Source organism: Apodemus sylvaticus, chromosome 17 (assembly GCF_947179515.1).
Source record: "Apodemus sylvaticus chromosome 17, mApoSyl1.1, whole genome shotgun sequence".
NCBI lineage: Eukaryota > Metazoa > Chordata > Mammalia > Rodentia > Muridae > Apodemus > Apodemus sylvaticus.
Window position 1 is genome coordinate 68,794,416 of NC_067488.1, and position 70,093 is coordinate 68,864,508.

The window sequence follows — 70,093 nt, forward strand, 5'->3', positions numbered from 1 at the left end:
GTAAAGTGGGGGAGGGACACCAGCAGGGTCAGAAAGGCCCATGTGGAAGTGCCCCAGGCCCAGGCTGAGGACCAAGAACAGCCACCTAAAGCACAAGGCAGCATCTTCATGAGACATGGTGACTGAGGAGAACAGGGTAGAGGGACAACAGAAACGGCAGAGAAGCCTACATGGCGAGAGAGAACACATTGGCTTACTGAGGTGATCCCTCAGGCTTTGTAAGCCCTGCTCGATTGTATAGAGCCATATTGGGGTGTCAAGCCACATGGTAGGAACTTGACTCTAGCCAAGGACAAGAGCTTCGGGCTGGAATCTGACATTAGGGCATAATAGGGAGGTAGGTTATAGGAAGCAGGAATTTTTAGCCTAGGGTGGAGTCTTCAGAGTGTACTAGACTTTGGTCAAGATGAACTTCTCCCAGTTCTGGTTGAGCACCGGATTCCCGGATTCCTGTGCTAGAAAGGATACTGCTCCACCTAGGGTGGAGAAGCTCAGAGTGAAGGTTAAGTTCATTGTTCCTCCAGGTCTACAAATTCCTGAATTAAGCAGGTGACCCGCCCAGCTGCCTGAGCAGTGGAGTCAAGGACTGCCAGACGACTTCCCTGGAACTCAGCCCGGAGTCGGGGGAGTGGGGGGGGGGGGGGGAACGGCCTGCCCAAACTGTTAAATGGTCTGACCCCCATTAAAGTTGGGGCCTTGATCGGTAAACTATCATCCTGGCCTCATTCTTTTTGCCCCTTCCCATCCATCCCTCAGCTTCTGTTCCAGGAAACCAGTTCATAGTAGCTGCAGACAGCTACAGGATACAACACTTGATCCCTCCCTAAAACACACTCTGGGCATTAGTGGTGTTCACAGCAGCCAGCATCAGGGAGGAGGCCAGTGTTCAAGGTGACACACACCTGTAATCTCAGCACTCAGGGAACCAGAATTCTTCTTCTTCTTCTTCTTCTTCTTCTTCTTCTTCTTCTTCTTCTTCTCCTTCTCCTTCTCCTTCTCCTTCTCCTCCTCCTCCTCCTCCTCCTCCTCCTTCTCCTCCTTCTCCTTCTTCTTCTTCTTCTCTTCCTCCTCCTTTTCCTCCTCCTCCTCATTCTTCAAGTTTATTTAAAGTGCTCTATCTGCCTGCCTGAAGAGGGCATCAGATCGAATTATAGATGATTCAGTCACCATGTGGTTGAACTCAGGACCTCTGGATGATCAGCCCATGCTCTTAACTGCTGAGCCATCTCTCCAGACCCACAAGATTCTTCTTTTGTTAAAAATTATATATATGGAGAGAAAGAGAGAGAGAGAGAGACAGAGAGAGAGAGAGAGATATTCTTGAAGTGCCTTCTTTTATAAAAGGAACATGACACTTCAGCACAGACCTCAAAAGGCCAGCCAGCCCATCAGTCCTCTCTCATGAAACAGAGAGAGATCAATTGCACCCTCATTTCAGCCTCACTCTGTTTTCAACCACAGTGCCAACTAAACCCTCACTATTCCCTGATTTGGCTTCACTTAGACCTGGCCCATTGAAGTTGTCTTTGGTGCTAGACCCAGGACCTGACTCTCTTGGGCAAAGATGCCTTCAGAGAAGCAGATAACTAAAATCCCAGGGCTAGAGCCCTGGACCTGAATCACTTACCCAGACTGAGGTGCAGGAGCTGAGTAGGAACCTGGACCCTGAGCTGCAATGGGGTCAGGACAGAGGCCAGGAAATCATCAGGCAACCTGGGCCCCACCCTGAAAGGCCAGGGGAGGTGAAGAAGGGTGAGTGAGTGAGCCGTAGCATGCGGGTGGGCCAACAAGCTCCTCCTCCATCTGCGTCTCTCAGGTTCTCTGCAGAGATCACTCACTCATCCACACGTTTACTGAGGACCCATGATGTACCAGGCATGACCATGAACACTAGGCACCAGACACCAGACCAAGCCCCAAGCATGCACAGTCATAGGCCCTGTTCTTCCAGGATTTGCATAACTGAAGAGAACACACTCGATGTGTAACTAAACATATGAATGGAGGCTCAAGGATCCCCCCAAGGAATGCCTGACAGCTACCAGTTGTCTGGGAGGTTATCAGAGAGGAAGGGGCATCCCAGACCTGAAGAGTGAGATGAGACGTGACCCAGTCAGTCGTGCAGGGGCAGTCGGAGTGGGAACAGCATTTTCAAAGGACAATAGGACATAGAGGGTTCAAGGGAGAGGGGTGAAAATTCAGAAGGAGCAGGTCCCCAGGAGGACCACAACTTAGGGACTGCAGGATGGTGGGGAGATTTTAACCTCTGGCCATGAGTAGCTTCACTGGGTCCAGGGGCAGATTACACAAGAAGTGGCCTGGCAGGGTGCCTCTTTCAATACCACCCTGATTGGGGACTAGAGAGGTGGATCTGTGGTTAAGCGCACTTGCTGCCTTACGGAAGACCTGGCTTCAGTACTCAGCACCCACATCAAGCAGCTCACAACCAACCACCTGTAACTCTAGTTCCAGGAGATCTGGCGCCTCTTCTGGCTTCCACTGGCACTGCATGCACATGGTATGCATAAATACATGCAAGGTATTCATATATATAATTGAAAAAATTAAAAGACACCATGTCAGCTGGCTTTCTGTGTCAACTTGACACAGGCTGGAGTTATCACAGGGAAAGGAGCTTCAGTTGGGGAAGTGCCTCCATAACATCCACCTGTAAGGCATTTTCTCAATTAGTGATCAGCAGGGAGGCCCCTTATGGGTGGTACCATCCCTGGGTTGGTGGTCCTGGATTCTATAAGAGAGCAGGCTGAGTAGGCCAGGGGAAGCAAGCCAGTAAGAAGCATCCCTCCATGGCCTCTGCACCAGCTCCTGCCTCCTGACCTGCTTGAGTTCCAGTCCTGACTTCCTTTAGTGATGAACAGCAATGTGGACTTGTAAGCTGAATAAACCCTTTCCTCCCCAACTTGCTTCTTGGTCATGATGTTTGTGCAGGAACAGAAACCCTGACTAAGACAACATCAGTAGAGAGTGGTGGACCCAGAAGCTCCTATGGTCTTGTGGGCCGAGTAAGAGGCAAGGCCAGTTATAGGAGACAGAACAAAACTCTACAAGGTGGAAAGGACCTCAGAGGAGACGCCTGGCTGAGGGAAGAAGGCCAAGGACAGAAACTGAGGCACAAGAAGGCACTACTCAGACTGGAGAGATGGCTCATCAGTTAAGAGCACTGACTGCTCTTCCAGAGGTCCTGAGTTCAATTCCCAGGAATCATATGATGGCTCACAACCATCTGTAATGGGATCCGATGCACTCTTCTGGTGTGTGTCTGAAGACAACTGCAGTGTACTTGTATACATAAAAATAAATAAATCTTAAAAACAAAAACAAAAACAGCCAACAACAAAAACCACCAGCAATGGTGGCACATTCCTTTAAAAAAAAGGGGGAGGGGCGCTGCTCATGGACACCCAAAGTTTGCAAGGGCAGTGTTTGGGGTGCAGTGCAGTCAGAAGCACCTGCCTGCCTGCCCCAACCCATGTCCTCTCTTGCCCCTCTTGTTCAGTAAATCTCTGTCACACTGGCCTCCTTCCTACTGCTCGGACATGACAGATTCATTCCTAGCAAGGACCTTTTCACCCGCTGTCTCTCTGAAGGGAACATCACGTCCTGGCTCTTCCCTGGCTGGGTCTCCCCATGGGTCAGGTCTCAGCTAAAATGTCACCTCCCACAGAGGCTTTCCCTGACCACCTTGATGGATGCCACCCCTGTCGCGGTACAGTCACCACCTATAAATACATTATGCCTCTTTTTATAGGTCCATGTGATGTCTCCTTACCAAAACTTGGGATTCTTAGGGCGGGGAGCTCTGCTCTCTAGTACTAGGGCTCCCTGGGCAGCCATTCCAAAAGCTTCCTTCCGCAAGGCAGGGTTTCAGGGTTCAGATGAAGCTGGACCGACACCATCAGAGTGGGAGCTAATCCAGCACCAGGAGAGGAGGCACACGAAGGGCTAGGCTAGGAGGAGGGCAGGACAGGATCCTGAGGCGCCGGGTGGGAAGCTCCTGAGCTGGGAACAGATGCTGGTCAATTACAGAGAGCGAAAGGCAAGTGAGAAGCAAACAGGGCATCGGAAGCCCAGACAGTGCATGCGGCCACAGGTGCCCAACCACAGCCGCGGACACGCCCTAAACCCTCAGCGTCACTGTTTGAATGAGAACAGCTCCCATAGGCTCTTATGTTTGACTGCTTGGTCCACAGTTGGTGGAACTGTCTGAGAAGGATTAGGAGGAATGGCCTTGTTGGAAGAGGTGTCATTTGGGGTTGTTCCTCGAGGCTTTGAAAGCCTCTGCCATTCCAGTTGGCTCTCTCTCTCTCTCCCTCTCTCTCTCTCTCTCCCTCCCTCTCTCCCTCCTTCCCTCTCCCTTTCTCCCCCTCTCTCTCTCCCTCTCCCTCCCTCCCCCCTCTCTCCCTCCCTCCATTCCCCCTCCCCCCTCTCTCCCTCTCCTTCCTTCCCTCCCCCCTCTCCCTCCCTCCCTTCCCCTTCCCTCCCTCTTTCCCTCTCCCTCTCCCTTTCTCCCCTCTTTTTCTCCCTCCCCCCTCTCCCTCCCTCCCTCCCCCCTCTCCCTCCCTCTCCCCCTTCCTCCCTCTCTCTCCCCCTCCCTCCATTCCCCCTCCCCCCTCTCTCTCCCTCTCCCTCCCTCCCCCTTTCCCTCCCTCCATTCCCCCTCCCCCCTCTCTCTCCCTCTCTCCCTCTCCTTCCTTCCCTCCCCCCTCTCCCTCCCTCCCTTCCCCCTCCCTCCCTCTTTCCCTCTCCCTCTCCCTTTCTCCCCTCTCTTTTTCTCCCTCCCCCCTCTCCCTCCCTCCCTCCCCCCTCTCCCTCCCTCTCCCTCCCTCCCTCTCTCTCTCCCCCTTCCTCCCTCTCTCTCCCCCTCCCTCCATTCACCCTCCCCCTTTCTCTCCCTCTCTCCCTCTCCTTCCTTCCCTCCCCCCTCTCCCTCCCTCCCTTCCCCCTCCTTCCTTCCCTCCCCCCTCTCCCTCCCTCCCTTCCCCCTCCTTCCTTCCCTCCCCCCTCTCCCTCCCTCCCTTCCCCCTCCCTCCCTCTTTCCCTTTCCCTCTCCCTTTCTCCCCTCTCTTTTTCTCCCTCCCCCCTCTCCCTCTCTCCCTTCCCCCTCCCTCCCTCCTTCCCTCTCCCTCTCCCTTTCTCCCCTCTCTTTTTCTCCCTCTCCCTCTCCCTCCCTCCCTCCCCTCTCTCTCCCTCTCCCTCCCTCTCTCTCTCTCCCCCTCCCTCCCTCTCTCTCTCCCCCTCCCTCCCTTCCCCCTCCCCCCTCTCTCCCTCTGTTCATGGTTGTGGATTACATGTAAGCTCTCAGTCACTGTTCCAGTGCCATGCCTGCTTGTCCGTCACCGTGTTCCCCACCATGGCAGTCATGGATTCGCCCTCTGAAACTGTAAGAATCGCCTAGTTAAATGCCTTCTTTTATAAGGTGCCTTGGTCAAAGTGTCTCTTCACGGTAACAGGAAAGTAGCTAAGATGGTCCCCAATTGTCTACTGATAGCACTCTGTCCTTTTTGACTAGGTGGTTAGCTGGTTGGTTGGCTGGTTGGTTGGTTGATACTGATTTTTCAAGACAGGGTTTCTCTGTGTACCCCCTGGCTGTCCTGGACTTGCATTGCAGACCAGGCTAGCCTTGAACTCACAGAGATCTGCCTACCTCTGCCTCCTGAGTCCTGAAAGGGAACATATCTGTCAGACAGAGAGGGACAGACACGGAGTATGACCCACAGCTCATATCCCACAGGGCCTGTTTTCTAAAAGGGAGAAAACTTAGGTGACATGGAAAGAAGCAGATGCGCTGGGCCCCGTGTTGTCCTCAAGCCCATGCTCTGGCCCCGCAGATGTTAGTGGAGGGCGAGTGGATGCCACAGGGGTGGGGTGAGGACAGGGGAAGTGGCCAGAGGAGCAGCCAACAATAACGGCTGAGAAGTGACCACTGGAGGAGAGGGTGAGGCCAGACTGGGAAAGTCCTAGAACCAGTTGGAAGCCAGAGAGTGGGGGTGGCGAGTGGGGTCCGACCTGAGAGGCTTGGCTGCAGGGGAGTAACTGAAGCAGGCAGTGGGGGTGCAGAAGGACTATTTTAAGGCAGAAGAAACCTGAGTGTTGGACACCAGAGCCAATGAGGAGCAACAGAAGAGATGGGATAGAGGAGAATTCAGGAGGCTCAAGGTCTGAGACAGGGAGGCTTGAAGGGCATCGTGAGGGGGAAGAACCTTCTGGAAGAGTAGGACAGAGGGAAGAGTTCAGGTACCTAGGAACCAGCCTTAGCAACGCCGGTCAGCAGAGGCGTGCTATTATTTGACATCACCCAGCATGGCTCCAAGTCAAAGGATAGACGACCGCAGTCACCTGGGGATGAAGTTTGTCTGGACTGCGTCTGTGCAAGGAATGACATTAAGATACAGACAAGGATGACTGAGGGCATGGATCACTAAATCTACACTGGAAGGGACTAAGGGCTAGGGCAGAAGAAGAGGTCATGGGTCAGGAGACCTTCAAAAAAATGGTTGTAGGACAGGCCAGTGAAATGACTTGTCAGGCAAACACACTTGCCACCAAGTCTGATGACCTGAGTTCAGTCCCTGGGACCTATGGGTGGTAGGAGAGAACCAATTCCTGTGAGCGGTCTTCTGACTTCCAAATGTGTGCCACCGTGTACACACACACACACACACACACACACAATCATGCATGTGCACACTCGCACACATACACTAAGTAAATAATAAAATGCTTACTTGAGTATCTGAGGGAGGGGTTCTGAATGGGCACATATCTGTCACACAGAGAGGGACAGACACAGAGTGAGAGGCACAGCTCATATCCCACGGGGCCTGTGACCCGCAGCTGCATTGGGCCCTCATAGCATGGGAAGAATGTTTCAGGGTTGGTTTGGCCTAGGGGAGACAGGTGCATGGCAGACATCCACACAACACAAAGAGATGCCCTATGTCCCACAGGGGCTGGGTAGACAGCTCAGTGGGTAAAGTGCTCGCTGTATAGGCATGAAGACCAGAATTCACATCTCCAGAATCCACATGCAAAGGTACCTGCCACCAAGACTGTGGCCTGAGTTCTTACTCAAGATTTACATGCTGGAAAGAATGAACTGACCCCTTAGAGTTGTCCTCTGACATCCAAATATAAGCCATGGCATGCATGCATGCGCGCGTGCGTGCGTGCGCGCACACACACACAATGCACACATGCACATGCAATGTGCACATACATGCACACATGTGCAAACACATGTACACAACACATGTGCATACACGTATACATGCACACATGTGTACACAATACATATAAGTGCACACAATGCACATGCACAAACAGGTACACACAATAAATAAAAAGTAAGATGTAATTTTAAAAAGTTGTTGAGCATGATGGTGTATGCCTTTAATCATAACAGCAGAGAGGCAGAGACAGATGGATCTCTGAGTTCAAGGTCAACCCGGTCTCCATAGCAAGTTCTAGACCAGCCAGGGATAGCTAGAAAAAATCCTGTTTAAAAAAAAAAATAATAATGATAAAGCTAGCAGTATAGCAAAGTTCTGGGGGAGGGGGCTCAGAAACAGTCAGTTCCCCAGGGCTCCATGGTAACCAGTCCAGAAAAAATGAAAAGAGATTTTAGTCTGGTGGGCGACTGCCACAAAAACTAAGTTAGAGAGTAATAGAGGAAGACACCCAAAGTTGACTTGTGGCCTACACACCTGCACACACCTATGTGCACTCATGTGACCTACACACTGTATACATATGTATTCATGGGGCCTACACACCTGCACATACACATGCACTCATGTGGCCTATACACCCGCATACACACATGTGCACTCATGTGGCCTGCACACCTGAACATAAACATGTGCACTCATGTGGCCTACATACCTGAACACACACGTGAACTCATGTGGCCTATATACCTGCACACACACATACACTCATGTGGCCTACACACCTGCACACACACACACACACACACACACACACACATGCATTCATGTGGCCTACACACCTGAACACACACGTGCATTCATGTGGCCTACACACCTACACACACACACACACACATGTGCACTCATGTAGCCTACACACCTGCACACACACACATGTGCACTCATATGGCCTACATACCTGCACACACACATGTGGCCTACACACCTGCATACACACATGGGCTCAGGTGGCCTACACCCCTACCCACATACATGTGCACTTACACATGAGAAGGAAGTCTTATACAAAGTAAGCTGACAGGTGGTGAAAGTGCCTTTAATTCCAGCCCTGGGGAGACTGGGAGGTCGAGGCAGCCTGGTCTATACAGCAAATCCCATCAAGGTACAAAGTGAGATCCTCTCTCCAACAACCGAACCTCCACTTTGTGCACAGGCTTCTTTGTTTGAGACTGTGAGATAACAGCTCAGAGGCGGGAGCCTTCCTGCTGCCTCCCACCAAAGCTGCAGGCTCTTTCCCAGACCTGCCTGGGGCATGGGTTCTCCTGGCCAAGCCCCCAGCACCCTCTCTTCAGCAACACAGAGCAGTTCATCTCTTTCCCCAGTTCTCTCACCCTCCCCTTCTGCCTTTATTTAGGTGCCGGTGTACCAGCCTGATCCATGCAACCTTGTGTGACTCTAACAACATCACGGCCCGGATTCTCTACTAAGCTCCAACGGCCCTTGAGGTGTCTCAGGGCTGTCGGTGACACCTCTGCTGTGCCGCATCTGCAGCAGCCAAGAGCTTCTGCTTACCCAGAATTAAACCGGCCCAGGTTTGATGAGGAGACATGACCCTGCTTTGGATCCAAGAGTCTGCCGTGTTTCTCAGCGTCAAGTCAAGCAGATCCCGTGACCAAGGTCTGGAACATTCTATACTCTCCGTAAAACAGTGATTCAGTTCATTCACAACAGAGCCGGGACTTGGCCTGCATCCCTTGGAGATGATTTCCTTCTGTCCTGATAGATTTGAAGCCAGAGCCGAGGCCACACGTGAAGGCAGCACACAGCGGGCATTCATACGTTATCAGTGTGGACTTCCTTTTGTCCTAACAAAAATAGCATGAGCCATGTCCGATGTTCCTTGGTCTGAAGATGGGAGCGGGAAGGGGGGCAGTGCGCTACAGAAGACGAGTGACTTCTCAGGCCACATGTACTACCAGAGCGCACACCCAGGCAGCATGCCCCCACCAAACCCCCCTCCCCCCCCACCCCCCCACACCCCCCCCCCCCCGCCATTGCTCTGACTGTTAGGCCACACTGCCCAAAGACTGACAAAAGCAAACTGAGGGACAGGAGAAGCTAGAAGGAGAAAGGCAAGCCTGTTCTCACGGCTTGGGCCCTCCTAAGTCCCGGGTCTAGCCTCCTCCTCATCCTTGTCTCTCAAGTGGGTTAAGAAATTCTCTTCTCTGTAAACCAATTTGTTTTCTGTGGATTCAGGCCTGAAACACCCTCATTGCATAAGCCCATCATCTGAATGAGAGGCGTAAGGCCACAGGCAGCATCCACCTCTCCTGTCCCCCCTCCCACGACCCCCCCCCCACGACACCCCCCCCCCACGACCCCTCACATGCAGCTGAGATCCAAGCTCCAGCTCTGACCACCTGGCTGCTTTATGACGTCACATCCTTGCTGCCTCTTCATTCCCAACTGCTCCGCCCTCAAATGTGCTCCAGCCCGCTGAGGTCTAGCTCTTGAATGGAAACCTCCAGACTCCTGCCTGTCCCTGCCCCTGGGTGTCACCCCTCTAGGGCCCTTCTGTGGGGGCCCTCCCTCTCTCCACCAGGTGACCGATGCTGGGTAAGCACAGCTACCCCTTCAGTGAGGTGGCCCTCACCGGCTCCCTGGCTGGGGACTCCTGCTTTCGGCTCTCTCCACCTCAGTCTTTGGACCCCACACTCTGTGAGGCTGAAAGCTCCCAGAGGGAAGAACTTTCTCCTATTCTCCTCATATCCAGTTTCCAGAGCACGCTGAATGTCTGCACAGAGCACTCGTGAGGAACAAAGAAACCAAGTGTGTCCCTAGGAGCCCAATGGACCCTCCCTCCCCTTCCCTCCCCTTCCCTTCCCCCCTTCTGCTTTCTTCCTCTCCAGCTTAGTTACTGTTTCTGTGATAAGTCACCATGACCAAGGAAACTATGAAAAGAAGGCATTTATGGGGCTTACAGTTTCAGAGTGTGAGTCCATGCCCGGCAGGATGGGGAGCCTGGCAACAGGCAGGCATGGTGCTAGAGCAGCAGCTGAGAGCTTACATCCTGCGGCACACCCACGAGGCAGAGAGAGCAAGCTAAGTGGTAGTGGTGACAACCTCAAAGCCCAAATCCCAGTGGAACTCCTCCTCCTCCGACAGGGCCACACCCCCTAATCCTTCCCAGAGTTCCACCAATGGGAACGAAGCATTCAAACATATGAGCCTATAGGGGCCATTCTTATTCAACCTCTTGCCCTCTTTCTCCTCCTTTCTCTGGAAATGATCAGTGTGGTGATCTGGAGATATCCTCACAGTCCTCCTGGATCCCTAAGGTGGCACTGTTTGGGAGACTTAGGACATGTGACCTTATTGGAGGAAATATGTCAGAGGCATGCTGTGAAAGTTTGAAAGCCTCACACCATTTCTGTGTGTTCTGTTTCTTGTTTGAGGTTCAACATGTAAGGGCTCAATGCTCAGCTTCTGGCTGCACCACCATTTCAGCTAGCAATCCCCAACATACGGACCCTAACCCTCTGAAACCATAACCCCAAAATCAACTTTTCCTTCTGTAAGTTGCCTTGGTCATGATGTTTTATCACAATAGCGCAATAATTAACACAGTCAGGCTTGGGGAAACAGTGTCCCTTATTAATTGTAGTATACAACACCTTATAGTGATGTGCAAACACATTACCTACTGGTCCACACTCAAAATGATGACATCACTTCTATTTCAAAGGGGTCTCTGACCCAGGAAGGTTTATAAGCCCACTCTCAGAGAAGTAACTACACACACACACACACACAGAGTGCGCACACACACACATACACACACACACACACACACAGAGTGTGCACACACACACATACACACACACACACACACAGAGTGCGCACACACACACACACACACAGAGTGCGCACACACACATACACACACACAGAGTGCACACACACATACACACACACACACACACACACACACACACACACGAGTGCACACACACACACACACACACACACACACACACCAAGCTCTGGTTGAACAAAGCCAAGCTCTTGATCACACTGACCAGTAGGAGTCGCTTCCAGTAGACATCACATCCACCCTCGGTTCTAAACCAGCTGTGGTGGGCCCTGTCTATAGTCCCTGAGAGGCTGCAGCAGGGGGATTACCATAAGCTCAGATCCATCTTAGAGCATACAACTAGTTTCAGGTCAGCTTGGGCTATTGCAAACCCTTTCTCTTATTTTAAAATATTCTTTATTTAATGTATATGAGTACACCTTCTTCAGACACACCAGAAGAGGGCATCGAATCCCGTTACCCATGGTTGTGAGCTACCATGTGGTTACTAGGAATCAAACTCGGGACCTCTGGAGGTGCAGGCAATGCTCTAACCGCTGAGCCATCTCTCCAGCTCCTTGTAAATCCTTTATTTAAAAGAATCTACTTGAAGCAGGCCAAGTTGAGGGGAGATGAGGGAAGAAACCAAGAATCCCAAGGGTCAAGGGCTAGAAACAGACCACACACTCAGAACTGCATTACCGGCCTATTTAATAGCAAAGCCATGGAAAGCGATGGTGCATTGCCGGGTGGCTGTCGCACTCTCCAGAAGGGAGGTACTAACCCAGGTTCTCAGCAGCAACAGGTCGCTGGGTTGTCAGATACTGCCATGTAGTATCAGGCAGAACAGGAGCTGCCCTCATGTCCGCAGAGGCCTGGTGTGCAGAGGGCACACTAGTGTGTCCACACAGCTGGAATGGAAAGCCAGTGCCCATGGGACACAGCAGTCACCAAGCAGACTCACTTGTTCTGAGCACGAGTCCCCTACGCCCACCCCAGGAGCGTTGGGAGCAGCTCGGAGGAGGCAGCTGAGTGCCAGGGTCCCAGGATGAGGAGTCACCAGTCCGGTGTCTTCAGTCCATCATCACAAGCACAAATGGGGTGTGGGTGGGCGGCAGGTGAGGGAGATGTCCAGCACCTGTAAGACAGGGCGCCCCTATCTTGATTGGAGGGAGCAGTTGGCTGAAAAGACAGGAAGGGTCCTGTGCACGATGACCTCAGGCCGACAGCTTAGGCAGGACGTTAGTCCACCCGCTGCCCGGACTTGGTCAGGCAGGCTCAGGCTAATAAAGTACGGCAGGATCCAAGATTTCTTCTCTGGTTCTCAGATACACGCCCAGCCCATACCTCTCAAGGAGGCAAGCCCAGCATCTCCTCTTCCATTTTCGGAATCCCTTCATCCCCACCAAGCTTAACGGCCTTGAAAATGCTGGGTATTTTCCCTGCCTACAACACTCAGGCCCTGGAACACCACATAGCCATTCCAAACACTGAGCCCAAGGGACATCAAAGGCAGGAAGTTTGATGAAGAAACTGTTGCCTCCCCATCTCCCACATCTGTCTTAGTCCTGTGTGGGCAGACAAGATGACGCTCGGGACACAGTCTTTCCTGCCACCACACATCCCTAACGCCACAGGGGCTTGGGTTTGTATCTTCCCCATCTGTGTCTGCTCCAGCAATCCTCTGGGCCAGAGTTCTTCAGCTTCAGTCTGGGTAAAGCTGGGCCCAGCTGGTAAGGAGCTGCTAGCTGCTGCCTAGCATCTGGAGACTGTTCTAGAAGCAAAAAACGGTATCTGGCAAGGCCACTGAGGAAGCAGGGACTAGAGGAGATAGTGACAGTGAGCCTTAGGGTTGGGGTCCCTGACTCGGCCTGCACTCTACATCTGTGTCCGTGACAGTTCTCTGGTGGGTTCAGAAGGCCATGTTTTCTACCAGAATCTCAGAGTACTGGGCAAGCAAAAGGGAGAGCGGACCCAGGGGACCCAGGAGAGCGAGCTTGGAACCAAGAGCCCAATGCACAATTCAGGTCCAGCTCTGCCACTCTCCAGAGTCACCTGTTTGTCTCTTCGAGCTTCATCTTTTCTCAAAGTTCCTCTGGGTGTACCTGAGTGTCAGTGAAGGGATCAGGACACCCTCCATCCCGCTGAGGAGAGAGAGGGACTGCGCATGGCGGAAGACTGTGGCAGGCTGGGAGGAGCCTGGTACAAAGGAAGCTCCCCGGTGCGGTGCCCAAGACCAGAAAGGGAATGGGGACAGTTCCCCGGGCCCTGGCCTGGAGGTGCCCTCCGAGGCTGTGGAGAAGGCATCTCAGATGTGAAATCTGTCACCCTCAAGGCTACCATGGCACAGCCACCCAGAAGTGGTGCCAACCCCTTAGGTGCTAAGCAAGGATCACACATCGTCAGCTTTACAGCAGATTACCTGTGCCTGCCCGCACCCTCCACCCTTCACCAGGCCGTCACCACAGACATCCGTTACCATAGGCATCCCACACCATTGCCTTCCTGGCAGTAACTTGAAAGCAGGAGTCTTGAGAGTCACCAACGGCCACTCACAGAAGTTCCCAGCAGCCCCTACACAGCTAAATACCAACAAGACGGTGAAAGCACCCTCATTTCACGGTTCAGTCCAAGGGGGCCTTGGACTGGAGTTACTTTGTCCTTTGGGCCACCCAGACCCTTCTTGTCTCCAGATGGTTCCCATCCTTAGAGAGCTAGAGACAGGAGACCCAGACGCAGCCCCCACAGCTGGGAATACTCAGCCTCGCTTCTGCTTCCTACAAGTATGCTCCTGCAAGAAACCTTGCCACCCCACCCCCACCCCCATTGCAGCACACAAAACTTATGCGTGAGCAGGAGTCAGGGGAGGGGCCTCAGGCACATCTCTCCATCCCCACAGTTCACCCACACCACCAGCGTGCCTCAAGTGGGAGTGAAGAATCTCTCTCCCGCTCCCTTCACCTTGGTGGCCCTATCCAGCCTGCCCACTCCTTCCATGGACAAAAGCTTCGGGAAGGAGACAGCAGCAAGCTGAGAACTAAGGCTGGATTGTATTAGCCTCCAGGACAGAGGGTCCTGCTGAGTCCTGCTGAGACTGCAAGGAGAGCTGGTCAGATGCAGAATATGGGGAAACATCAGGTACCCAAGGAGCTCCCGTACACAGAACTCTCCCGCCTCCCTCCTCTAGCCCATGGGCATGAAGGCTGTCTGTGCCTCAGAGGCCCAGGGAACGAACCTCCAGCTCTCCCCTGGTCTTGAGCAGAGGTCTGGCGGCCCCAGCAATGTCCACTTAATAAGAACAGAGGCCACCACTGTGCCCACCCCACCCCGCCCCACCCCCACTCCCCCTGTGCCTCAAGACCCTTACCTGTGCAGGAAACAAGAGCTTGTGGTTAGACTCCCGCTGCGCCCCCAGAAATGAGCTCCGGGCAGCACAGGAGGGGCTGACACCTAGGAGTCTTCGTCCGCTCCACAGGCACCAGGCTCGGCCTCCGGAGACGAATGCCTTTCTCGAGCCAGCATGGCTATCAGGCCCTGGGCGCGGAGGAGGAGTCCTCCACCCAGGAACAGGATCCCACAGAGCACCAGCAGCGACAGGACGCCCAGCACTACTGCCTGTACCATGCGTGGCCCCTCCGGGGGACGGAGTGGCGACCCCGACTGGTTGCAGCAGCTCAGCCAGGCAGCCTTGGCCGCGGCTCCCACCTGTGAGCTGTTCATGCTCCCACCAGCTGCCCAGATGTGCACAGGACCCTGAGAGTTGAGGCTGTGTCAGAAGTCTGTAAGGGGCGGGGCTCCCAGGGCCCTCCCGCCCACTCCACCCAACTGCATGCTGAGCAGCGCTCAGGCCCTTCCTAGCCAGGCTCCTCCAGAGCAGCCTCTAGGTCCTTCTCTGACAGGCTGGGTTCTTGGGCGCAGTCTATCTGTTCTCCAACACCATGTCCATAATTCAAAATTGCCAGGTAAGCCCAAAAGGCCCATCTCTACGCTTTCCTCTCTGCGTCCCCAGGGCTTTCAGAGCTTTTAAGACTCTTAGACCCCTGTCCTTAGCAAAGCACAGGACAGCTTTCTGTTCCTGAACTACAAGTTCAACACTTCTCACCCACGGGGGGACAGTCTGAATGGTGGAAACCCGTCCCTCAGGGCAGGCAAGTGGAACACAGGACTCAAGACCCGAGGAGAGAGAACGGCTAGTAGCACCCAGATGGCAAGGCCTGCCTCCTCTCTCTCTCCTGTCCTCTTGGCCAAGAAATCCTGTTGACCAAGATCTAGAGCGAGGGGTATATGAGAGGGCTTGGAGAGAGGAAAGAGAAGGGGGAAATGATGTAATTACGAACTAAACAAATTTAAAAAGGGAGCACAGATCTGACCACTGTTCTACCTCAGGGGAATTATAATGCTGCAGAAGGAAGGGCATTACTGTCTTGGTGTCCGAGACAGCCACTGAGCCAGCTAGGTATCAGTCACACTGTCAGGGGTGGAGCCCAGTGCAATCTGGAGGCAGAGAAGTCTGCGCAGGTCTCCTGGAAGATCCTTTAGCAAAGTCTAAGTTCCCTTTTCAAAAATAAAGCCACTGTGGAGAGACTTGGAATGCAGCTCAATTGGTAGAATGCCCGCCTAGCACCTTGCCCAACAGGAAGCTGTGGGTTTCAGATGCCAGCCCAGCATAAAACAGAAGCACCAACCTGTAATCCCAGCTCTTGGAGGTAGGAAAGAATCCCAAGGTCAGACTACAGAGTGAGTTTGAGGCCAGCTCAGACTACCTAAAAGTTCTAACTCAAAAAGAACACAGAGCTGGCTAGCAAGATAGCACACATCTTTAATCCCAGGTAGAGGCAGGTGGATCTGAGTTTGAGGCTAGGCTGGACTACAAAGCAAGTTCCGGGACTGGACTATGTAGACCTGCCTCAAAAACAGACAAAAAAAAAAAGTGACCTCTAACATCTCAGGGGGAAACCTCAACCTGTCAGGAAACAGCCTGAGCAATGCAGGCACATCTTTAGCTGCCCTGCTCCAGGACCACACCCAGGCCCCAGCCAGTTTCGGTGTCAGCATCCCTCCCACAGCTCACCCAGCAGTGCTCAGGTCTCTAAGAGCAAAGCACAGCAGTGGACATGGAGTGGACGGGGCTGTGAGGACGGGGCTGTGAGGACAGGGCTGTGTGCATGGGGCTTTGAGGACAGGGCTGTGTGTGCATAGGGCTGTGTAGACAGGGCTGTATGGATGGGGCTGTGTAGATACCCCTGTGTAGATAGGCCTGTGTAGACACTCCTATCTAGGTAACGCCTGTGTAGAAATGAGCGTGTTCCCAAACATCACCAGAACAGTGAGGGCCAACCAGAGCAGTGTCACGGGATATCACAAAACCAAGACTCGCCTCCCCTTACATACCCGTGTTAAATCATTCTGTGTGTGCTCTATAAAGACAAACCACCCCCATCCATGGGACAAGTCATGGGCACATCTGGCTGGGTAACACTTATGCATATGAATGTCTAACAGAGTTCAGGCTCCAGCAGTTTTAACCTGACTTCAACTGTATCAGCCCCACTCCTCCAAGCTTGGAATAATACCCTCAACACACATGTGTGCCCTCAGGAGATTGTCACAAAATGTTCATGTCTCAGGGCAGGACACAGGCCAAGAGAGCTGAGACAAACTCACATCTCAACTTTATTCAGCACCCCCACAGCAGTTCTACAGTGTAGCGAGCAAGCCTCACCAGAGCAGGTGGAGACGCTGCATCCAGGCCCGGATGGCACCCACAGAGGCTGGCAACCACAAAACAAGGACACCAAGAGTTTCTCTTCAAGTCTTACCAAGGACCTAATGCAGGTTCCAGAGCCCGGAGGTCCCAGCAACACACTCCCAGAACCACTAAGGAGCTGCCAAGGCTTCAGCAAGGCCTACAGGGCAAGGGTGTCTTTGATGAGCCTGCGCATAGTGGTGGTGACAGAGGTGCCCAGGGCCTCGGTGATCTGGAAGGAGATCTTGTAGAGGTAGGGCTGCACGTCCCGCAGGCCCGTGTCAAACACGTTGTCCACCTCCGACTGCGTGGGCATCTTGGGCAGGTACTCATGCCGGCTCATCACCTCCACGATGTTGATGATCTTCTCACACAGCTTCTCGCCCACCTTCTCTCTGCAGATCTGCCGCTCCTGCTCTGTGGCCAAGGCTACCACATGCACCTTCACAGTCCACACCTCCCAGGGAATGCACTCATCCGAAAAAGGCCATCGAGACTTTTTCTTCTGATAGAATTCCAAGGACATCTGGCCTAGCCCATCGCCACCTGAGTTCCGCAGTGCATCCTGGGGAAGACATGAGATGAGCAGGCCATGGCCTTAGAGGGTCCTGATTCCCAGACCCTGGGGAACTCGTGTTCACCTCTACCCACCCTGCCCACTAAACATGGCAGACAAGACCTAGAGGAGGACTTGTGATGGTGACATCAAGCGCTGCCAGCCTGAATGGTTCAAGCAAACTAACCTTCCGTGCCTGGCTCCATCGCTGTTAAGTAGTGGTGTTACACAAAATCAAATGTGAGCTGAGGGGCGCACACACACACACACACACACACACACACACACACACACACACACACGACATTCTCACACACTGTAAATAAGTATCATGTTATTGCCAGAGGCCATGCTGTGGTATTCGAATCCTCCTCAGTCCCTAGCTGCTGGAACCGCTGGAGTTTGGATTAAGGTTATGTGAGGCTATACGGAATCTGTGACACAGATATGGAAACATCTGATGTTGTATTTCTCAAGAAACGAATCTGGAATGCCAACAAATATGAGAAGGAACACGGATGCCTGTGGGTTTCCTTGGTTTCTAGAAAATAGGGCAAAAGATGCTTCCACGCCCCGGATGTTTATATAACCTTGAAGGTGCACCCGAGAGCCAGGCTTCTCTGCTCAACTATAAACACGGGACACATCAAAAAGCTCTAATGACAAAAACAAGCCTTTCAATGCGTGTATGCTCCTGTGCCCACTGCCATGGGTCCCTGGTTTCCTGTTTCAGTTTTTTCCACACTAATTAATTCCTCTCATAAGAACTGTTTGGAATAGACAGGGGATATGGCATTGTTGGAGGGGTGTGGCCTGGCTGGAGGGGGCATAGCCTTGGAGGAGGTGTGACACTGGCCATGGGCTTTGAGGTTTCAAAAGACTTGTGCCATCTTCAGTAAGCTCTTTGCCTCAACCCGCTGTAAACTCTCAACTACTGCCTCAGTACCACACCTAGCCTGCTGTCATACTCCCCACCCTGAGGGTCGCAAACTGTGGCTCTCAAACTATAAGTCCTAACACACTCTGCTACTAGTCGCCTTGGTCACGGAGTCTTATCACAACTAGAGAAAAGATAGAAGTTGGTCCCAGGAGTGGGTAGCTCCTGTGACAGGTCTGACCGTGCTGCTTGAGGGGAATGTGGAAGACTTGGGGAATTTGGACTAGGAAAGTAACTGAATACTTCTAGTGGGGCTCAATGGGCCATCCTAGTAGATGTGTGGAAGACAGTGGTGCTAGACAATGTGGACTACGGAGGCCCCCCACTCAAGAGGCTTCAGAGAGCAACGATATTATGAACTGGGCTAGAGGCCATTCCTGTGATGTTTATGCAAAGACTCTTGTCTCAAGAGTCTGCCTAAGGCCAGATTTAAAAGTAACAATTTTGTTGGCAGAGGAGATACGAATCAGCCTGATACTGACTCAGTCATACGGTCAACAATAGCCAGTTACTCGGGTCTACAGCAAAAATGGCAGCACTGGGGGTGGAGATATTCTAAAGGCAAGTCGCTATCTACAGCCTTTAATACCAGACAGGAGTTTGCCCTGCTGGGTTTTCAGTTCTGCTCTGGTCCAATGTTTCCTGTGGGAATGGGAATGTAGGCTGTGCCACTGTATGTTGGAATTATGTGGTGGGCTTTTTGACTTTATAGGGAGTTACAAATAAGAGCTTAACTTCAGTCTCAGAAGACTTGGGACTATAAAAATTGAATGTAGGTATGGTGACAACTTTAATCCCATCATTTGGGAGGCAGAAGCAGGCAGATCTCGGAGTTCAAAGGCAGCCTGGTGTACTGAGTAAGATCCGAGCAGCAACCAGGGCTAGCAAGAAACTCTTACCTTGAAAAACAGAAACAAAAACACTTGTGCTGAGATTGTGAAAGACCATGGAGACTTTTTAAGTTGGACTCAGTACATTTTGCATTACTATAGCCAAAAGCCCATGGGGCCAGGGAGTAGAATGTGGTCCTTTGAATGAGGCTTATAAACTGAACTGCTTGGTCCCCAGGTGGTAAAACTGTCTGGGAAGGATTATAAGGTGTGGCCCTGTTGGAAGAGGTTTGCCACTAGGGACAGGCTTTAAGATCTCAAAAGCCCAGTCTGTCTCCTGCTCATGGACTGATGTCAGCTCTCAGCTACTATTTCTGTGCCATGCCTGGCTGCTGCCATGTTCCTGCCATGATGATCATGGATTCTAACCCTCTGACACTGTAAGCCCCAAATAAAATACTTTATGATGATCATGGATTCTAACCCTCTGACACTGTAAGCCCCAAATAAAATACTTTAATGGTTGCCTTGGCTATGATGTTTTATCACAAGAATACAAAACTATGACAGGGTGCATGCCTATAATCCCAGCACAGGGAGGTAAAGACTTGGGGAGCTCAAGTAGGCTACCAGGTCTAGATGCGTCTACCCTGTGTCAAGAACTTTCAACAGCCCTACTGGCTTCTCTGAACAATCGCAGAAGGGCAGAAGACAGCACACAGGTGAGCAGACAGCTCAGTAATGAAAAGGGCTTGCCCACAAGCCTGAGGACTGGAGTCTGATCCCCATAGCCACATAAAGATGCTGGGTGAGGTATGGATGTTTATAGCCCCAGTGCTGGGGAGGTAGGGCAGGACAATGCCTGGGCTGGCTAGCCAGCCGGTCCAGTCTAATTTGTGAGCTTTGTAGCCATCAAGAGACCATCTCAAAGGATGATACCCTAGGCCATCTTCTGGACTCCACTTGCACAATATACACGCATCTGCACATACATATGTGTACAGGTATTTTATTTTAAACGATCATTTTCCAAAGTGATCTCCTGAAGAGCTGTACCAAGGTACAAACTGTCTGACCTCGAGGCCTGTCACTCAGCTTCACACTAAGAGTCTCCTCTCTCACACTTAGAGCCTCTTCTGCCACACTAAGGGCCTCTTTTACACTTAGAGCCTCCTCTTTCTGCTATACCAGTCTTGGGTCCCCCAACCTTCAGATCACTTGCCAGGGCTGCAGAAAGGGCTCACTGATTAAGAGTACTTGCAAAGGACCCAAGGAGTTCCAACATTCACAATCACATCTAATTTCAGCTCCAGAGACTCTGTCAGCCTCTTCTGGCTTCCACAGGCATGTGCATACCTGCGGCTTATACTTACAGACATACACATATACATGTAAATAAAATACAATCGCTTATAACATTCTCTAATATCTCCCCCACCCCAGATAAACTCTACTTGCTTTTCTACATCCTGACAGTACAAACTCGATTTTTAAAAAAAGATTTATTCATTTAATTTATGAGTGCTCTATCTGCATTTACATGCCAAAAGAAGGCACTGGGTTCCATTATGGATGGTTGTGAGCCACCATCTGGACCCTGTGAATTGAACTCAGGACCTCCGCAAGAACAGCCAGTGCTCTTAACCACTGAGCCATCTCTCCAGCGCCAACTCTGACTCTTTTTAAAAGCAGGAGGCCTGAGGGATCAGTTAAGGGGCAGAGTTAGGAAAATAAGGAACACAGATCTGGCAGCCTCACTTGTCCTCGTGGAACCGATCGTCTATAATTCTACCTATGCTGTCCCGCAGCTGCAGCTCCAGGCTGGGTTGGGTGGGGCCCTGAGCACCAGAAGGTAAAGATGCCTCAGGTGGGTGCAGTCATTCCTCTGTAGCCCTGCAATAGCAGCAGACTCCATCCAACCCCTAGGCACATCTCAATCACCAAGCCCTTGTGGTCCCATGAGGCAGGCGCTACTGTCACTCCAAGTTCATTTCTGTGATGTCACCGGCCAAGGTCAGACTTATTGAGGGGGGAGGGACGACTCTAGTACCCAAGAGTCAGCCAAACATACTTCATTTCTGAGACACAGTCTCACTGCAGCTCTGTGTTGGCACTATGTAGACTAGGCTAGCCTCCATGCGTATGCCTATCAGATCAGAGGGGTGGACACCACCTGTCTTAAAAAGTCACTACAAAAACCTCACAACCTCACTCTTTCCAAGCTCACAGGGACAATGGAGCCGAAGGGAGCTCAGCGTCCCTGGCTGTGTAAACCCCTGCGGCTGTGCCTGGGGACAGACAGGCTCAGAGGTCAGAGGAATGGAGGGAGGTAGGCAAGAAAGGGGAAGGACTTCCCTTCCATACTAGAACTAGAAACTAGACTTCTCAGTAAAGATAACAATCACATCGCCAGTGGGGGAGGAGGGGGGAATGGGCCAATGTGGGAGAAATAAAAACAACATATCACATGCTGTCTCTGGTGCAGAATCTAGATTAAATATGTGCACACACATGCATGACATGAAAGGAGCACTACTGGGGGGGGGGAAGGAGATCATCAAGAGGGATGGATAAGAACAAGGTGCAATGACATAGATGTGTAATACGTCATAGTGAAATCATTATTTTCTATGCTATCCAAAAAAACGCATTAAAACTCCACAATGCCATTTCCATCCCCAGAGGGAGGTAATCAACATGAGCGCCTGCTGTGTCCCTTACCCCTTCCTTCCTGCCTACAAAAGTGTACAGGTATGGGTCACAGTGCCGAAAGGGACTTCACATTTAGACAGAAGCCACTCTGCCAAGCACGTCTCCCTCTTACAGACTTTTAGCCCAGACTACGCAAGGAAGAAACAGGTGTGAGATGTCATCACAGACAGCTGTGGAGCTAGGGAGGCAAGGACCATGGAAGCAGGGACCTCACTGCTTGGGGGGGGGGGGTGTCCAGCTTGCCCCTCCTTCCAAGGAACTGTACACGTGCTCTCTCAGACACACAGAGCCTACTTCCCCCCAGAGCACTTGACACATCTGTCCTTTTGAGCCTTGAAGAAATGACTCTGCTCTTTGGAAAGGCCAGCCAGTCCAGCACACAGCCAGGGTGAAGAAGTACATATTCCAGGTCCACCTGCCATTGGCTGGGCCACACACCTACCTTGAATTCCCCAACAACCTTGCGCAAAGCGCGGTCCAGCTCATCTGAAGAAACACGCACGTACGTGAAGTCGATGAAGTCACAGTCTACATCCTGGATGCCCACGGTGCCGATGGAGTACGTGCCCTCCTTCTTGTAGTGAAACTTGCCTGTGCTGCGGTGCAGGAGCACTGTGTGCAGCACCGCCAGCATGGCCTCCTCCACCTGCCGCCCCTCCACGGACACCTCCAGCACTTCTGATCGACAGTTCATCCTGCAGCCAGGCCCCGAGCAAAGTCGAGAGACAGGACGCTTCACCCCACTTAGGGGCCAATCTGTGAGAACCAAGTCCAATTGTCTAGAAGGTCCTGCCCACTTCCTGCTCTACCACCTCTGCCTCTACCGGCCCTCCTGTGTTTTGGCAGCGCATTTATGAGAAACACACAGACCCCTGAGATCACAAGGGGCGGAGCTTCAAGGTCTCCCTTGTGTTCCCTCAAATACCAAGTGAGGTGAGACGTGCATCCATTTGTGGCGTTCAGTCCAGCAGTTCAGGTAAGACCCACTGTGCTGCAATGCAACGGGCAGCAGCAGGCTACAGCTGCGGGAAGGGAAAGGGTCCCACGACAGCCTGAGCTGGGGAGCACAGTGAGAAAAGCCCGAGTCAGTGTCCTCCGACCTTAACGGCCTGGCTAAAGCAAGCGGACTCTGTCTCGAGGGCTACAAAGTTAGAGAACCCTTATGCCAACATCAAATCAGATCTCTGCATCGGAAAACCAGCTCATGTTGACTCCTTTGGGGTCACAGACCACTTTGGACAAACCAATGAAAGCTATAAAGGCTTTAAAACCTGTAACACACGCATGCAGAGCCATCCAGACTCTATGGCAAAATACGTTTAACACAGAGAGGTTGGGCAGCAAGATGGGAGAAGTGCAAGTAGCAATGGGGTGGTGAGGGGTGGGTGTGGAAGCTCTTGTCCAACAGTCCTGCGTGGATTCCTAACAACAGTGTTCCTGCTTCTTATTCATTTGTAAAAGAAAAGGTCTGAAGGGCTGGAGAGATGGCTCAGCGGTTAAGATCACTGACTGCTCTTCCAAAGGTCCTGAGTACAAATTCCAGCAACCATCTGTAATGGGATCTGATGCCCTCTTCTGGTGTGTTTGAAGAAAGTGACTGTGAATTCACATACATAAAATAAATATTAAATAAATCTTAAAAGAAAATAAAAGGAAAGGAAAGGAAAGGAAAGGAAAGGAAAGGAAAGGAAAGGAAAGGAAAAGAAGAGGTAGGAGCTGAATGTGGTGATACACACATTTAATCCCAGCACTCAGGAAGCAGAGGCAGGTGGATCTCTGGGAGTTCAAGAACAGCCTGGACTGCATAGTGAGTTTCAGGACAAAATAGAGCATGAGCCCCCTCAACAAAGAGAGAGACAGACAGACAAGATGTGTTTTCCAGACTGACCTGTAACTCCCGGACCCCAGCAGTCTTCCTAACTCCATCTCCTAGACAGGTGGGACTACAGGGTGAGCCTGGCCTGCTACACACTCCTGTAGGGTGGTTCAATCTTTTGTTTTGTTTTAGAGACAAGGTTTCTCTATGTAGCCCTGGCTGTCCTAGACCTCCCTCCATAGGCCACGCTGGCCTTGAACTCAGAGGTCCTCTTGCCTCTGCCTCCCAAGTGCGGGGATTAAAGATGTGTGCCACCACTGCCTGCCATCTCAGGAATTTTCCAACAGGAACAGAACAACTAAGACTCTCTCAGACCTTAAGAAAACTATTCCGCCTTTGTATACCCGTTTTCTACCTATTGGGACTGAAGCAAAGATTTAGGGTATTTTATGTGAACCAGTATACTAGTTGAAAACAATGACTCAAACATCAGGCATCCAGGATTAGAGTGCATCCAGGATCAGAGTGCATAGCTCTGCCCTACAGCTGTACAAACTGACTGTGTAGTTCAGTGGTAGGGTGTTCATCTGGCATGAGTGGGGGGGGGGCAATCTCAAGGACCCATATTAAAGGGAGCTTAGTAATAACAAAGTAATGGCACCTTCAAATAACTGCCTCAAAGACTGGACCAGTTAGATGTGTATATCCCTTAAAACCGCCAGTAAGAAGAAAACGGAAGCATTAGGTGCTACATTTGTTATTATACTGTTTCTGCTTGGTAACCATGCAAAGAACCACTGAGGTGGAGGGTGGGGAAGGAACTCAGAAGGTAACAAACTGAACCCACAGAGAGTGCCAGCAGTTTACATTTCTTAGATGTGTGTTCTACCTGTTCATTTCTCAGTGACCTTCAACACACACCACCTCATCTTTTCAACTATTTCTTCTAATGAATCTTCACCTTGCATTTCAATCCACTGGCTATAGTTTTGCTAGCTGCCTTATTAGTGTGTTTCGGAGGAGGAGGTTGTTTTTAATTTTTGAGGCAGCCCTTCATCTAATCCAGGCTGCCCTCCAACTTCTTGACTGAGGCAGCGATTTTCTGCCTCAGCTTCCCAAGAGCTGGGCTTTGTCTCCTGCCCTTAAATAGTGGCGCTCCACTCTGGGCGCAAAGCCACACTGTGTGGACCGCTCTGCCATCAGCCTGGCTCCTCCTCTCACCTGACCATGATTAGCTGTGGCACACCTGTACCACCGGGTGTTTTCTGCCTCTCTCACTAGAAACTGTTCCTGCAGCAGAGAGATTATATCCTATTTGTCTCTATAAACTGGCTCCTGTTAACCCCTCAGTGCACCCTGGCCCGGAAGATCAGGTTCTTCCAAGAGTTTGTTTCTCCTGGATCAAGGATGCGATGGTTCCCTTACTCATTATTTATTTTCTTGTTTAATTCCATTCTGTATCTTCCCACCTAGAGATTCCCAGCTCTGGTCCAGCCTTTTCTACTATTTCTCCCTCTAACCATTAACTTCCCTGGGTTTCAGCATTACTCTAGGATCCACCCCTTCCTTCCAGCCCCAGCCAGTTTTTACACAAAGACTACATTTACATTTCCCTCTGGTCCCCACTAACCATCCCGCTGAAGTCCGCCTGACCCAGGACACGTCCATGCCCTACCTTGCTTGTAGAAATCCGAGCAGGAGCCACTCAGGCTCTTCTTCCCTAGCGCGAACGCCGAGTATTCAGGGACAAACCAAAAGCAAAATCAGGCTATCTAGATCCGTACCTGGAATTCGGACTGGACGTCAGGGTCGCTACCCGCGACCTCGCGCCGTCTCGGGGCAGCAGCGCAGACGGAGGACGGGGTTCAGATCCTACAGAAACGCCGGTCCAAGCCTGTGCTCCCCCAGCCTGAGCAGCGCGCGGACCGGAAGTTTTGCCGGGGGGGCGGAACCGGAAGAAACCATCCGCACCCGTGGAGGGTGCTAGCCAGGGCTCGGCTCGCCCCAGCCCAATACCGCTACAACAGCAGCATCTGGAGCTCTCACAAGTTAAATACTCTCTCATGATTCCAAGTAACTTTAATGCTAGGGTTTTTTCTTGTTTATCCTTCGGTCCCTAGACTCGTTAAGAGGAACACCCCTCGTTTGGACGAGTCCATTCACTCCCACCACCGAGAGCGTTGTTTGGGCTAGGACAACTCACTTCCGCCATAGACAGGAGAGGGACAGAGGGTACAGATGGACTCTGCGCTGCCCCTGGTGGCCGGGCATAGTCATCGTCAGAGAGCCTTCCTCTGCGACCCATTGTGGCCCCTGGCTTGGTACTGACAGCCTTAAGACAACAGGGATCCCAAGATCAAGGCCATAGCACCTGAGCGGTGCCTGGAGAGAGGAGCGCCCGCCGGTGTGCTGCAGGACGCCGAGCGGATGACGAATCTGTGCTAGCCCAAAGTGCACAACCGTTGGGCTCACTGAGCTCAGACCGACAGGAAGATTTTGAAAAGGGAGCTTAATCTAAGTTATACATACAGAAAATGCATGATACAATCTGATGTTGTATCATGACCGAGCAGGTGGCAGTCTTGTCTTTAACGATTACGCGGTTGCTTCTCTGACATTATTCTTTCCGGATCCCCTTATAAACGGGGAGCTGCTGTGAGGAATCGCAAGCGATACCTTTGTGATCTATAAAGCGTCCTATAAATATGAATTACGTGTTCCTGCTGTATAATTTCTCGGAGCGTTTTTAGTTGTCTTTGTTGTTGATAAGCCCTAGAGCCCACACGTTTGGTAAGCTGCTCTTAGCTCCTAAAGAGCGCACACATCCCTAACTTCCAACAGGGGGCACTCCCGAGTTGTTTAACTTGAGTATTAATATGCTCGGTTTCCAAACACATTTCATTTCCAAAGCAGTGAATGTCTTGTATCCTACAACGTGGATGGGAATTTGACAATAAGAGAAGTTAAGTCACTTACTTAGATAGGTTACTAAGTAAATAACAGAATCTCGAGTTCAAACCGGTACATTTTATCAATACAGGAGCTTACCTGCCTGGCTTTTCCTACACAACCACCACACACTCTATCATTCTTTAACACATTTCACCCACAGGAAGGAGTGTGTCAGATGTACAGCATCTGTGTAGAAGGGAACCTCCTTGGTTCGTAGTATGTTTGCCAACTTGCTACGATGTCAATTTCAAGCCGCAGGACACTGCTGAATTCAGGATCTAAAATGGATAAAGGATTACACTACTGATGGATCAAAAGGAGCACAATGGGTTCCTGAGGCTTAAAACCAGGGGGTGGAGTGTCAAACGGAGGGCCTTGTGCATGCTAGGTGGATTCTCTCCCACTAAGCTAAAACCCTAGCCCACACTCTGTCTCAAGCTCTTTGCTGACGCTAAACTGAGGACACCATTTAGCCTTGGTAGTTGTGCCAACACTTCAAAGGCAGAGCAGTGCTGACTTACTCACAACTGTGCCTTTCACTTGAGATAAAATGTTACTCAGCATCCCCAGTTACAGGTAATGAAACTGAGGCTCAATGGTGTGCAGTACTTTGCTGTAATGTTAAGTGTATGTGACACCCCCCAACTTGCCTGGAACTCCCCCAGACACCTGTCAGATAATGCACTGAAAGTGTTTCTGGGAGAGCAATACTGACAGTGGTAAACTCAGTGAATAAGTGGTCCTCCCAGAGTGGTGGGCACTGTCCACTCACACACACCTCTGCTAGAACATGAAGGTTCAGTCCCCTGTGAGGGGCATTCTTTACTGCTTTAGGGCAGTCTCTGGACTGAAGCACTCAGACTCAACCTAAACCTTCAGCTACCCTGGCTCTCGGATTGCTGACACCAGATCTTAGGCTGTGTCTATAATGATGTAAACTACCCATGTAATAAACATGTCATCCCACGTGTGTGTCTGTGTCCGTGATTCCACTGGTTCTGAGTCCCAGCACAGACACTTGCCAAGCCACGCAGCTGCTCTTGCTGCAGTCTGCCAGTGTTTCCACTCACTTTGTTGCTACTTCATTGTTGTTGCTGTTCTTTTTGGTTTTGGTTTTTTGGTTTTTTGTTTTGTTTTGTTTTGTTTTGAGACAGGGTTTCTCTGTGTAGCCCTGGCTGTCCTGGAACTCACTGTGTAGACCAGGCTAGCCTCAAACTCAGAAATCTGCCTGCCTCTGCCTCCCAAGTGCTGGGATTAAAAGCATACACCATCACCACCCGGCATTGTTGTTTTTAAAGATTTATTTTATGTATGTGAGTATACTGTAGTTGTCTTCAGACACACCAGAAGAGGGCATCAGATCCCATTACAGATGGCTGTGAGCCACCATGTGGTTGCTGGGGATTGAACTCAGGACCTTTGGAAGAGCAGTTAGTGCTCTTAACTGCTGAGCCATCTCTCCAACACCCTTTGTTGTTGTTGTTGTTGTTGTTGTTGTTGCTAGTGTGCTGGTGATTTTGAGAGGGCCTTTCTCCAGCCCTCTGAGAGCTGGATGGCTTGTGATTCTTGATCCCCCATCTCCACCTCTGAAAGCTGGAAGGACGGGCCTCTAGCCTGTCTTCCTTCCAGCTCTCTTCTCCCTGCTCCACAATCCATCTCCCTGTGCAGCCTCTGCTGCTTGCCACTGAGGCTGAGTCCTTTTACCTCTCTGGCTTCAAATGCTGGCCAAGCCTGGCCTCCTCAGTCCTTCCTGACTCCTTCCAGGGTGCCTCAAACCCTGAGTCCCATTCTTCTCTGATTATTCCAGCCTTATCATAAATAAATAAATAAATAAATAAATAAATAAATAAATAAATAAATGGTTGTGTGTGGCATGAGTTCTCCGATCCTACACCCTGACCTCTAATGATCAAGATACAGTTGTTTAGTCAGGACTCAATTTGGCTGTAATTTCTAATGCTCAAAGCCACCCTGAGATACTGGGTGTGTTCAAGGCCAGCCTGAGCAATGAGAGAAATGTGTCTCAAAATTAGTACCATAAAGGGGCTGGAGAGATGGCTCAAGGGTTAAGAGCACTGGCTGCTCTTTCAGAAGGCCTGGATTCAATTCTCAGCCCTCACACAGCAGCTCACCACTCCAGGTCCAGGGGATCCAATGGCCTCTTCTGCCCTTAAGGGCACTGGGTACAAGACATGCAGACATGCAGATGCTGCAAATACATACTTGCAGGCAAAATAAAAAGAGAATTATATGCAGAAAATAAAAAGAAAGAAAAATGTAAAAGCATAGAAAAAATAGTTCTGGGAATATTGCTCAGTGTGCAGCATCAGCCCCAACAACACAGAACAGAGGAGCAATTCTAGCTCTCTGGGAGTGCGAGGCTTGCTTATAACAGAGATGGGCTGGGAGACACACCTGGCCGAGAAGCCTCAAGAAATGCTCTGAAAGAGCCGGGCGGTGGTGGCACACGCCTTTAATCCCAGCACTTGGGGGGCAGAGGCAGGCGGATTTCTGAGTTCGACACCAGCCTGGTCTACAGAGTGAATTCCAAAACAGCCAGGGCTATACAGAGAAACCCTGTCTAGAAAGAGGGAGGGAGGGAGGGAGGGAGAGAGAGAGAGAGAGAGAAGAAAGCAGGGGTCTGAAGGCTGTAGATAGGCCTCTGAGGTTAAAAGCACTTGTTCTTGCACAGGACCCAACTTTGGTTCAGCACACCATATCACAGCTGTCTACTGGTGTCCTCTCAATCAACAGGACGTGCAAACAAGCCAAATACTCATGCACGCAAAATAAAATAAGGTCTTTGAAAGTCAGAAGAAAAATCAGTGACTTGGAAAAAATCACATCAGGTGAGGAGGGCAGCTACTGCTGTCATCCTCAGAAGCAAAGAGAAAGCCAGGCCTGGTCGTACAGACCTATAATCCAGCCTTGTGAACCTGACGATCAAATATTTCAGGCTAGCCTGGGCTACGGAGTAAGTATGAGGCCAGCCTGGACCACGTGGCAAGAAAGACCCTGTCTCAAAACAAAAGAAAACAAGAAACCCACCATCGTTAAGAGACGTAGCAAGTCACATTCTCAGAAAGGTGGGAAGCGACTAGACGTGAAAAGAACTGGCAGCCCGCTGCAGAGAACACAGGGCAGCAATGTAAGCAGCGGGCAGTGAGGGGCAGGCCAGGGAGCCAGGGAGCCCCTGAGTCTTCAGGAGAAGGGGACGGACGAAGGGGCTGGCAGAGAGGGCTTGCTGAGCGGAGCTCTGGCAAGCTAGGCAAGGACAGAAGCTCAGACTTCTCAGGAGAGTCCTGTGTCCTGGCAGCCGGCAGCCAGGCTGCTGACTAGGGTGCTATCAGCCGTGCATGCTGCAAAGGTCTTGGGAGGGACCTTGAAGACCAACCCAAGTCCTTGGAAGCAAGCAGCTGGCGTTGCCTGAAGAGCGTGGCCTCGGATGGCCCCGCCTCATCCTGGGGTGTACCCAGGGGGAGTGTTGAATCCTGAAGCTGGCCCCTGAAGGCCACTCCAGCTGCTGCAGAGCTGACCCTAGTGGCGTCACAGGGCGTGACTCAAGCCCCAGCAACAGCTCTGATTGGGACTGACGTCAGGCTGGGGGCTCCTGACGGTGGCCAGCCTTGTAGGATAGCCAGAACCCTGTCTGCTGACCCTCTAGCTGGGCCACGGGGTGCAAAGGAGTCCAGCTGTCCCCTTCTGCCATCTGTCCACTGGGATCCAGGGCAAGGATTCCTCCACCTCCCACCCTTTCTGAGAGGTCACTCCCCACCTCCGCCCTCTGTGGCAGACAAAGTGGCTGAGCAGAGGACAAAGTGGAACATCATGTGGAGAGGGTGGCAGAGATGGTGACAAACTTGCCAGCTTGGTCAGGCTGTGTGCTTGTGTCTGCTGTCTGACCTCAGGACTTCAGCGGGTCTGCCTTTCTTGAGTTTCAACTGCTGTGTGTCCGTTCATTGTAAAGGCCTATATGTCTGGCCAAGTGGGGTGTGAGTGGGGCTTTATTTCTGTGCATCTGTCCCTTGGGTGTGGGATTATCCTTCCTCCCTAAAAATGCTGTGCATTTGTCTCCTTGAGAGCTTGCATCTATCTTCCTGGGGAAGGAGTCTAGTGACCATCTTTGAGGAAACCCTAGGATTCGGGTCAGGGTCTATACCTCTCCTTGGGGACTGTTGCCCTGGCCCTGGTTTCATGCTAAACAGGGACAATCTATCTTTATGGTATTCCAGCTCCTTGAGACGCTGGGAAAAGATCCAGTTTTCCTGCTTGGTTACCCCCCAAGGCTGCTCTCCTGGGGGGACCCAGGCTGGATGAGCAGGGCCAGTCAGCACCAGGCCCTCCTGGCTTGCAGCTGGGCACCGCTCCCTGCTAACACAGCATGTACCAATGAGGACAGGCCCCCCCAACACCCTCCCCTAACTGGCTCAGCTGCCACCTCCAACCCCCACAGCTACAGAGGGCCTGATTTATGGTCAAGAGTGGAGGAAGACATTGCCAGTGTCTGGGTCAGACCTTGAAGAGACCTCAAGTGGCCCCCCCCCAGCCTGCCAGGTTCAGGGCCCAACAAGACAAGAAGGGAGCCAGACTGGTGAGGAAGATGAGCAGGCAAGTGTCTAGGGGAGGCAGGCCTAAGGCAGAGAGGCCAAGGGTTCCGGGACCCCTGGAATGCAGGGCCAGGCGGGAATCCAGCTGAGGTGTCTGGAATGGGCCTCTTGCCCTCAGAAGAGACAGCAAAGAGGTTCCCCCCACACACACACCTGGCTCTGAAGTTTCAAATCCTGCTAGCCATCAAGGCCTTCACCAGATAGACCCCCCACCCCAAACTTGGGGCTAGGGAAAGGCATAGGCAGAATCCCGAGAGCCTGCACTTAGCACATGGCTCGAGACAGCCTGGGAGGGAACACGGGCTCCTCTGAAGGGAAAAATTGCTGCTAGCTGAGCTATGGGGCAGTGAGACCAAGCCGGACATAGGTGGAAATCAAGCAGGCAGGAGGCTTGCCTGTCGACCTCACACTCTCTCTCTGAAGCCAGCCGTGTGTTGGAGAGGGACCGGGCTCACTCACACTGACACTAAAGCTCTCTAGAATCCCTAGCTCCACTCTCATGTGAGGCCATCCAGAGCCACTACTGTCTAGGATACAACTTGATCTGCTTCTTGTGCCCAGGACCACAAAATGGCCTCCCACCTTACAAGCCCCTCAGGCCTGGGGCCACGCCCATGGAACAGCAAATGTAAGTTTAGAGCAGATCTGTAGTCAGCTCAACCCAGCAACAGCACAGACAAGTTCCTCATCTCCTTACGGCTGACCTCCAATGGAGACTGGGTGGGCCGGACCAGATGTGAGGCACCCTCATCCACCCAGATCTAATGAGAACATGAGATGCTGCTGGGCCCACCTCAGAACCCACCCTTCCCAAGGCACAGTCACCTCAGGACTGGGGAGGGGGACAGGGCCCCCAGGCACTGAGCCCAGCGTGGGTGGGGGGCAATAGGGAGGCAGGTTTCCTGGGTCTCCCAAGAGGACAAACAGTAGGCTTTGAGGCCTTGGAAAATCCCGCCCGGGATTCCAGGCCCTGCCAGCGTCACTGCCTTTTGACTATTGTCCCCATCGGAAATGGGCCCAGCCCCCGACCAACAGGGACAGAGCCGCCATTGTGAGGCCCCAATAGGCTCAATGCCCCCTTGTTCGCCCTCTCAGCCCCTAGCAAGACTTGGAGGCCAGTTCTTCCAGTTGCTGTGGAAAGAAAGAGCTTGCCTGCAGGCTCCAGCCTTCGGGTGGGGCAGGGCAGGAATCGTAGATTAGCCCCCACCCTGTGCCCCAAGTGCAAGAGTCCGGGAAAGGGATTGCTGTCAGTGGAGAGTCTTTTATTTGCAAAGCATTGGGCTGGATGGTCCAATGGTCAGGAGACTGCACACACCCAGCACAACCACTTACTTAATAAAGCCTGGGGAAGTCACTTCATTCCTCTGAAGGACTACCTTTTCCTGAAAAATACAGTGGCCTAATGTTTAAGTACAGGTTTACCATGGCAGCGGCAGAACTGTTGTGAGTTCAAGGGCAGCCTTGCAACACTGCAAAACTGTCTCAAAACCAACAGAAAAGCAGATCATGGTGCTGAGAGCCTCCAGTGAAAAAGATCTGTCTGGTGAAGGGCCAAATATACAGCAGCTGTCAACATGCTAGCTTAGAGTCCGGTAAGGACTGAGATTTTCCCTTCTCTCTCTCTCCCTCCCTCTCTCTCTCTCTTTCTCTCTCTCTCTCTCTCTCTCTCTCTCTCTCTCTCTCTGTGTGTGTGTGTGTGTGTGTGTGTGTGTGTGTCACACACACACACACACACACACACAGCATAGGGGTATGAATTCTTTTGCCTGTCCTGAGGTACAAGGAAAATGAGAGGGAACTAATCTGGGCATCAGCTACTCCATTCTGACGGCAACCTGCGTAATCAAGAGATAGGGAAAATGAGTCTGGGTGAGGCACTGGCCTCTCTCACAGCAGAGAGAAGTGGGCCCGGGTACTAGGGCTGCTGGGAAAGCTCCCTTGGAATGAGTTGTTGTCCCAAGATGCACATTCGGAAGCCGACAATGCTAGGCAAGGCCTGCCCAACCCCATAGACCTTTCTTAGGCCTGAGGCCGAAATGTAGTCCCACATTTCAAATAAAGGTGCACAGCCGGAGCTCCGTAGGGAATCTCGTGCCGAGGGAGAGCCCAGAGGAAGTGCTTAGGTCTTCCTGACTGTAGAGTAGACCCCATTTTGGCCACTCTGATCCAGTTCCCCCCATCGAGAGGCCATGTAGATGTTGCCTTGGGTAGCAAGAAATGGCTGTGAGGGTCCTGCCTTCAGGGCTCCTGTGAGACTCTGGAAATGTGTTGAAGCTAAGCACAGTGAAGGTGGCCAGGCCCCTGCCAACCTGCCATAGGCCTAAGGATGCTCTCGGTTTAGAGTCATGCTTCTCTTCTTCTTCATCTTCACCTCTAGAGCTGGGTATCAAATCTGGAACTCACCCAGTTAAGGCAAATAGTCCTTCGCTGAGAAACAGCACCAGCACCTGCCTCTAAGCCCCAAATGAGGGGGTACTAGAGGGTTTGACAGGTCACTTGGATACCGGTAATGACTTCAGAACAATCTTCCTGCCACGAATCCAAAGATTGCTGGCTGCACAGATCTAATCGCTGGGGTTGGCCGAGGGTCAGGGACTCTAAGAATAAAGATCCAACAAAGCTTACATTAACATCAGCTACAGTGGCTCCCAGGCTCACCACACATCAAAACTCTCCTCTGACCTCACAGGGCTAGGTCTATTCCTCTTTCTGTTCTTACAAATGTGCAAACCAAGACGTGAGAGGCCTTGGGCTCTGGCCTAGTGGTAGACTTGCTGGACATCTGTGAGGCCCCAGCATCACCCCCTCCTTCTCCACCACCCCAAAATAAAACTGGACTGGTAAGGGGGCTCAGGAGGTGTAAGTGCTTACCGCTAAGCTAGATGATCTAACTTCTATCTCAAGATGGAAGGACGAACCTGACCCTTACAACTTGTGCACATACATGTACTCGAGTACACCAATTTTTTTTCAAGACAGGGTTTCTCCATGTCTTAAAAAATGTTTCCTGGAACTCAACTTGTAGATCAGGCTAGCCACAAACCCAGAGATGTGCCTGCCTCTGCCTCCCAAGTGCTGGGATTAAAGACATGTGTCGCCACACCCTTCTAAAACTGTGGGCATTTTTTTTCTTAACCAATAAATATTTTTTTTAAATTCTTTAAAAAAAATAGCCCAAATCATACATTGTCTTTTATTTAACCCAGAGTGAGAACGCTAAGAGACAGACCTGAGACCCGAGGCCAAGTCTATCTCGCTGCTGGAGTCTTTGGGTTAGCCCCTGTCCACTGTGGACCCAGCAGCCAGCAGTAACCAGAGGCTTCCCACAGTAGGAACTAGTTCCTGGAACAGGGGTAGGGTGAACATCTACAATCCCAGCACTCAGGAAGATAGGAGGATTGACAGCTTGAAACCTACAGAGCTACTCAGCAAGTCTACCCCACCGGTGCACCATAGTGAGACCTGTTTGCATGAGAAAGGAAAGCTAGTCCCAGCCTTTCCTTAATGGCTGCGGGAGGCAGGCTTCATCGCCACCTATGGGTGAGTAACTGAGGCTGACCAGACCTCTGGCGACAGCTAAGATTTGCCCAGGGCTATTGTTGTCTCTTATATAATCACAGCAGAATGTCTAGTAATGCCAGAGAAAGACTCAGTTTCAGCTACGTGTCTATTTTTTATTCAATATATTAAATATATTAATCAGAAAAGTCACATCCTATAAATTCAGGAAAAATACACAAATATAAATCAGAATCTGTCAATCACCTTCTGGAGTGACAGTTATGTACACATGAAAGGAGAGCAGAAGAGATCTCAAGTTGGAGGCTGCAGGGCTTGCCCAGCTGGTGGGGGCCCCACCCTCCTCCCAGCCCCCACCCCAACCTCTTCCTTTCTGTATTTACAGTAGCGTCAGCATATTTACAACAGAGTGGTACATGTTAAAAATGGTTTATCTTACAAAAGCACACGAAGGGCAGGACTGAGCTGAAGGGATAAGACAAACAGCGGGGTCACCCTCCGTGAACACCCCGCCCCCAGGTCCTGAGCTCCCTGCCCATCTTCTGGAGTGAGGAGGTACATCAGTCTTAGCTCAAAAACAGGCTGGGGGGTGGGGCGGTCTGGGGGGGTCCGTGGGCTATGGGCTTAAAGGCACATGGGTGACAGAAGAGCACACATGTGTGTGCACGCATGTTCAGGGCAGGGGTTAGAAAGACAAGGTGTCCATGAAGATCTTGTCCACAATAGGAGGAGGGGGCACCAAGTCCTCCAGCTTGAGGCAAAAGATGCGCTGCAGGCCTTGGGTGCACAGAGTCCGAAGCTCGGGCAGTTTGCCCAGCAGACGTGACAGGCAGCTGGCCGGCTGCGGGTCTCCAGCCACGGTAGCCATGTGCTCCTTCAGACAGCTAGCAATGCGGTTCTGCAGCTCCTCCACCCGCCGGGGATCCTGGAGCCCGTGCCGATCTGCAGCAGGGGATGGAGAGTTAGCCACTCAGTTGACCCCCCCCTTCACCCGACAAAGCCCCCCCCCCAACCCTCCAGCTTGTCTCACAGGAGCCCATTGTCCACACTGCTCAACAGTGAATGGCTGGTCCCTCGGCAGATAAACAACACAAACCCTAATCCAGGCTTTCTGGGGTACAGCTTCCACACTGCTCTAGAGTCTCACAGGAGTGACTTTGGGTATAGACTCCACTACCCACCCTTTCCAGTCCCAGATTCTGGTCTTGTTCTATTCAGGAGGGTCCCCTAAGAAATTTAAGTGGAAATGGGAGCAGAAGCAGAAGGGACTCCGAAACTGCTACATTTAACACTGGAGCCCATACCCTGTGACAGGCACACTCAAATCCACGACAGGAACACCACTGTGGCTGGCAGAGTGGCTGCCTCTGACAGAAACAATAAGGAGGAGCCTGACAGAGCCGAAGCCGGCCCTGTTTCTGGACCATGGCGCTGGCTAGCCAAGAGCAGAATTCAAAAAGTTCACATGTGCACTTTCCTGTGTCTTGTGAGGCTAACAGGAAGGTTTTAAAACAAACTGAAACCCTAAGTGCCCACAGTCACACCCTGAGGAGTCTGGGATCACTCAGAGGCTGATTTAAGCTTTCAGGGCTAATAGAGCTGAATCCCTTTACAGGTCCTAACATCCCAATGTTGCAGGCACTCTAGGGCCCCAGAGTGTTAGAAGCTACCTATCCAATGGTCCTGCAACCCTCGGGCCCAGTCTGGTACCCGCCACTCACCAGTGATGAGGACCAGGGCAGATAGACAGGCGAAGGCAGGAACATCAATGCCCAAGCTGTGCAGGGACCGAGAGAAGGCCAGGATGCTGTCGATCCAGTCGCCAAAGCCACGGGCACACTGCAGCCGGTGTAGCACCAGGCCTGAGCAGAAGATGAGCTTCCCCTCACCCGGCTTAGATCTAGCAGGAGGCAGAGAGCAGTTCGGACTCAGGGACCAGGCAGGCTGGGGCAGCAGGGCCAGGCCAGGGGGATGGTGGGCAGCTTACCGGTAGGCCAGGCGGAGGATGAAGAGCTCCAGGAAGGCGGACTCGAGCAACAGGTCCTGGTCTCCTGGGGAAAGCTCAAGGAAGCCAGGGATCTTTTCTGCCCACTTCCGGATAACGTCCAGGGAACCGGAGAGCAAGTCATAAAATTGCTGCACGTCACCCGCATCTTCCTTCCCAAAGCGGGGCAGCACCAGTTCCTGGAACTAGAAGGGACACTCGTAAGTTCCACAGCAGGGCCTGCACCCGCTGCACCACACAGCAGTGCCACGCGCTGGATCCACTGCAAGGCCCGCGCCACACAGCTGTGTCGAGTACCCACTGCGCAGCAAGGCCTGCACCACCGGCTCCACAGCACAGCCTACCCCAGCTGCACTACTGAGCTCTCATGCACTGAGACACCAGATCCAGGAGTGCAGCAGAGCCCTAACCTGGGCCTATGTGCTTGTCAATCCCCACAGGAAACCCCAAGGCCATGGCAGCTGTTTGTAATTGGCTCCCTGACCCCATGCCCACCCAGGTACGTTTCTCCAACTAGCCAGCGCAAAGTGGGGGGATCCTTGTTTCCTGACGTTGCCCTGGAAGGAGAGCCTTTCCCAGCAGGCACAAAGGCACTGCATATGTTCTCAGAGCAGGGCGGATAGACGGGCAAGACCTCACCTTAGAGTAGTCCAACTTGGCAGTGCTAGGTCCAGAGTCCAAGTGTGCCCGGATGAGGGAGGTGAGGAGATTGGTAGGGGAGGCATCTGGGGGCTGCTTGGGTTTTGAAGGTAGCCGGCCTCGCCGGCCCTTTAGGCTGTCTGTCCGGACAACTGCAGGAAAACAGGCAGTTATTGAGAAAGGAGGTGAAGGGACATGGAGAAGGGGCTCTTCAGTGCACCCCACTATACACCCCATTTCTCAGAAGCCAGAGATGGGGAAACCAGACCACGGCACCCCACAAGGCCCTCCCCACAACACCCTTTTGAGTGATAGCTACACCTGCTTTTAAGGGCTGGGCTCTAGAGGTGGGAGTGGGAATTAGGTGCAGATTCTGGTGAGCCCGGCTGTCCCACCCCATCAGGTCGCCTATGCCAAGGGCACCATCTTGCCACCCACCTTCCTTCACCATGCCCACAGCCAGGCACTTCTGGAAGCGACAGAACTGGCAGCGGTTCCGCCGCCTCTTGTCCACAGGGCAGTCCTTGTTAGCCAGGCAGATGTACTTGGCACTTTTCTGTACTGTGCGCTGGAGGGGGTGAGGGGAGAGGACACGGAACAGGCTGTCAGAGCATGGGGTTGGGGGGGGGGGGAGAGCCCAGGGGAGGGGACTGTCCAGATCCTGTGGCTGATGCAGACAAAAGCGTTCTCTGTTCATAGCTATTTTCCTAACATTTGGGTGTAGGGGAGGGAGAAATGGAGGGCCAGGGCGGGAGAGAGGTCTGGGAGACACTGGAGGAGGTTTCTACCTCAGAGGGAAGATCCCAGAGCCCAAGACGAGGGGCTAGGGACTCCCAAGGCTGTCCAGACACCTGTTCTAACAGGTGTCTGCATGTGTCCACCTGCCCTTTCCTGGGGCACAGAGGAGAGGGCTAAGGGGTAGAGGGAAGCCAAGCAGGCGCCCAGCACTGGGACAAACACACAGCCTGTTCCCAAGTCCACCCCCAGCCAGAACCAAACCCTCTGCCCGTGTCCTTTCATCCAGTGCCAGGAACACAAGTGCCTGTGGCCCCCTCACCCCCAGGATGGGGGCGGGGGAGAACCAAAGGCTGCCCACTAGATTTTTCTGTTCCTGAGCAGCACTGCGGGCCACACACACCTTCTGCCCCCTTCCCCAGCTTTCTGCAGCCCTAGCAAGCTGTGCACCCTGGAGAATAAAGGGTCCCAGCCCCTAAGGTGGCACACCTGTCCCTTCCTACAAGACAGAAGCAACTGGGAAGAAACCTCAAGGTTTCCCAAGGATCCCAGTGGATGATCCACGCCATCCCCACCTCCAACAGGACGTAGTCACCCAGAACCACAAAATACCTTGAAGAAGCCCTTGCAACCCTCACAGGTGCGGACCCCGTAGTGCTGGCATGAAGCGTTGTCCCCACAGACAGCACAACGGCCCTCGCTGCCGCCTGAAGCCCCACTCCGGGTCTTGGTGGAGGTCACAGGTGCATCCAGGATGCCAGAAGTGTCACGGTTGGGAGAGGTGGGTGCCAAGCCTGGGAAAGCTGCAGGCATGGAATAGCTCTCTCCGTCCCCAAGCTGGTGGGTGGCTGGTGGTGGGAACAATTTCAGGGAACTCTGGGCCAGGCTGGGGCTGGGACCAGTGGGAGGACTGAAGGAGAAGAAGGTGGGAGGCGGTGGAGGCCCAGCAGCCTTAGGCAACTGCTCTGTCCATGCCCGAAGGCCTTCATAAGTCTGGCTGGGGGAGAAGTGGCCAAATGAGCCATCCCAGGGAGAGAGCTGGGACGGCTGGAAGTTGGGTGTGGACGGCGAGGGGGCTGAGCAGGGACTGCCGTAGTAATCAGAGCCACTGGAGGACAGGGTCTCATCTAACGGGCCACTCAGGGCGCCAGGATAGCAGCCGTACACCTGGAAGTCCTCAAACTTGAAGGAAGCGGAAGCGGGAGAGGTGGTCGAGGAGGAGGAGGAAGACGTGGAGGAGGCCGAGGAACAGGCCGAGGAGCACGGCTGGGTTGTCCCCGGCAGCTGGTATAGGAAGGTGTCAAACTCTCCGGTGTACCCGTCCATGAAGGTGCTGAAGCTGGGCAGGGTAGCAGGTGCGGTGGGCGCCGTCTCGGGGCTGGCCAGGTCCATGGTAGGCTTGCAGAACTCGAGGGCCAGGGGATCGCCTGTCAGGTGGTCACGCGGTCCTGGGCTCGTTGCCGGTGCTCCATACTGAGCTTGGATACAGGGCATCTCTGGAGAGGGAGGAGACCCGAGGGAGGGCGAGGGAGGGGTCAGTGAGGGAAACAAGAAACTCGGTAGGCCCAGGGCAGCCCAGGTTTCAGGCCTAGACCTGGAGGCAGGCGTCAGGACCACACAACCCAAGACTCCTAATCCTACATCCCGAGCGCTATCTCAATGAGCCACAAAGCTCATAGGCAGAGACCCGGTCAGTCAGAAGACCAGCCACACCCCAGTGGGCCCAGGAACTAGGAAAGGCATCTATCCAGCATGTCCCCGCAGGAACAGGGGGAAGCTGTGTTCCCCCAACCCCCAGCCTCCCTGTTCATGGGTCAGGTCTGGGAGAGGCAGCCCACAGAGCTTCAGCCCACCCCTCAGAAGCAGATCTGCTGGCTTTTCAACCAGTCACTCCCTGGGAATACATTCACAGACACACTCCAGGCCCTGGACACCCCTTCCTGACCTCCCCACACCCCAGGCCCTGGACACCCCCCTTTCCTGACCTCCTCACACAGTGTCTGTGAAGACAGACATTCTGGAAATGGAGTAGAAGCTTTGAGTCAAGGTCAACTGCCTACCACGGTAGCCCTAGGGGAAAGCAGCACCAGACAGCAGCCCCACTTCACCCCTTGATGCGGATCCCACAGGCACCCCGATCCTACCATCTGTGGCTACACACCCACTCAGTACTTTCTGAGATGTTTCCCGGAGTTGGGGGGAACTAGGTCTCCTCACTATCCCCAGCTCCTCAATGGGTTGGGTAACATCGCTACCGAGTTTTAAATACCATATCCTGGGGGCTGGAGAAATTGCTCAGTGGTGAAGAGCATGTAGTGCTTGTTCGTCCACAGGACCTAAAGTCAGCTCCCCCAGCTCCAGCTCCAGGACCTCTGATGTCTCTACCTTGTAGGACATCCATACTCATGTGCACACGCAGAGAGACACATAAATGCAATCAAAAACAATCAAAAATTCAAAAGCAAAACCTTAAATATCGTATGTCGAAGGGAGGGAAGAACTGAGCAGGAAGACCCAGAGAGCAGTCTCCGGACTGGAGAAAGGGCAGCTCTCAAAGGGAATCTCTCAGCTAGCCCAGTCACCTAGCTTTTTACTGATTTTTATTTTTTCATATAAATTGATATTTTGCCTGCATGTGTGTCTGTATGAAGGTGTCAGATCCTCCTGGAACAGGAGTTACAGACAGTTGTGAACTGCCACGTGGATGCATGTAGCCACTGAGCCATCTCTCCAGCCCCTAACCTGGTCGTTTTATATGAGAATGCTCGGAACCCAGCAGCAGATGCAAGCTAATTAGGCAGAGTAGAGGATCCTTCTAGTGGATACACAGAGACAAGCTGTCCCTCTGCTAAAGCAGATGTCTGTTTCCTATAGCATCCAGCAAAGGTAACAAACCCAAAGCACCTGAATGACCAGGGATAGCTGGAGGAGGCCCTTAAGTTCACATCTGGTCAAAAAAGCCTGCAGCAGAGGCTCCAGGACCTAGGGTCCCTTTCCACCTCCAAGTCTGTGGCTTTCCTAGTTGAGAAGACGAGTCACACAGGAACTCAGGCTGGAGCGGAGTGGGGGCGCGGGGGTACTGGGAAAAAGACTGTCACCACCCGCTGGCCCTTGAAGCCCTCTAGTCTCAGTATTTCTCCCATCCCCCACCCCACCCCTGGGTGCCTGGACACCGCTGGCCAGGCATACAACTTCCCAGAAAACAGTAACACCCCCTCCCCCGCCCCAGTTCCAGCTCCACCTGCCGTGTGGCAAGTCCCTCGGGTATACAGCACCTTCGAGAAATAAATATGGCCACTTCTGCCTCTGTTTGCAAGAAGACGCCTGGGCAGGGATGGGTTGGGGGTGGAGGAAGAAGGGTGGCAGCCAGTCAGGATTGGGCATTTGTTCCAGCTCCATTCAAATCCTGTTTCTCCACTTGGACATCCTACATCCGGATCAACCCCCACCAATCTGCCCTGCTTCAGGCAGATAGCCGGCAACCCAAGATACAGGCCTGCACCTAGCCTCCTGAGGGGGTGGGGGTGTCTCGAGGAGGAGGAAGAGGCGGGGTTAAAGGAGGGAGTGGGAGAATCCGGCTTGGGGCAGGTCCTGGCAACACCGTGGCTAGCACCTGTTAGGTGAACAACCCGGCGGGCGCACCCTAACAGATTCAACAGAGACCACTGGGGTCCGCAAACCTGTCTGGGATGACTGAAGGGTTCTCCTCTAGTCAGTCCCACATCAAGACTCTATCATGAGCAACTTCCACCCAGTCTCCACGTGCCGCTTTCCGTGGCCGCACCAGGCTACCGTTAAGCTAAGCTCCTATGCTTCTACATATTCTGACAACTTAATCTAACACAACAATTACCCCGCCAATCTAGCTGGCCATTTCCTTCAGCAATCTTCCTGCACCGTTCAGAACGTTCAGTAAGGGAATCAGAAAATTTAAGTACAGCCTATGAAGTGTTAAGTAAACCCTGGGGAAAGGGGCTGAGAGCCCGGGAAGGAGACCCGTGGAAATCCAATCTTACTTGTACTTGGATGGATCCTAGCAACGCTGAAGTTCCGAGTACCTTCTCCACATCCCATGCTCAGACAACCCCCTACTCCGCAATCAACATCCAAACCCAGAGTAGAGTGCCTCACACTGGGCATCAAAAGGAGAAAAACTCCCCGACAAGTCTCCACTACCTACCGACACCAAGCACCTTGCAGACCCTTCGTCCACTTCCTAAACCTCAAGCCCGTGCTTACTCTACTCCAGGAGCTAGCCTTTAATACCAAAAATGTACCCTACACGCCCCTCCTCGTAAGCCGACCCGAAAACACCCTTTCCGCCCGCGCGTATACCCCATCTCTTTCATGCACGGTCCCTAGAAACAGACGCACGCTGTCTGTGGGGTACCTACCCGGCCGGCTCCCGCTCCCCGTGGCTGGGACCAGCGACCCGGTCGCAGCCTGGTCCCGCGTGCGCTCCGCAGTCCTTCTCGCACACTCCCCCAACTTTCGCAGCCTCCAGCACTGGGGCTCCCCTGGCGAGCCCGACCCACCTCTTAAGCGCTCCGTGACGCATTGAGAGGGGCGGGGGCGCCACTGACGCACACAGCCCGGCAAGCTTTGGCCATACAAGGGCGAGGGGGGCGGCGCGGTTCCGGCGGGAGGCGGCCAGGAGGAGGCGCGGGGACGGGGAGCCCGAGGGGGCGGGGCGAAGAGGGGGGGCCTGGAATGTCTGCGCGCGTGACGCACGCGGGGTTCCATTGACGCAGGGAGCGCGGATTGTTTGATCTATAAATAGTTTTCCTCTCGCCCGCTGTGCCGGCTAAATATAGTAGCTTCCAGACCCACTAGGCTCCCCAAGCAGGACCCGGGATCGGGTCCCGGGGTCCGAAATAACCGACCAGGAGGGGGTGTTGTAAAGCCGCGCCCGCAGGGCTTCCCCAGAGCAGGATCTCCTCCTCTCCAGCTGCTCCGGGTGCCAACAGCGCCCTCTCCCTCCTGTACATCCCAACCCCAGGCCCTGCTCTGCCTTTGTCCCTTTCTCAGTCTGTCCTGGAACCTAGGGTGTCACTCTCTGACACTCTGGGCAGCCAGGGCAGTTCAAGCAATTCTGGGACACACCCAGAAGATGGGAGGTGGGCGGGCTGTGCCTCAGCCTTGGCAATGTGCAGGGTCTCTAGCCCCAGGAATGACAGCTAGAACCCAGCTTCGCTCTTGGCGACTGGAACTCTGGCCTTCAAAGTCCCTTCCAAAGGAAGGCTTTGCCAGGATGGGCAAACGGGCTCAGCTCCACACTGATGCTGGTTTCTCAGTGGTGGCCTCCATAACCCCTCACAGGATGGATGCACCCTAGTTGAGAAATTGCCGAATTTCAGAACCGGGTGGAGCCTGAGAAATCTTTCCAAACTCATGCCAACTCTTCCCCATTTTATAAATAGAGCCAGAGACATAATGGCACTTGTTCAAGGTCACTAAGCTAGGTAGTAGCACACTGGGGTCTAGAACCCAGGGCAGTGACCTCCATCTCCAAGGTGTCGTTTTCACACTCTCCTGTCGATTCCCTGGTCCCAGCCCCTGATGGGACCACCTGCCTCCCCACCACCTGCTCCTGCACTGAAGAAAGAGCAGCTGTAAACAGTAACTGCTTGCAAGGAAGGGCCCTGGTCAGGGCTGTACTCAAAGACAGACCCCGCAGGCTGCAGTCACCTAGAGCTGTCACCCTACAGGTCACATCTCCATCCCAGCCTAAGCTTAAGGAACACCTCATTTGCTAGCAAGGTAAGAAAGAAAGAAAGGGGTGTGGAGGAATGGTTCAGTGGTTAACTTTCCCCACCAGGAATTCCCTTTGCAGTATCTCTGTCCTACCCACACACAACATTTCTGCTGCCAGCCACAACCAGCGCCAGCCCACCAGTACAGCAGACTAACCAAGACTATCCAATGACCTCCTATTCTGGTCATAGCCGTTTTGTTTTTTGTTTTTGTTTTTAATGGGCTGAGGGTGTAGCTCAGTGGTAGAATTCTTGCTTGCCTAGCGTTTATAACCTGGAGTCTATCCCATCACCACAAAAGACCTCCCTAACCAGCCTGCTACTTCTTTCTAATCACTGTCCCCTGCACGTGGGACAGCTTTCATACACTGCTGATGCTATTCAGTGATACGCTCAGAAGTTACCAGAACCCACCGAGCTAACATTTAGTCTTGCGGCGATTGAGTCCACAGCTCTGGGCTGTCCCAAGCCACCTTCCAAAGACCATAAAGCCACCCAGAAGGAGATGAAGTGTGGACAGGATGGTGCCCCCTGGGTGCCGTCCTGAACCTTCCCCCACCCCCACACCCCCATTATCCATAGTTGGATTTTTCTTTCCTTGGGTCTCTGCACAAAAGTCTTCTTGGGTTTTGTTTAAATATGGAAGCGACTACTATCATTTATGCCCTTCTCACTTGAAGACAGGACCCAGGGGGTCCATGAGGAGGGACACCTTTGCTCTAGAGGACATATAATCTTAGCCCTTGTTATGTCACATCTGGCTCCCCACCTTATCTCTCCACCCAGCCCCAGGTGCCTCCCTCTAATCCCAAAGTGTTTTTTAATATGCCAGCAAGACAATCCAGGACGGTTCTTCCCTCCAGCGGAAACGGGTGCACTGTCCTGTCTTCAGCAGGGTGTGCGGAAGCCTGGTCTTGGCCATCCTGGGTTCTAGCGTCATCCTCCTCCCCACCATTTTACCCTTGCAAAAAGTGGCACAGACCACCCTAAGGGAGAAGCTGACAGGTAGACAGCAGAGGATGACCCAAGAGCACATTCTCACCCAGGCCAACCTCCTTGAGCCACCACACATTGCAAAGGCTACCTTCTTGCTACCTCAAGGCTAGAGGGGGACAAGGGACAGCCGCTGCCACCAGGAAGTGTGTGAGGCTGGAGGGTCTAAACTCACATCAATACAGAGAAAGAATACCTCTGTGGGAACATGGCTAGGGTCACTCATATAGCACCAGCATGGAGCATGGACCCCATCACAGGCAGAAGAAAGGCAAAAAGGACCTGGGGACATCCCAGGTTTCATCCCTACAGGCCAGAGGCTGCCCGAGGACACTAGCCCAGGCCTCTGCAAGGTGAAAGCAGGTATATAATTGATGCAAGCTTTGGGAGGCCTAGAGCAAACCAGGTCTCAGACTGGGCAGAAGCCTCTCAGCGGACCACCAAGTCCTGCTCTTAAGACTCAAACCAGGTTCAACTGCTCGCTGGGAGTGCGGGGTCGGTTGAGGGGAGTAAGGAGACTGAGTAATGCTGGGAGCTGCTTCCACAACGAGAGCTGAATGCCCGAAACCCAACAAGGTCAGGGAGAAGAGTTAACATACTGCAGATACAAACCAGTGCTATGCAGTCAGGGCCCACACCAGGACCCAGTCTACCAGTGTACCCTAGGTAAGGTCCTTCAGATAACCCCTACCCTCTCTGCAGTGCGATGCCAGCCACAGGCTGGAATCACAACTGGCCGCCTTCAGCTCCTGTGGGCTACCTGATCCTAAGAAGCTTTTTCTCACTGGTATGGGGAAGAAAATCCAGAGGGAAGATACTAACCAAGGGCCAGACTTTGTGCCAAGGTACCACACTCGAATTCATCCATTCAGCCCTCTTTCTGCCCATCCTGAGCTTGAAATTACAACCTGCATCGTATAAACAGATCCTCTAACTTCCATTTCATGCTGACCCTACTGCTTTGACACCAGTGGCTGTAAATGCAACCGCAGAAGCAGATCAGACCACAGTGTGTTACAGGTATTTCTGGGGGAGTCTTGGGTGGGGCTGTTACTGATTTGGATGATTGGAACTCCAGAGCCTCAAGTGTGGTGGCTCTAGAGAGGTTGGTCTTCAGACTACATACTAAGCTTTTAACCTATGATAGCGGTTCTCAACCTTAGGTCACGACCACCCTAGGGATCAAACAACCCTTTCACAGGGGTCACTTAAGACCATCTGAAAACACAGATGTTTACATTATGACTCATAAACAGCAAATTACAGTTATAAAGTAGCAACGAAAATAATCGTATGGTCGGGGTGACCACAACATGAGGAACCGTATTAAAGGGTCTCAGTGTTAGGAAGGTTGGGAAGCGCTGATTTAAGGGGATACAGATGCAGCTGGACTTGAGTTCAAGTTCTTTCAAGTGTAGATTTCTGAAATCAGAGTAACTGTTTCTCAGTATACATCTGTCCTACCGACAGTTACTCAGAACAGGGAGTTATGAGGAGCTGCAACATGACATTAGAAAAACATGGCACACACCTCTGTAGTCCTAGCACTGAGGCAGGAGGATCACTGAAAGTTCAGGGACAACCTGAAAAACAAATGTACTCGGGAACCCAGTCTCAGAAAACAGGGTTGCGGGAGATCCCAGGATGCTAGGGATCACAGAGTCCTGCAAAAACAAGGGTAGTGCACTATCTCCCCTTCCCTCGGAGAGCCTTTTCTGTCCTGGCTTTTACTTTCAACAGTAAGTAGCCTGAGCTAGCAATGTCCACCTTCATTCCTCTGCAGAGTTGGGTAAACAGGGAATAGGGGAAGTGGACTCACACAGCCCTTTCCCACGATGCCCCTTGGGCTGGGCCCCATCCTGTAAAGCGGAGGGCAGGGACCTCCCTTCTCTTATTAAGGCTGTCCCCACCCACAACCCCCATTCTGTTCCCATAGGGTGGGTCAAGGGAGTAAGCCAAGGTCTCCTGCCCGGGAGCTCCCCCTGCTCAGCCCCAGAGCCTGCAGCCAGCCCTGGCCAGACCACTTCCGCTTCCTGCCCCGCAGGGGACATGGGGATTTGTGTTGTGGGCAGGGAAGTGCTACCTGCTGCCTCAGGGGCTGCGCATGCCAGCTCTGGGAACCCAGGTGAAGGGTCAAGAGCAGGTCTCTGGCCCTAATTTCTGGTCTTTCTCCAGACCCTGCAGTGATCGTATATGTTTACACACACACCCCTCTCCAAAATACCATGAGCTCTACACACCCACCCCTCTCCCTCAGTACAGGCAATCTGTAGAAGAGCTACCATAGACAGTGAAACCTGGCCAGGTTCCATGCCCCCTAGAGAGACCCTAAGTTGCACGGTGGGAAGTTCAATTCACTAAGGGGAGAGAAAGGCTAAACCCCCGAACTAAGCGTTTGGATCTGGATGCCAGGAACTGACATCAGAAACCTGAGAGTGGCAAGGGACAAGCAGGGACAGACCAGGACCAGGGTTACACTGTCCCTGTCTGAGACCTGACCAGGGACCCCATTCCCTCTGTGGCTCTGAGTGAGAGAAAGCAGGAGCTCTCTCTGCAGAAAGTGCTCCACTACTACAGGGGTGGGGATGTTAGGACTGAAGAAGTCAGCATAGCCACAGAAGCTAACCTTCAATCCAGTGATTTTTGCACCCCATCTATCTCCCAGGCAGAAGAAACTAATACACAGTATACAGGAATAAGATTAGACCTCAAGAGGAACTGGCAGGTAGAGCAGGAGAGCACATAAGAGTTCCAAGTTCTCAGGGGAAGGCTACCTCACATCTCCTTCCTTACAAGCTCCTTGGGTGCATCTCTACTGGCCAGTTTTCCACCTCGGAGGGTCTCCCACTACCTGCCCACACCCACCAAATTTCCTTAGCCCTGCCCAAGGTTTCCCCACCCAACCTCCTCAGTGCAAAGTCAAATTCCAAAATAAAACCTCCCAGATAAGGAGCCTCAGCCGGAAGACTGCCACACTTTCCTATTGTTAAAGTATTTTTAGTGGCAGGCTCTGGATTCAGTTAGAGACTTGTGTTCAGAAAGGGATTTTTTTTTTTTTAAGAACGTAGGAGGAGAACATGGGAGCCTCCCACGAAAGAGGAGGCTCTGGCCCAGGTCCCCGGGAACGTGTTTGAGGCAAGCCAGCGTCACTACAGCCCTGCTTCTCAGCACCCAAAGCACCTGGAGTAGACAGAAAGGAGAGCAGGCTAGAGGAGGATTAGCAAGAAGTCTGCGGGCAGCCCAGCCGCAGGCTCCTACAGTACAGGGAGCCTTCTCAGAGGGCAACTTTGAGAGAAGCCAATAGACACCCAGCTCTCTCTCTCTCTCTTCCTATGTCTGAGCAACCTGGAGGCCTCCACCAGGCTGTAAAGACAACCTGTGGGCAGTCTCTGAAGAAAGAGAGGGCAAGTCTGTCCCCACGTCCCCAGTCGGTCTTGAAGGGTTCTTAAGTCTGACTTCTACCACCAAGAGCAGCCGGCTACATTGTTTCCAGACCCTACCACTCCCCCTTCCTTTCCTTTCCCTTCCCCTCAAAGCTGAACACTATAGCCGGCCACTCACAGTGGAGAACATCTGGCAGTATGGACAGAGTGGGGGAAAATCCAAACAGCTCAGCTCTTTTGTGCCTCAGTGTCCCCAGTCTCCAAACTTACCAGTGTATATCCTCACAAACCCAGAGGGCAAAAGAGGAATCCAGGGTTAGTGGAGGGGGGTGGTCTATCCACAGCCTCAAGGAACTCAGTGGGGGCTGTGACAGCTGGCCAGCCTGTCCTTCCCAGATGAGGCCACGCACTGGCTGAGCAGACTCTGGATGGGAACTGTCTCCAAACCAGTGTGTCCTCTTCTGTTTATATAGCAGAAACCAGAGCTGGCCTCTGGGGATCGGGGGAGCCGCCTTGAGGCTCTCTTGGCTAGGGCCTGACTTTGGCCCAGGTCAGCAAGAGCCCAAAATAGTCAGCTGACGGGAGCCCCAGAGTGAGCATGACCCTGGGCCTGTGCCCAGGCCTGGCACACAGGTGCCCACGTCACAAGACTCGCAGCTCTAACGCTCACAGGGCCCTGGCTGGCAGCAGCCCCTTAGGGTGGCATTGGCAATCTATTCAACATGGGAATTCCACTCAGTCACATCACCCAGACAGCAGAGCAAACATGAATGCTGCCCCCCCCCACAGGAAGGCTAGGTCTTCAGGAAGTCAGGAGTGGGCTGGGGGTAGAAACATGGGCCAAGAGGAGGGAGACACCTGGCCACTGCTGTCATCCAGACTCACGTACTCCCTAAGTCCAGGTCTCTGCTGACAGGGCCATCTGCCCCTTCCACTTATAGTAATTCTCCCATGTCCCCAACCCAAGTTGGTGTCGTGGACCCTGCTGCCAGCCTGAAGCTGACTCCCAGGTGTACACCCAGCTCAGTTCCCAGGATCCCGGTTTCCCAGGCCTCTCCTGCTTTCCTCCAGGCTGACTAAACACTGTCTCTCCTAGTCTAGCTACCTCCATGAGACTCTGCACATAATTACCAGCTCCACAGGGCTGAAGATATTGAGAGAGACCATGAGCAGCAGCCTTACAATCACATAGAACAGTGGTTCTCAACCTCCGGGTGGAGACCCCTTTGGGGGCAAATAACCCTTTCCTGGGTGTCACCTGGGAGCATCAGAAAACACAGATATTTATGTTATGATTTCTAACAGTAGCAAAATCACAGTTAAGAAGTAGCAACAAGGGGGCTGGAGAGACAGCTCAGCAGTTAAGAGCACCAACTGCTCTTCCAGAGGGACTGAGTTCAAATCCCAGCAACCACACCGTGGCTCACAACCACCTGTAATGGGATCTGATGCCCTCTTCCAATGTGTCTGAAGACAGCAGTAGTGTACTCATATACATAAAATAAATCTTAAAAAAAAAGTAGCAACAAAATTATTACATGGTTGGGGGTCACCACAACATGAGGAACTGTATTAAAGGGTCGCAGCATCAGGAAGTCGGGAAGGTTGAGAGACACTCATCTAGAGTTTCCCAAACCCGAGAAATTGTTGCTTGAAGATGGCTCTATGTCCCAAAGAAAAAGGAAGAGAGTATTCAGGCCTACATCCAGGATGCTAGATTGAATCCCAGGCACGTTGGCCAAATCTTGGGTGCCGTTAGCCCCATGCCAGTCTCTGAGGGGCCTTGTAAGAAAGCCCTCCCTTCCCTCACAGAGCACCCATCTGGAGAATCTCCTCAACCATCAGCCCGCCTCTGGTCTCCCCAGGAGCCCCACAGACCTGGATTCAGCCCACACGGCCTCTCTCTTGGTGGGGTCATGAGAAGCCACCGTCCCTGTAACACACTGAAGTGGAGGAGCAGACAGGACACCTTGGGTTTGGCCACAGGTTAAGTAGGGACTTTCCTTCTTGAGAATACTGGATGATCGCCGCCCACCCCACCCGCCCCATGCTTGGCAGGTATAATCCAGGACCTGCACCTCCCCGGCGCAGTACCTACACCCTGGAAACAGGCCAACCCTCAAACCCACATGCCCCCGCTACGCTCCCAAGCTCACAGCTACCCACCCCACCCGTCTGCTTCCTGGAACCATTCACAGGCTGCCCCAGAGCAGCTGTCACCTCACCCAGCCATGAGACCAGGACCCAGAGCTCCAGCTTATGCTGTTAAGAACATAAGGCTTCCCCGTCCCCACCCCCGCATCATCACCCCACGTCTGAAGAAATCAGATGTTCCCATGCTTAGCCAGCTCGCTCGCCCGCCCTCCGGGGCGCCGCCGCCTCGCCTCGCCTCGGCAGGGCTTCCCCCTCCAGCCCCCAGACCACATCCTCTCCAGGCAGCCCAGCACCCACCTCTGCCTCCGTCGTACCCCACCTGCTCAAGGGCCCCAGGGACGCACCAAGGACAGCAGCAATACTCACGGCTCTGCGTGAACCAACAGGATTGTCATCACTCACGATCCCCTCAGCCTTCAGGGCTGGGCAAAGCAGCCAAGTGGCCAGGGAGGAGCAGGGGCTGGCCTCTGTCCATGGTGGCCTGTGGAGAAGAAAGCGTTAGTGAGGTGCAAGCAGCATCTGAGACATGCTCCTGGGGGCAATATGGCTGGGAACCAAGGAGTCGGAGCAGAGGCAGGACCCAGGTCACAGGAGGGGGCAAGACAACCTGGGCGATGGGCTCTGAGGGCCGTGAAGGTGGTCGGGAGCTATGGACAGCATCTGGGCATCTCAGAGCCAGGAAGGCATCCTATCTCTGCCAACATGCCTGTTTCCTACTTGCCTGGAGCCCCTGGGGATACAGGGGTGTGTAGCAGAGAGAAAGCAGCCCCTGCTAGGACAGACAAAGCCTGTCCTTCCTCACAGGGCTCCAGCTTAGCCTTAGAGCCCAGAGGGCCCAGAGGGCCAGACTCTGTGTGGGCCTCTCTGGTCTCAGGGAGCCCAGTCTTCTAACCTAAACAATGAGACTCTTCTAAACTCCTGTGATGGGAACCCAGACCCTGAACAGGAAGTGAGCTGAAGGGTACAATAGTGGCTCCAGACCAGTCCCCCAACAAATGACACAGTCTCTCCCTGCTTCTTTGTCAGGGAAGAAATCACAAGGTGTAACTGATATCTACAAAAGCAGGAGCTACAGATCATTATTAGGCTTAAAGCATAGAGAATTTATAACAGGGTGGGCAGGGGGAGCTCTCTGTGAGTTCAAGGCCAGCCAAGGCTACCCAGGGAGACCTGTCTCAGAAAGCAGCCAACAGGTATCATTACATATCATCACTGGGAGGTCTTAAATAAACACATGCAAATGGTGGACCTCTTAACAAAGCCTGTGATCTCAGTGTGTCAGGAGACCAAGACAGGAAGATTACAACTTCAGGGCCTGTCTGGACTACAGAAGGAGCTCAGAGCCATTCTGGGCAAGTCAGTGAGAACCTATGGCCGAATAGAATGGATAGAGACAACAGGAGAGTGCTTGCTTACCAGGACAAGGTCCTAAGTTCAATCCCCAGCAGAGGAAACAGAGAGGGGTACAAGGAGGGGAGGCAGGAGTAAAACAAGAAGAAAGAAAAGGCTAACTCCAGATTCTGGTTCCTTCCTGGACACGTGGCCTCCGATACAAGTAGAAGCAGGTGAGGTGCCCAGCCATAACCTTTCGCTCTCCCTTAGCCCTAGCCATGGCCCCTGACCACGCCTACCCCTCCCTTCTCCCACTCCATCACTCTCCCTTCCCTCTCCAGCCCAGAGAGAGCATAAAACAGGGCAGTGCCTTCAAGCTATTGGACCGCGTGGCAGGCCAGAGGGCTGGGAAAGGAGAAGTAGGTATTTCCACAACAGTAGGTGGAAGGACCGAGATAGGGGAAGGCCCAAGGGTGGGTCACATGCTCCTGACCTCTGCCCCGAGGGCACCAGCTAAGGGATGCTCTTTTGGCTCAGATACCCAGATTTCCCCTCACTCGTGGTACAGCACCTGCCTAGCTCGCTCAAGGCCCTAGGCTCCACTCTCCAGCATTCCTCACAGCCAGAAGCGAAGGCCATGAGCAAAGTGCAGGGCAGGGCAGCCTAATGGGACTGGTGAGACGCCTCTAGGACCAGAAGACAAGCTCCTGTGTGCCATCGTCCTCCCGTGCACCAGAAACAGGACAAACACTGCCTGTCATCCCAAGGTGGCCTTACACCCCCAGGTCTGTATCTCCTGTCGACACCGGGGCCAGAGCCTGGCACCTTGTCACCAGAAAGTGACTGACAGCTCCGAAGAACAGGTGTCTTATCCCATCACCTGACCCTAGATCAAAACTCCCTCCTAACAGTCACACGCCCAGCATTCCTGAACTACTGTGAGCAAGGCAGTGTGCCCAGGACAGGGGAAGACCCGGGAGTCCTTGAGACCTTGAGCCAGCCAAGACCAGGGCCCAGCTGCAAATAGGGCTGCACCAGCTGCTGTGTAGAGGGCAAACCCAAGGCTGAGGTGACTCAAAAAAGGGAAGGTGGTCTCTAAAGGGGGTGTACATCCACCCCAACTTCAGTACTAGCTCCTACTGCTGCCCCCATGCAGCTCTCCCCCACCCCCAGTCATAGGGGCCTCACCACCCACAGCCTTCGCATTGGCTCTTTCCTCCACCCGGGAAGTTACTGTTCCTCATCTGCCTGCCTGCCTGCCTGCTTCCTCTCGGTGTATCAAGTTTCCATTTCATCTAACCTTCTCAAAGACCTATTCCCATCACTCCACCCCCACACTAACCTGCTCCTCCCAGGACTGATTTCCCACTTGGCCTTCATCTATCTCCTGACTAGAAAACAATGTCTGCCCAGTACAGTCACCTTCAGTTTGAAACAGATGGGCAGGTGCTAGGGGTTGTGAGGGTGAGGGACAAGGGTTGACCATACAGGCCTACATGTGAGCTGGATCAGGAAGACCAGCTAGATAAGGACATCCCAGCTAAGGAGCTGTCCCTTCCATCTGGGGACATACCCATCAGAAACTCAAATCTTCCTTTTGGTTGAATCGTAATTTTGAATCAGAAAAATCTGACCTCTAGGACTTCCCAGCTCCTGCAAGGACCTGCCAGACACCTGCTAAGCCCTTCCTAGGAAGCAGTCAAGTGTTTTCGCAACTAAAATCTCCACTTGCCACAAGGCATGGATGGGGCAGGTGGATCTGGACACAGCTCCACACTGGACAACAGGCACAAGATAAAGCAGCGACGAACTTTACTGACATCTTCTCACCTCCTGGGGCTACAAGAAAGGGATCCTTTTTTATTATTCACTGAGAAAGACCAGGCCTAAACATGGTTTAAAAACTAGCAAAGCTATGTGATTAGAACCCAGACCCCTACATCTGGGAGCATGAGCCAGGCGTCCCTTCCGAGGCTACTTAGCAGTGTGTGGCAGGAACCGCCTCCACTGCAGGGAGTAGTCCTAGCCCCTCCTAAGAACAGGTGTGAAGCTCTGTGGCCGGGTAGGTGAGCTAAAGTCAGGAATGGGGCCTGAACTGACAGTCTTACCTCCAGCCAAGGCCTCACCATTTCTTATCAGAGCCATTCACCTCACCGGTGTGGGCCCCACAAACACCATCATTAAAAATCGTGACCTTACAGCACGGTACACTGTCTTTCTCTTCTTAGCCCCGGCTCACGACAAAGCTTGGCTTCTTTGTCAAGTCTTTGCCCAAGTCAGTGATATGAACGTTCCCCTTGGCGGTGACGCCCCAGTGCAGGTAGACAGAGCTCCAGGTCCACCAGCATCTTTGGATACGCGTCGGGGACCTGCCTACCAGAGCATGCCCATTACACTAGCCCCAAACCCAGGTCACTTGCCTTGAAACCACCTCTAGTTCTCCAGTCACTTATCAATAAACAGACGCGGGAGGAGAGGGGAATGTGTCCAAGTGAGGGGCTGAGGCATGCATCCATGCAGCCCACCCTCTGGCGCCACCGCTGTCTCCCAAGCCTTGGCAGTGCTTCCCTCACTGGGCGGCCGAGCTGCTGGCTCCCGCACACTGGGACAATGTCTCCGACCTGGCCGAGTCCAGCGTCGCCCACCTGCCCCGCCGCCCCCGGGGCGGGTAGGAGGGGACCGCGTTGACCCGTAGATCGGCGAACACAGGTCCCCACCGCCCGGGCCCCTCACCTGGCCCAGCGGGCTGCGCTCGCGTCTCCGCCCGCGCCTTCCGGGCTCGAGCCCGGCTCGGGCCCGCAGGGTCGCCCATGCCGGGTCGCCGCCGCCTCCCGCTCCCGACGCGCCGGGCGCCCCCGCCCGCGGTTCCGGCCGCGCCCGCGCCCCGCGCCCCGCGCCCCCCGCCTCCGACTCCTCCCCCGGCAGGAGGCCGGGCGGGGACCGTGACGCGCGCCCATTGACGTCTCCGGAATCCCGGCGGCGGCGGCCGACGCAGCCTCATCAATGGGCTAAAAATAGCGGCGCCCGGAATAGCCTCGAGCGCCCCGCCCCGCGTCCCCCGTCTCCCAAAGCTCTCTCGCGCACACCCCGTTACATAACGCGCCCCTCCCGCTACCAGGGTAGGGTTGCTGTTTCCAGGTGAGCCCTCTCCAACCTCCAGGACAGCACCCCGACATCCAATTCATGAATAAATCTACCCCGGGGACTTCCCCTGGACACTAGGTGGAAAAAGTGAGGCCCAAAGGGTTTTGGCTGCTACCCAAAGTCACACAGCAATTAGGCTAAGGAGGTCAGGACCCCAGCCTACCTCTGAGCACGTGGGTATCTCAAGGTGGCATGAGTCTCTCAGCCCGTGTGACTGTGTAACGAACGCACCAAGGGCAAGGAACAAAGTAGCAGGGTACAGGACTTCCACGGGAGCAGATACTTAACAAAGAGGACTTCTGAGATGGTATAATGTCTCATGAAAAACTTTTGAGGCAGGAATACTCACTGATCCAACAGCTCGCAGAGGCCTGTGTGACCTAAGGCAAGTTAACTAACCTCCCTCGGGCTCAACATTTTCCCTGAGTAGTCTGTGTAGTGACCAGAAACGCTGTGCAGTAAATAGTCTTGCAGACAGTAGGCACTCAGACTTAGTTTGTCCTGTTCTTTTATGGTCCTTGTGATTTACAGTGTAGCTGCCTCCTGTGACTACCGTGGCTAAGCAGTCCTCCCTGCAAGACCTTTTGGGATGAGGGGTCAAGATAGTCAGTCCTAGGCTTCTGAAAACGAGAGGACCACCCTGTTCTGAGCAAGCCCTTCTCGCCAACAGCTGCCCATTTCAACAGGCTGAAACGAAAGCTTGATGTGTGACAACACATTTACACACCCCAGATACGGACCCTGAGACAGACCAAAATACAGACACCACCAAAGTCCAACTTGGTGAAGCAATGAGTTTTATTGGGTTTAATTACAGGAGTAAGGGTGAGGGGATACTTACAGGAGCACACATGGCTCAAAGACAGCTCCATGACCAAAGCCCACCCAGCAGGGATGACAGCTGACAAAGCTGGGAACCTGGAGTACACTGTACAGCCCGCAGACACCTCAAGGAGGCAGTCCTTCCAGGTATCTTGCTGGTCCAAACCTCTTCTAAGCATCCGGACAGCTGGTCTGGTCTCAGAGTTTTCTTTACAGCTTACCTTGTGTGAATCTTCTTGGGAGCTCAGATTCACTTCCTCTGAGAGGGGCTCAGCTTTGTTCACTCCGGTAGAGAGGATCCTAGTAAATCTGCTCAGTTTCAGGAACTTCCTGAAGCTATTTTGGGTTGTTCCTGGTCCTTAAAGATCTTCCCTGTAGGACTGAATGTTTCAATCTCAGCGGAAGCTGTTACACAGCACTCTGTCTCTTCCTAAGGCTCCTACATTCTTTCTGTCCCCTCATCTGCAATCATCTCAGAGCCTTGGAAGGACTATAGATATCCACCTATGGCTAAGAAAGAGGCCACTGTAGCACAGTAACAGTCCCTTGTTCTCAGTTGCTTCACCAGTGACTGAGTTAAGGCAAACAGACACAGGCAGTTTGGTAGACCCATCTCAGCATTTAGTAAAACACTATTAGCTGCTTCCCCATTAGGACTTTTGGCTTCCCCAGACTCAGGATTTGTCCTGGCTTTTGTAGCAAATGTGCACTCTGTTTTGTGGAGAGCGCCTTACATCGGATTGGAAGGCTTAGTTAGTTCCTGTAACCCTCAGTCATGCTCTCAGAACCATTATATTTCCATATCCGGGAGCTCTTCCAAGGAGCCTCCCTACATTTCTTCACACCTGATAAACTCAGTGGGCCTGAACTTAATTGCTCTTACTGGGGCCAAGGAGGGGAGAGGCCATGTATCTTGCTGTACCTGCTGGCTCTCTGGGACAGAGCTGCCCTGGGTTGGCACTGTAGATATAGCTATAGACACTGACTCTCCATCCACCATGCCTAGTTACTGGAGGTTGCTCCTGTCTGGGCAAATGCTCTCTACGCCTATATAACTTTTTGATGAAGGTAAATGTACCCTCCTTGGTCTAGGGGGATAATCACTGTGATGGTTTGTATATGCTGGGCTCAGGGAGTGGCACAATTAGAAGGTGTGGTCCTGTTGGAGTAGGGGTGTCACTGTGGATGCGGGCTATAAGACCCTCATTTTAGCTGCCTGGAAGTGAGTATTCTGCTAGCAGCCTTCAGATGAAGATGTAGAACTCTCAGCTCCTCCTGCACCACGCCTGCCTGGATGCTGCCATGCTCCTGCCTTGATGATAATGGACTGAACCTCTGAACCTGTAAGCCAACCCTAATTAAATGTTGTCCTTAAAAAAGTTGCCTTGGTCATGGAGTCTGTTCACAGCAGTAAAACTCTAAGACAATTACCCACTCCCGGCACAGGCTTAACCATCTGCACATGTATTGTTGTCACGGGTGTCTTCTCTGTGCTGCTCCTCCGGCGCAGACGCACGCGCCTTAGACACACAATTTGCCTTCCTATCAGTTTTCTCTTTAAAAACCCCAGCTCCACACATCTTTTGACTCTGTCTTCAGGGTAACCCAGGCAAACCTTGTCCTCTGCTTCATGTTTCTTTTCTCATCTCTAGGATTCTCTCTCAGTTTACAAACTCTCAGCTGGCCTAAGCCACTGCGATCCGACAAAGCCTTTCCTGTTTTATAAACGTCTTGCTCCACCAATGGAATCAGCAAAGCCAACAGCCTCAAGGCCCCTGCTGGTTCGGACTGGCGGCCTTCCCAGTAACTCCTCGGAGAACAGTTTTCTCTAGCCAGCGAACTGGGGTTCAAACACAGCTTCTCTTAATCCTATTCCTCCAATAGTGTCTGTTCCTCGTCTATGATCCTCCAGTCCCTGTGATTTGTCCTCAGACAGACAGACAAGTGTCCCCTGTGGCTTTGATAAGCCAGTCTGTCACAGCCTGCCTTCCCTTACAGTCTCAGGTCATGCAGCCTTTGCCTTAAGGAGGCTTGGGGAATTATAGGACCCAGCGTTCCAGCCCCCATGGCAAGTCAGACTGACCCCATTTGTTCCCAGGTCTCACAGCCTCACAAGTCAGGCTGGGATGGGATTGTTCTCTGCTTGCTTAAAATTCTTACCTAATTCTGACAGCTCACAGGCTGAATATTTCCTGATCACGCTAGTTTCTGGCTTTGTACCATGTGCCCCCATCGGCCTGCTCGCTTAGATTTCCCCTTGTTTTCTGCTAGGGGTTGGACTTGAGAGGTATGTTTCAATGCTTTTGTTCTCCCTCTCATGCTCTTGTATCTAAATTACTTGACAGATCAGAAGCTAACACGAGGGCTAGAGAAATGGCTCAGTGGTTAAGAGCACTGATTGCTCTTCTGAAGGTCCTGAGTTCAAATCCCAGCAACCACATGGTGACTCACAACCATCTGTAATGAGATCTGATGCCTTCTTCTGGTGTGGCTGAAGACAGCTACAGTGTACTTACATATAATAATAAATCTTAAAAAAACAAAACAAAAAATACCAGAAGCTAACACGAGGGGTGCAACTGCATCTTTTTCTTATTGCAACTGTTCCTAAACTGTACATAAAGAAACTCCTGATTGGCCACCACCTTGGCCTCAGATGCATTTCTAATAACACACACCTTCGACCCTTGTTTGCCAACAGTCTTGACTCTTGTTTTTCTTTTTTAAAAGATTTATTTATTTATTTATATGAGTATGCTGTAGCTGTCTTCAGACACACCAGAAGAGGGCATCAGATCCCATTACAGATGGTTGTGAGCCACCATGTGGTTGCTGGGATTTGAACTCAAGACCTCTGGAAGAGCAGTCAGCGCTCTTAACCCCTGAGCCATCTCTCCAGACCCCCAATCTTGACTCTTGCACACTAGTCTCAGAGATGGCAAATTTTCCTCTAAACCTTTAACTTTCTCAGGATATCTCCATATTCACATGGTGAACCCCACTTATCAAGCAGGCGTGCCATAGGTCACAGGTGTTGACCGCCATGCTGGGATTTCTCCCACAAACACTCCCAGTGACTCGGCCTTAGGTGTACATCGCGCAACCCACAGCAAGAAACACATAACTGTTGTCACAGCACAAAGGTACACGAACACACAGAGGAAGGACTCCTCCGTGGACAATTCTATCAGAATTTCCTCTGCAGATGTTCCTTCCTCAAGCTGCTCAGCCTCAGTTGCCTGCAGAAACAACTCAAAGACAGCTGCATCATCAAAGCCCATGGATGACAGCTCACAAAACTGGGAACCTGGAGACTACTGCACAGCCTACAGGCGGCTCAGAGTGTTGGAAAGTGTCCTTCCAGGTGCCTCAGGTGGTCTAGACGTTTTCCAGGTTCCCTGCACTGTTTCCTCGGATGGTCTAGACGTTTTCCAGGTTCCCTGCACTGGTTTCTCATAGCCTTTTGCAGCTCAGTTTCACTTCCTCTAAGAAGGAGGGAGGAGCCTAGTGAATCTGGTCAGTTTCAGGGACTTCCTGAAGCTATTTTGAGATGGTTCTTTCTTCCTGCTTAAGGAGCCTCTCTACAGGGATGAAATGTTTCAATTTCAGAAGGAACAATTACACAACAAAGCCCCAGGCCAAGAAAGACAGGCCAAGGATAATTAAAAGGTGAGCTGGTTTTGTGTCTCTATCCCTACCCTGCTGGACTGGGAGGTAGCTAGGGGGATCCCATTTGGGAGCGAGGCTCCATTCACACTGGTCCTGTCCTGTGCCTGTTCCACCAGCAGCAGCTTAGCCAGGACCCACATGGTCAGCATCCGAGGTTTTCTCAGGAGGCCCCACACTCCAGAGCACTCATTCCATGAGCATTCACATTCTCCTCCCATGCCCAGAAGTCCTCTGGAGCTGCCTGACAGACACTCTTAGCAACAACAAAACCCCTTTCTCTGCTGCTTCACAACCGACTCTAGAACCTCTGGTTTGTCTTTAAAATCCACGGACCAGTCATGTTCTTTCCCACATTCAGTCAGTACAACCATCTGCAGACACAGGAGCTGAAGCACAGCAGCTGCCAAGAGGGAGGGCGCCCCAGACCGGCCCCTCCTGCCCCGGCGGGTCTCTCCAACGGGCTTTGGAAAGAACGCACTGCCCTGCTCCCTCTTTTTTATTTTTCCACGAGTCTTTTTGAAAATGCATTCTAAAATATTTGCCTGTGTAGGAGAAATACATTTATTTAGACAGGAATGGAAAAACAACGCCGCTAGCAGTTTTTCCATGAAGGCTTCCAGCCTACAGAGGTCTCTCTATAAATACTCTCAGCCAGACCTACCTCAATTATCTACTCTATAATAAAGCAGATAGCAACATGTGAAACGGTAACACTCTGGGACAGCTTGAAGAGACTGGCTGAGAGGGGAGAGGGGCCCGAGACCCGAGTGGCACGTGATGGACCCTGGTCAGTGGGTGATCGGAACACAGACACCACCCAGAGGTTCCTAGCTCTCCTTGTGCCTCCCCAGCTGTGGGACTCCAAGGGAGTGACCGGCCTACTCGGAGCTCCTATTTCCTCCTTGGAGATACACACATGGAAACATGCCTGCTTCTCAGCAGCGACATGAAGACAGTGTCTTTGATAGTACACATACAGCACATAACAGGAGGGTGACAGGCAGTGACAGATCTGCCCTTTCTACTCAGGGGGACCTGAGGGACAGCCAGGGCTGGGATTCTTCCTTGGAACTGTCCTTGCAAACATGCTCAGCCTGGCTTTGCCCAGTTGGTGTTTACTTGGTGCTTCAGGGGAGGGGGGCTGCACAGGTAGGGTATGGTGACCTCTCAGTGTCACAACAGATCTCCTATAAATAACCCCACTGTGGTTCCATTAACTGGCTTCCTCAGCCAGCGGCCAAGCAGCCCCACAGCCTGGCTTTTTAACCCCCAGAAGGCACTCACCATGGTGTCCCCTTCTCCTGGCCATCATCTTTCTGCCCAGATCCTGGGACCACTTCCAGCTCCTCCTGCAGACAGGAGAGCAGAGAGGGTAAGAAGAGCACTCAGTTCCTTGTAAACCTGGACTTCTAGTGAGGGATTCTCCATCCTCATTAGTCCTAACCCACACTCTGCAGGGTTCCTAAGACAGGAAGACAAAAAACCCTGCAGCAAAGGGCTAGTTTTACTAAGAGGGGATATCTACACAGCCGAGGCAGAAGATCAAGAGGCCTCCAGTTGACCTGGTGATAAGAAGGGGTGTGTGAGGGGAGAGGGGCAATTCCTGGAGGAAGAGAATGTGGGGTACAGTGTGGAAAAAGACAGGCCTAGAAGTGGAGAGAACGCCCCATGGAGGTTAGGCTGTCCTGAATTTCAAGGGTATGAGACAGGGACAGGATGGAAGTCCCAAGCGTGGAAACAGTAAGGCTTGTTGAGCGACAAAGCCCAAGGCCATCTAGCATACTTGGTGACCTGGATTCAGCTGCTCACAGTTGAGGAGTCATCAGGTTACCTCACATCCTCCCTTCCTGGGTGAGAGGATGTGGAGGGGTTAACTAACCCACTGGGCGCAGAGGGACTCCCCTGCCTAGGTCTCCCCCCAAGACTGGGACTGCAAAGGGGATTCCCTTCATAGGTCCTCCCTCAGCCTCAGGATCAATAACTACTTGGCTAGGGTCCTCCCCTCCCCAGGTTTATGCACACACTCAAGGGCAAAAAATTTAAAAAAAAATGGGGTCACCTAAGACTATTCCAGGGTTCTAGAAGGCCACTGGATTGGAGGTGGAGAGAAAGACCATTTTCCCTTCCCGGTGTTTCACCAAGTGTTTCCACATCTGTTATCCTTTTGTTGTTGTAGCCACTGACTATCATCTGGGTCAACTTGAGAAAGTGGCCCAGGTCACCAGGCCGGAAATGGGGGAAGTTAAAGATTTCCCACAAATCAAAACCAGGGCTCTTGATCAAAACCCTCTGTAACTTTAGAGTTACAAAATCACCCACTCCACCCCACCCCCCACCCCCCACACACACACACTCGTCAGCAGCAGCAAAGGCTGCAGAACTGCGTGGCTGACAAAGTGCGAAGTCCGTAATTGCACTCCCAGAGGAGCAGGAGCTCAGTTATCCTCTGGTGTCAGATTCCAAATTTCTGTCACCTCGCCCGAGACTGGATTTGGCCCGAGCTCCCCTCCCCAGGTCCCGCCACCGGAACACTGAGCCGGAAGGAACGCGGCGGGCCTCAGAGCAGCGCCGAGCCCGGGGCGAGCCATGCCACTGCTGCCCGCGCCAGGTCCTGCACTCCGGGTGCGGTCGGGGAAGCCGCTACGTCACCGCGCAGTCTGCAGGGAGCCCGGCGGGTGAGCCAGGATTCCATTACATCACCCAAGCCTTGCTGTAAACACTGCTGCAGCCATTGGCTAACGCACCGCCCTCGCAGCCAATAGCGTGAGAGCATGCAAATCGTCGTTGAGCCAACGCTTCCTTTGGCGCTGGTATATGCAAATAGACGTCATTGCCCGGGTGGGGGTGGCCTGGCCCAGGCAGGAGGTGGGTGGGTGTGTGTGGAAACTTGTAGCGCTGCTGGTTTGGAGACTTGGCATCCAAATCTGTTCCAGCCAGTCCCGAGGGGCACAGAGTGCGATTAAAGGTGAATGTCCTCAATTCTTAGGCCCTTTTCCGTTAGACCCACACTTCAAGCGATGGTGCAAAAAGAAGTTAATTGCTGGGTGTGGTAGCCCAGGCCTGTAATCTCAGCATTTGGGAGCTGGCCAGCCTGAGCTACAAGAAACCCTGCCCCGGAAAAGAAAAAAAAAAAAAAAAAAAAAAAAGCAAAACAGAAGGGCTGGAGAAATGGCTCAACTGTCCAGAGCTCCATCTGCTCTAAGAGGACCCGGATATTTGGGTCCTCACAACCGTCCTTAACTCCAGTCCAGGAGTTCAAATGCCTGCTTCTAACCTCAGCGGGCACCGGGCATGCACGTGGTGCACATACATACACACAGGCAAAAATTCACACGCATAAAGTAAGTAGATGTTTAAGGTTTGGATTTGTTTTTTGGTTTTGTTTTGTTTTGTTTTGTTTAACAATAACAAAAGCTAAGACCACTGGGAGGCAGGAGGGGAGAAAGAAATGAGCGATGGCAAGATTGCTGAACTATGCTTCCTAGAATGCTCAGGTCAAACCCCCGTGAGAAGATGCCGCAGAGAACAAAACTACCCAGGAGGTAATCAGAGCTCAGGGAACCTGGTGGTGTATTGACCAGGCTTCTCCAGAAACAGATGTCATTCTCAAGGGAGGGTTCCAGTGTCTCAGGAAAACAAGACCAGACTACACCTGCACTGGACTTATCTAGAGGTGTTGTTCTTGTCACTATTGCCTAAATAATTCAGCGTTACAATAACACACATAACGTTCACTACACTAAACATTATCAGTCATGCAGAGAGCTTTATAGTATAGAGAAGAGCCAGGTATGGCTTCTTGTACTTGTAATCTCAGCACTCAGGAGGCCAGGGTAAGAGTATCTCGAATTTGAGGCCAGCCTGAGCTATACAGTAAGCACTGAGCTATACAATAATTCACTATAGTTATTAAGTAAATAATTATAGTGAATAATATGTGTAATTTATATGTGACTATTATACCGTTCTGCACAAAGAACTTGAATTCCTTGGACTCTGGTATTCTGGGGAGTTCTGGGATATCCAAAATGGATAGGAAAGATCACTGAGGATAGATATGTAAAGAAGTATCTATAAAGAAGGAAACAGAGGAGCAGAGAATGCCCGTAATCTGTCATGTAGCAAACGGGAGGCCAGGGAAGCCTGGCTTGCATCTCAGTGTAAGTCTGAAGGACCGGACCGGGAACTCCATGTGGAACGAGTGCCCAGTTCAAGATGAGTGAACTGCAGCTCCCTGTGTGCTGTTGCTGTCAGGGCTCTCTGTGGATCAATGGGACATTTAACTGGAGGTTGGGATTTAAAGTGGATACAACAGTATCCCTCTAATGAAACAATGTTTTGCTTTTGTTTTTGAAACAGAATATCACTATGTAGCCCTGGCTGTCTTGGAACTCGCACTGCAGACCAGACTAGCTCAAATTCACAGAGATCTACCTCCCTCTGCCTTATGGGTGCTAGGATTAAAGGTATGCACTACCATGTCCAGCATGAAGCAGTTTTTGAACAGAGGGAAAGGATTCTGAACAGAAGAAACGGTACATTGGAAAGGCAGAGCTGGGCCAGAGCCTGGCTCCTTAAAGCAGCAGAATAAGCTACCTGGCTAGAAAGGGGTGTGGTGAGAGACCTGAGGGGAGGAGCCTGCAGCACTGGGCGGGGCCTCGGGCCAGGCTCTGTGCTGACAGCTTTCTGTGCTTTGTCTCGCCTTTCAGCAGCCCTGTGAGGGGAGCACTGCTTTGGTATTTAGAAAACTGTGGCCCCAAGAAGCTGTCACATGCTGAGAAGAACCAAGGCAGGGTTCCCATTTGGGGCCCTGTGGCCGCAGAGTTCACATGCTGCCCTTGGGGCCTCACGGGCACCTTGTGGTTGCTGTTGCCTCCCAGAGAGGAAGCTGAAGCGGTTTCTTCTGACTTCCATGTTTTATACTACAGAGCTGGGGCCAAAAAAATAATTTTTGCTTAATAGGTTTCTAAATGTTATCAAAGCAAGACCTTGAGCTGGAGAGATGGCTCAGCGGTTAAGAGCACCGACTGTTCTTCCAGAGGTCTAAGTTCAAATCCCAGTAACCACATGGTGGCTCACAACCATCTGTAATGAGATCTAATGCCCTCTTCCAGTGTGTCTGAAGACAGTGACAGTGTACTTGCATATATAAAATAATAAAACCTTTTTAAAGGGATGGTGAGATGGCTGGGCGGTTGAGGGCACCAACTGTTCTTCTGAGGATCCTGAGTTCAAGTCCCAGCAACCACATGATGGCTCACAGTCATCTGTGACGAGATCTGACGCCCTCTTCTGGTATGTGTCTGAGGACGGCTGCCGTATACTTACATATAATAATAAATAAATCTTTAAGAAAAGAAATCTTTTTAAAAAGAAAAGAAAAAAAAAGCAAGACCTCTGCCTGGCTGGAAAGATGGCTCAGTCATAAGAGCTGGCTATTCTTCCAGAAGACCCAGATTCAATTCCTATGCCCACATAGCAGCTCACAACTGTGTGCACATTCAAACCCAAGGGATTCAACAGCCTCTCCTAGCCTCTGCATAAGTTTCATGCACACACATTCAGACTGTCTTGGGGTTTCTACTGCTGTGATGAAACACTGTGATCAAAAGCAGCTTGAGGAGGAACCCAGAGGGAGGAGTTGATGCAGAGGCATGAAGTTCTGCTTACTGGCTGCTCCTCATGACTTGCTCAGCGTGTGTTTTATACACCCAGGACCACCAGCCCAAGGATGGCATTACCCACAAAGCACTGCCTCCCACATCAATCACTGATTAAGGAGATGGGCCACAAGGTTGCCTATAGACCAATCTGGTGGGGACATTTTATCAGTTGAGGTTCCTTCTTCCAAAATGAATCTAGCCAGTGTCAAATTGACCTAAAAAGTAGCTACCACCTCAGGCACACACACACACACACACACACACACACACACACACACACACAAATTAAAACTTGAAAGAAAGGCCAATGGTGGTGTTGCACGCCTTTAATCTCCAGCACTCAGAAGGCAGAAACAGGCAGATCTCTGTGAGTTGGAGGCCAACCTGGCCTACAGAGTGAGTTCCAGGACAGCCAAGGTTACACAGAGAAACCCTGCCTTGAAAAACAAAACAAACAAACAAAAAACTTGAAAGAAAAGAAAGATAAGGGCATAGCACATTGGTATGCAAGGCTCAACACACACACACACACACACACATAGATGGAACATATATGTGTATATATATATATATATATATATCCACATATATATCACATATTTTATAAATTATATATTTATTATTTTATGTATTATACATAATAAGCACCGGTTATATATATATTATTTTTATTTATTTATTTATTTATTTATTTATTTATTTATTTATTTATTTTGAGGAAGCTGGAAACAGAAGGGAAAAGAGCCCCTAGCTCAGGCTAGAACCTTTAGGTGTGCTGGGGTAGAAGTGATTCATGCCACTGGCCAGCGGGGGCCGCTCTGGAGGCTGTGGGAGGACTGACCTGCTGGCACCAGTGATTAACTGGATCTTGTGTGTCGTCCCCGGTTGCCAAGAAACGGTGTTCCTACTGCTTTCAGCCACGGAGCCAGCTTTGGTTACTGCTGACAGGCCCCACAGGGGAGTGCCTGGAGAGGCAGGCAGGCAGAGGGTGCCAGAGGAGACCAAGTCCTTCCCGGTGCAGGCAGCATGGCAATTCCCCTTAGTGAACCTGCGTTACCTTTGGGGCCTCTGGGCCTTGGGCTGTACTCAGAAAATCCAGGTCCCACAAGCTCCCAAGGAAGGTGCAGAGTACTGAGCAGGACCTGAGCCTGGACAGGCTCTGGGAGTGAGCAGGCCGCCGGTGCAGGAGGTGGGCGAGGGGCCTGCGCTCTACCAACTCGGCTACACCCTCTGCCTTTATTCCTTCCCTTATTTTCTGTGGCTCCAGGAATGGAACCCAGGGCCTCTCACGCCATAGGCAAGCACTCTACCGCTAAGTAATAGCCACAGTCTTTTTATTTTTCACTTTGAAACAGAGTCCATACACGTTCTGGAGACCAGTATAGAATTCACTCTGTAGCCCAGGCAAGCCTTGAATTTTCAACCCCCCTGTCTCAGCTCCATGAGTACAAGCATGCATTACCAGACTTGACAGATATTAAAAGATACAGAAATAGGTGATCATACTCATCAAAATCATATTACTTATTTATTATTTACTTAATTAGGCACTGGGAATGAAATTCGGTTTACTTTAAACCAGGGGGTCTTCAGAAGTGTATCCAGGAGTCTCTCGGGAATAAAGGCTTGTACCTGATCCCTAGAGGGTGTGTTTGGCTCTCCCCTCTCCAGTGGGCATCAGAGTGTATGAGTGCTTCCTTATGCCTGAGGATGGAGAGGGGGGGGGTCACAACACCAGTTACTCAGTGGGTTATGGTGGACGGGATTCTGGAGTCTGAGGCCTCTGTCCCTACCATATCTTCCCAGATCCCTTTGCCCAGTGTCTTTGGTTCCTCTTTCTCTTTCCTGAGAGCCCTTGGCAAAGGACCCAGAAGAGCCCAGTGCTGATGGGTCCTCTCCAAGGACAATAAAGGGCTTGCTTGCTGTAGAGGACGGCCTAGCTGCCAGCCTCCCAGGAGACTGCAGGCAGGCTCAGAGTGGCTGTGGGCAGCCTTGGGTATGCACGCTATAAGCAAGATGATCCACCAGGCACTCACCATAAATGCCCAAACACGGAGCCGCATTAGGACTTGTCCTGTAGACCTGGCTTCCCAGGAAGAGCCGGAGAACCTGAGCTACGGCAGGCCCTCCGGCCACTCCAGGAGCTGGCCGTCAGCTGGCGAGCCTAAGGACCATTCATCATGCCCCCAAGCCCATTCTGCTGAGCCATGATTATTTCCACGTGTGGACAGAGCACGGATTATATAACAGGCTAGAAGCTAGAAAAGGAGTTGAGGGGTGCTTGGGGCAGCATTGGGACTGTTCTCACCTTCTCCAGTCGGAGTAGCACCTCAGAATGTAGAAGGAGCCTAGGCTCTCAAGGGAATCACACAGCCTCTCAGCCTGCTTTCTACTTCTGGATCCAAAAGATTAGCCCATCCTCCCTTCCCATGCATCAAACCCCCTCCCCCAAGCTCTGCCTCGCTCAAATCTGCCCTGCTGCTCTGGGGAAACCCCGTGCCAGTTCCCTCTGCTCTCCAATCTCCCATGGGTATGGAAGGCATAACTTGGGAGGTATGGTGTGAGAGGTGGGCAGTCTGGACTCAAATACACCTTCATGGTGTGTTTCCAGTGGGCTTTACTATAAGGAATTTCAAGAATATTTTCGTTGAGGTGTGGCTGTGACTTCAGAGAGCATTCCAGCGGGCAGACTGATGTGCTTTGAAAGCCAGCCCCATTTGCCGGAGTAGTCTACAAACCAACTACTTCATGCCTCACCTTCCTGGGTAGAAGCACATCGGGGGTGCCACCTTCTCGCCTGAGTCACGGGGATCTGAGCAGTTTGTATGCAGGAGGCACTTAAACAGGTCCTGGCCCGAGTTCAGCACTGTGTAAGTGTTGGCTATAATTAGACAATATTTTCGGATCACTTTCCTCGGCCCTGGCTCCTAATAAGCACTTGGTAAAAGGCACTTGTTATTTTTAACTTCCTTCTCCCTTGCTACCTTAATCCCTTCCATAAACCCACCTTCATCCAGCCTCCCAGCACTGAGCGTGTGTGCGTGTGCGTGTGCGTGTGCGTGTGTGTGTGTGTGTGTGTGTGTGTGTGTGTGCTACATTTTTCTAATGTTTACACTTACAAAACACTTCTGCTCTGGCCTCCTGGCAAATCTGGGAGCTAGCAGGGCACTCAAACGATCCCAGCCATGTTGCAGAGCCAGGGACAGGGTGTGATCTGTCTGGAGGCATCAGCTGCTAAGGGGTGTGTCCAAGCCACCAAGTAGAGTATTCTGACCTCAGAGACCAGGAGCTTGCTTCTAGATGATATGGCCCGGGGTATGCCAGCTCCAGGCTGCCAGGACAGATTAGTGGGAGGAGGGAGGAGAGTTCCTACTGGTTCTAGAACTGGGAGCACTCCCAGAGTGGGAAGAGAAGAGTCTATGGGTTTTATAATTATCTCTCACAGCACCCAGATGCTTACCAGGAGCTGTGTGGCAGTGTCCTCTACTGGCCATAAGTGGTACTGTTGGTTTTTAGAAGCGAGAAAGGTGGTTTTATCTATGCAGTTATAGAAAATACCCAAGGCCTATGGAGCGCCAGATCCTCTCTTAGGAACCAGAGAGGACAAAGGAAACTCTCAAAAAACCAGGGGCATGAGGTATAGGGAAACTAACTGAGAAAGAGACCTAACATTGACCTCTGGTTTCCACATATTCACACACATACATGTGCAGGTGTATCCACAGGCATGTACACACACGAAAATGCACACATACAAAGCACTGGGCATGGTGGCACATATCTGTAATCCTAGCACTTGAAAGTCATGAGGATCTGTGTAAGTTCAAGTCTAACCTGCTCTACCTATTGCCAGATACCTATGACCAGAGTTACATAATGAGACCTTTTCAGAACAGAACAAAATAAAAACAAAATAAAAACAAACAGAAAAACTGAAGTCACCCCATGCTATCTATTGAATTCCAGGTGAGTGAGTCTGGGATACATGGCAAGATATATATATGTATATATATTCTAGATATACTATATTCTATATATAATATACATATTACATAATATATAATAAATTACATATAATATAATATATAAAATTATATATGTTATATAAGTTATATGATTAATATATTATATTTTATAATTATAAATACATATAATTATATAGTTATATAGTTATATAATTATAATTATATAGATAATTATTATATATTATATATTTATATATATACAGAATCTAGAATATCTAGAATGTAAAGAATCTAGAATCTAGAATACACATGCACACACACACACATATATCAAAATGCCATTTAATAAAAAGCACAACAACCACATAGAAAATAATGAGCAGTGAGAGAGTATCAGAGAGTTCAATGACCAAGGACATCATGGCTTCCAGGAGCCAGCAGAGTAGCAGGACCTGAGTGAAATGAGAGACCTTGCCACTGTCTGGGCACGGGCCATGGGAAGGCGGGAAAGTCAGAAGATGCTGAGGCAGAAAATGTCAGGTGCACTGGAAAAACAATGAGGCCACGCAGGGCTGGGAACAGAGCCCAGTCAAAGAGGCAATGACCCTTGACCCTTCCTTTCCTTGGCACAGGAGGAGGAGCACCGCATGGGTCCAAGGGTCAAGTGACTGGAGACCCATCCTGCTCAGGACAATGGGCTGGAATGGCACACAGGGTGCCGCGCCCAGGGCTTCACCTCAGCCTGCACAGTGTGCCTGCCTGCACCAGGTCCTGACTTTGTCTGGCTCCACAGTCCAGGCTTTTTATTTTATTTATTTTATTTTTATTTTTTATTTTTATTTTTTTTTGAGACAGGGTTTCTCTGTGTAGCCCTGGCTGTCCTGGAACTCACTCTGCAGAACAGGCTGGCCTCAAACTCAGAAATCTGCCTGCCTCTGACTCAGAGTCCAGGCTTTTAATCAAAAGTCATCTCTTGAGTGGTGGTGGCGCACGCCTTTAATCCCAGCACTTGGGAGGCAGAGGCTGGCAGATTTCTGAGTTCAAGGCCAGCCTGGTCTACAGAGTGAGTTCCAGGACAGCCAGGGCTACACAGAAAAACCCTGTCTTGAAAAACCAAG

General features: G+C 52.1%; 3 protein-coding genes across 5 annotated transcripts; all 3 read right to left on the reverse strand.

Moving 5' to 3' along the window:
• Positions 1-11,737: 11,737 nt before the first annotated feature.
• Positions 11,738-15,088, reverse strand: Smim41 (small integral membrane protein 41). Its single transcript, XM_052160824.1, has 2 exons — positions 14,411-15,088; positions 11,738-12,181 (listed from the first exon to the last, which is right to left on the reverse strand). Exon 1 carries the CDS (start codon positions 14,761-14,763, stop codon positions 14,494-14,496), a length of 270 nt encoding a protein of 89 aa, XP_052016784.1. The 5' UTR covers positions 14,764-15,088; the 3' UTR covers positions 11,738-12,181; positions 14,411-14,493.
• A 1,615-nt stretch (positions 15,089-16,703) lies between these two features.
• Positions 16,704-25,586, reverse strand: Atg101 (autophagy related 101). Of its 2 annotated transcripts, none has more exons than XM_052161284.1 (3): positions 25,425-25,586; positions 22,267-22,580; positions 16,704-17,354 (listed from the first exon to the last, which is right to left on the reverse strand). In XM_052161284.1, the coding sequence occupies exons 2-3, from the start codon at positions 22,516-22,518 to the stop codon at positions 16,950-16,952; spliced, it is 657 nt and encodes a 218-aa protein (XP_052017244.1). In that variant the 5' UTR covers positions 22,519-22,580; positions 25,425-25,586; the 3' UTR covers positions 16,704-16,949. The 2 variants fall into 2 exon arrangements, with proteins under 2 accessions (XP_052017244.1, XP_052017245.1); XM_052161285.1 differs by lacking the exon at positions 25,425-25,586 and adding an exon at positions 25,316-25,405.
• A 9,273-nt stretch (positions 25,587-34,859) lies between these two features.
• Positions 34,860-54,552, reverse strand: Nr4a1 (nuclear receptor subfamily 4 group A member 1). 2 transcript variants are annotated; one of them, XM_052161146.1, is made up of 8 exons: positions 54,446-54,552; positions 50,747-50,861; positions 38,710-39,593; positions 37,801-37,930; positions 37,363-37,514; positions 36,706-36,908; positions 36,440-36,618; positions 34,860-35,660 (listed from the first exon to the last, which is right to left on the reverse strand). In XM_052161146.1, the coding sequence occupies exons 3-8, from the start codon at positions 39,589-39,591 to the stop codon at positions 35,404-35,406; spliced, it is 1,803 nt and encodes a 600-aa protein (XP_052017106.1). In that variant the 5' UTR covers positions 39,592-39,593; positions 50,747-50,861; positions 54,446-54,552; the 3' UTR covers positions 34,860-35,403. The 2 variants fall into 2 exon arrangements, with proteins under 2 accessions (XP_052017106.1, XP_052017105.1); XM_052161145.1 differs by lacking the exons at positions 50,747-50,861; positions 54,446-54,552 and adding an exon at positions 42,492-42,646.
• Between the last annotated feature and the right edge of the window lie 15,541 nt (positions 54,553-70,093).

Excerpts from the sequence above, each read along its gene's own strand:
- Atg101 (XM_052161284.1), bottom strand. The coding sequence starts at position 22,518 with ATGAACTGTCGATCAGAAGTGCTGGAGGTGTCCGTGGAGGGGCGGCAG. Across the intron at positions 17,355-22,266 it reads AGGTTGTTGGGGAATTCAAG|GATGCACTGCGGAACTCAGG; the intron begins GTAGGTGTGTGG and ends TGTCTTCCCCAG.
- Nr4a1 (XM_052161146.1), bottom strand. The coding sequence starts at position 39,591 with ATGCCCTGTATCCAAGCTCAGTATGGAGCACCGGCAACGAGCCCAGGA. Across the intron at positions 37,931-38,709 it reads GTTGCAAGGGCTTCTTCAAG|CGCACAGTACAGAAAAGTGC; the intron begins GTATTTTGTGGT and ends CACCCCCTCCAG. Across the intron at positions 36,909-37,362 it reads CCAAGTTGGACTACTCTAAG|TTCCAGGAACTGGTGCTGCC; the intron begins GTGAGGTCTTGC and ends TGTCCCTTCTAG.
- Smim41 (XM_052160824.1), bottom strand. The coding sequence starts at position 14,763 with ATGAACAGCTCACAGGTGGGAGCCGCGGCCAAGGCTGCCTGGCTGAGC.